Raw genomic sequence first — 72089 nt, forward strand, 5'->3', positions numbered from 1 at the left:
AACAAAGAAAATGGTAGGGTGGCAATAGCCGCACCCTATAAGTACATATGATCTTTGTAGAAACTCAAAATATAAGCGGCTCAAGTTGAGCTTGTATAAATGTATAGTATCCCGAAATGGTATGAGTTTGTACTATAAAGCTTGAGGAGTTAAGGGCTTGTGCACTCTATTACAATCACATGCACTTGCAAATTAAAGCAACTAAGCATGTTTGGTAAAATATGTTGAATCAAAAGTACATTACTCCAATAAAAAAGACAAATAAAAAACCAAAAATAAAAAAACAAATGTTAAAGTTTTAGATAACGTTTAGGGTCCTTGACCCAAAGCATCAAAATGAGTCAAAATTAACTCACTTACCCCAACAACAGATTTTTATTCCCACTAACCCAATTTGAACCGAAATAACTATTTTGCCCTTAATTTAATTACTGAATCACACTTTATGCCAATCATCTCTCTCAGCACGACTCTCTCTCTCTCTCTCTCTCTCTCTCTCTCGGCTGGGCTTGTGGAACTTCGTCCACATCAAGTTCGGCTGGGCTTGTGGAACTTCGTCCACATCAAGTTCGGCCGGAGCATTTAGGGCTGATCTTCTCGCCCAATTGATTGTCAACTTCAACTCCCAGCAGCGGAGTAGCTACGTCAACGAGCTTAGGATTCTGGTCAACCTGTCCGATCGAGGACGCGCCGTGGAAGATGCAGGTGAGGAGCAGACATCGGCGTGAAAGATGCTGGTGATGCTCAAATCTAAGAAGAGCGCCGTGGAAGATGTCGGTGATGCTCAAACCCAAGAAGAGCTTCGTGGAAGATGCCAGCGAGGAGCAGCCGCTGGCGTGGAGGAGTCGAGAGCTTTTCTGGAGGATCTGTCGATTTGGTTTCGATTGGGTGCTTTTGCACTAGGATATGTGGATGATGCCCAGCCAGGTGTTGAGCTCTCCGATCTCCACCTCCGCAGAGAACTGAGAACAAAGAGAGACAGAGTTGGGCAGCATAAGGGAGTAAACATGGGTTTGGTTGGGCAGCAGAAACGCGATGATGGTGGGTTTGCTCCAATTTGGTGCCCAGAGCATTTTCTGGGTGCCCAAATCAATTTTTATTTATTTTTTAAGTAATGGGATAGAAGGAAAGAAAAAAAGTTTTGAATGTCTATTGAAGGGCAATAGATGTTTCTAAATTGGGGGGCAATAGACGTCTATTGGGGGCAATACACGGCTGATAGTCGTCTATTGGGGGGCAATAAACGTCTATTAAAGGGCAATAGATGTTTCTAAATTGGGGGCAATAGACGTCTATTGGGGAGCAATACACGAATGATAGTCGTCTATTGGGGGTAATACACGGCTGATAGTCGTCTATTGGGGTACACACGGCTGATAGTCTTCTATTGAGGGGTAATACACGGCTGATAGTCGTTTATTAGGGGGCAATACACGGCTGATAGTCGTCTATTGGGGTACACATGGCTGATAGTCGTCTATTGAGGAGTAATACACGGCTGATAGTCGTCTATTGGGGGGCAATACACGGCTGATAGTTGTCTATTAGGGGGGGGGGGCAACACATGACTGATATTCGTCTATTGGCAGCAAAAACACCTTTCCGATGGACGGCAGCCGGTGACCGGATTCCGGTGGTCGGTGACAGGACACCGGCGAAGTCTCTGATGGTCTCTCTCTCTCTCTCTCTAAGTAACAAAATGGTGAGCGTAAAATGATATTAAAAAAAAATTAAAAACAAAAAAAAAATCTTAATGAGGTATTAGGGAATACCTCTTTAGAGTGTTTTTGGTAAGACGGAATTAAAAAAATTAATGGGGTAAGTGGGAAAAAAATCTCTAATAATGGGGTAAAGGAACAAAAACCCTTATGTTTAATGTTAAAGTGATGTGACTATGAACATTGACTCAAATGAAGATAACAGCGAAAGTGAGGAAAAACCGCTTGCACATAAATATAATGCATATTCAAGACTTTTATTGTTACTCCAAATTATACTTTAGTTTGGATTATTTCACTGCAAGATGGACTCTCTTACCAATCCAACAATGGGAGAACTCACATACTCTACAGTCTAGAGAATGTACTATGCAATATTTTTAATTACAAAAGCTGCTAACACTATGCCAAAAACCTTATCAGACGACGGGCAAAAACTGTTGTGTGATTTGAAGTGCCATCGTTGTAGAGCGAGCCATTGTCTGTTGAAAATTCAGACAACGGTGGAACATAGTTGTCTGAGAAACACACAGGCAACATGTATGTGTTATAACTATTGTGTGATGGCTCGGTAGATGCCATGCACAGCTGCGGAGCAGTTGAGGCGCTACCTTCAAACAACAGTGCTTGGTTTCAAGCTGTTGTATGCTAAGCTTATCAAACAACATACTTTTATTTTGTGTGTTATCTGATTGATCCTCAAACTTCAATGCTTGGACTATATTTGTTGTATGATTTACATTTGGGACAACAGAGTTCTATTGCAATTGTTGTATGATTTAGTTTTTGGACAACAGAGTTCAATTGCTTCTGTTGTGTGAGTATAAATTAGAAGACACTAATTTGTTAAAAACTGATGTGTAATATGAATGATTGCAGTGTATTTGTCCAAATTTTGGCCATTCAGACAACGGCAGTCGCCATTATATCTATCCTGTTGTCTGATCATTTGAACATCCTATTCTTAAATTAAATTGTGCATTCATTTGGTCATTTACCAAATGAACAGTAGTTCAATAAATGTAAACATTGCAAACCATCAAATGAGTAATCTAACCAATGTTTTGATCTTCAAAAGCAAAATAGGTGCTTTTCCCAATCATCCAAGCCAACATTTAAATTATAAAAGCATTCTAGTACATACCCATCTACTTGGGACATCAAAAGCTGATACATTTATATTGTTCCAAAACATGGCACATATATGGTGCATGAAAATGTATCATCTACTTGGGTCTCTTTGGGTTGTGATTCTTCTTCACAATCTGCAAATGTTGTAGTAAAGAAGTTTGCCTTTTGAAAATGGAGTACTTGAGTTGTTAAAGACTTGAGCTTTGAGGCGGTTTTGCTCATCTAGGGAAGTGTTCCATACCTTGTCACCACATATGAAAAAAGAAGAATAAAAAAAAGGGGGTGAAATTTGTAGACCCCCTTTTACAATCTACACACCCTTTGCATTTTTGTAATATTTCTTATCAATTCACAATATTTTTCTTCCAAAACTACCCTCCTCTCCCCCCCCCCTCTCTCCATCCGCAAAACCCATTCTCTCCTCTCTCTCTCTCTCTCTCTCTCTCTCTCTCTCTCTCTCTCCCCCTCCCTCCATCCATAGAACCCTATTTGTGCAATCAAAGAAGCAAATCATCAAAACTCAATGTAACAAAACCCATAAATTCCATCTTCTAACAATTCAATTCAGCTTCCAACAAACATGAGAGTACAAAAATTCACAAGATTTTCCAAAACCCATTTCAATAATTCAAATGAAAATGAAACATGAGAACCCAAGAAGTTGATTCTCTGACGGAGGAGCATGTTGGTGGTATCGAGCTCTTTGAATCTGGGGACGCATGGAACTGAAGTAGTAGTAGTAGCGGCGAAATGAAAATCCCAATTGCTGGACAAGGTGGATCTTGTAGGCGACGAGGCTCTAACCAGGCCGATGTGCCTTCTCCTTATTGTTGTGCTGCAATCGATGATACTAGGAGCGCTAGTGCTATTAAGACCATTGCTCTTGACAATGGCCGGTTGGGTGTTGAAGCAAAGAGGCCTTGAAGTTGAGGCTCCATATGTCATCATCCTCCCTTTTTTCTTTTATCTGGGTTGGTCTCTCAAATTGGGAAGGAAGGAGAAATAGGGTGGTTGCAGTCATTTGCTTCTTTGATTGCACAAATGGGGTTATGTCGATGGAGAGAGAGAGAGAATGGGTTCTGCGGATGGAGAGTGGGGGGGGGGGAGAGAGAGAGAGAGAGAGAGAGAAGGGTAGTTTTGGAAGAAAAATATTGTGAATTGATAAGAAATATTAAAAAAATGCAAAGACTGTGTAGATTGTAAAAGGGGGTGTGCAAATTTCACCCCCCTAAAAAATTATGTAGATAGAAAAAAAAAAATACAAATGGTAAAGCACCATAGTCTCCAATGTAACAGAAAAGCAAAAACAAAAATTGAAACAAAAAAATATAGACATTTGCTGGAAAAATAGCATACCTTGCCACCATAGTTCCTATTCTGTGAATTATACATTCTTGCAAGTCCAGAAGAGCAACTGATATCAAAGACTTACCAAACTTTTCAATTGCTAGAACATTATATACCAACAATATAACTAGAGGCTACAAAGACTATAAATATTATAGCAACATATTTAATCAAGTTGTTTAAGCACGGAATTAGATGATGTAAAATAAATAAAAAATAATTTAATTGGGTATTATGGCAAAAAATATGTAATTTATTCGGTAAGTAGGTAATCTTATAAGATGTTTAGGTAAATGAGGTTAGTGTAGCTCCAATTTAAGTAAATGAACATTTTCCCTACTAATTAATGGTTATCAGTCAACGTTCAAACAAACATCCTCTAATTATAAATTAGAGTCTATAAATTAATACAAATATGTAAAACAACAACGAACACGCTTAACAGAGGATCAAAACTATTAATCGAGTGTTCCACGTACGCCTACCCAGTAGAGGTGAACATATATGTGTATATGGAAACTCGGTGCAAGTGACGGCATTGAATATACATATATGGAATTAAATTCAAAAATTCAGTGGATATGGGGGTATGTATGAGGAATATCCGGGATGTAGAAAACTTGCCTGCACTTTAGGATATAGGATCAAATGAAGACTCCTGCGTGTGGGTAAGAAATCACTGAAGAGGACGAAGTACCTGGCCCACCCAAACTAACTCTGAAACTAGTGAATCTAGTCGCCTAGAGACCTCAATCGGTGTACAACTAGAGATACTGAGACTTAAGTCGACAAGACCAAGACCCCACACTAAACTAGATAGGAAAAAAATCCACTAGGCTACCCCAGAAAAGCCCTACATAGAAATTAGACAAAAGCTAATAAATATAGGGGTGGGCCAAGGGCCTAAAACCTAGCCCAAAATAGTGGACTAGGTCAGAACCCTTGCCCAACTGCTCGTGGACCAATAGGGCGGTGCACCAAGGAATAGCACTAAGCCCATCAATATGGTAAGGTCCAATCCAACTTCTCCACCAAAGCCCCGTCGTGCATCACCGTCCGGCCAAGGTCAGGCTGACCCACAACACCTGACCGATGTCACCACGAGCCGCCCCACCACGCCATCATCTAGGCGATCGAAGCCGTTCCGTGCCACGCCGCAGTGACATGCATTAGCCTAGAAAACAATTCCTGATCTAGGCCTCGAAACCCCACCACCATCGAACCATGGCACATGCGATCCAAAACACCCAGCAGCAGAGATCATTCACCGAACCATAAAGCACTAACACTGCCGTCGCCGCCCTCCCAGTAGAACCATCTGACGAAGCCCGTGCATATTCCTCCGACCGACTCTTATAGACATGTAGATCTCCCATCCGGCAGCAATCCCATAGAGGCGACGAGGCCAGAGGCCAGCACTGATGCCTTAATAATAATAATAATAATAATAATAATAATAATAATAATAATAATAATAATAATAATAATAATAATAATAATAATAATAATAATAATCCAGCACTGATGCCATAATAATAATAATAATAATAATAATAATAATAATAATAATAATAATAATAATAATAATAATAATAATAATAATATAATAATAATAATAATAATAATAATAATAATAATATAATAATAATAATAATAATAATAATAATAATATAATAATAATAATAATAATAATAATAATAATAATAATAATAATAATAATAATAATAATAATAATAATAATAATAATAATAATATAATAATAATAATAATAATAATAATAATAATAATAATAATAATAATAATAATAATAATAATAATAATAATAAAATAATAATAATAATAATAATAATAATAATAATAAATAATAATAATAATAATAATAATAATAATAATAATAATAATAATAATAATAATATAATAATAATAATAATAATAATAATAATAATAATATAATAATAATAATAATAATAATAATAATAATAAATAATAATAATAATAATAATAATAATATAATAATAATAATAAAAAAACAACAACAACAACAACAACAACAACAACAACAACAACAACAACAACAACAACAACAACAACAACAACAACAACAACAACAACAACAACAACAAGAAGAAGAAGAAGAAGAAGAAGAAGAAGAAGAAAGATTACAACTTATAGATGTAGAGACTACACCAAAATGAAAAATAACAAAAACAAAACTAGATGCAACAAGGCATCGGAAATAAAACCTGACGAGGACAGTAAGAAATGCTAAAATGCATTTGATGAAGCACCGGGCAGACCCTGGGCTATGGAAAACGGTACCAATAGTATGGTCAACCATACTTCCACGCAAAAAAATGTGTCGAATAGAGGGTAGTATGACCGCCTTACCCACTCCACACAAAATAATACGTTGAGTGGAGAGCAATCTTCTACCTAAGTAGCCGAAATTCCAATTCCAAAGTGTAGCAAAAGAAAGAGCCCAGAAAAAATCTTCTGGATCCCAGATGCGAATCCAAACAGAACACAAGACCCAAACAAAGGCCCGTCTTAAGTTGCTATAAAATTGTTAGTTGATTTCGAATCAATCATACTTAAGTGTTGTTGAATTTAAAAAAAAAAAAAAAAAAAACTGAAAAATCAATAAAGAGCTAATTCAAATAGAGTTGTTAAAAGAAAAAAATCAATATGAAAATTTCCATCTACCTTTCCTCGGCGGAGGTAAGGCTCTTCTTATCCTCCATTAGAGGAAATAATCTGCTCAGACTTTAGATCCTTGCTCTCCATCATAAACCTTATGAGGAATTTGGAGAAGGGTTCTTGAAGCTGAAGCTTGGGGTCTTTTCACTGGGTTGCAGTTTGCTCTTACCCTCCCAATTAGGCATATTGTGGTAAAATTAGATTCAGTTGTACTCATTCATCTTATTTGGAGTGTCATTCTGGGTACATGCAGTATTGGCAAATTGTCAAGCTCTTATAAAGACATTTCATTATTCCTTTTATTTAAACACCAGTCTCTCTCCCTTCTCTCTAAAAGCTGGAGAGAGAAAGTAAATCTCGTCCTCTCCTCCCTTTTCTCTTTGGCTTAGATCTGGATCTCTTTGGATCTTGATCGCTGGCTAGAGAGTAGGGGGAGTGCGTTTGCCATTCGGGCAGCTAGTCCTTGTGTTTGATTTTCTTGTTTTGCGGCTTGTTTCCCAACCTAACCACATAGATCCAGTCAGATCCATGAAGATCAATGCCAACGTCATCACCTCAATCCTCCTCCCATCCTTTTTCTTATTTTTCTTCGACCCATCCCACCCAAATCCAGAAACCATTCTTCCCTGGCCAACCACAAGAAGTCTCATACTTTCTATTTCGCTAGAAAAAAGTCCTCGAAACCAGATCTGTATGATGTTATGGACTCTAGAATGACCCAGTCCCTTCGAGGGACAAGTGTGTGGGGGAGATTGGCCGAGATTCCACCACGGGTGCCGAATAAAAGGCTTGCAACTTCATGCTACGTACCGAGCAGGGGAAGGAAGACAGTAGAGGAACCATATCAAGCTCTCCGATGACGGTGCATTCTCTAATGGCGAAGGCATGCTCTTTATGATTTTCGGTAACCACTGACCTGGGCTGGGCCCCTTGTATCTCTTGGTTGTTTACTGGGCCATGTGTGGACCCATTGTTTATGTTGTGTATGTAGTTATGTACCCCTTGTGGGATTGTTTATATCTCTCTAGGCTAGTTGTTTGTTATTAATGGAATCCCCCCCTCCTCTTTTAATAAAAAAAGGAAGAAGAAGCTTTTATAAAGACCTTTAGTCATGTCGTTTTGAAATAAATGTCTCCAAGACTTTTATTAATAAAGGTAAGACCAGAATGACTATTATATATCCTTCCACTATCATCTACAGATAGACAAGAAGTTGTGATGAAGAAACACCATAGTGATACATAGAATAAGACCATTCATTTGACAAGTTATGCTCACTTATTTTATTTAAAGTATGCCTATTTAGCTATGAAGTAACATAGTAATACGCAATGTTCAAACAAACCTGGAAAAAAAATTAATTTTTTCCCTTGCCCTTATAACTAGGACTAGGAGGTTTTCCAGAATAGAGCAAATTCAAGACTTCTTCAGCTGGTATCTTCTTTTACTTGGAGGGATTTTTATTTTTTGATCCCAAAGGTCGACCTCAATTCTTCTTAGTCACCAACTAATCACTATCAGTTCCATTCTTGGATGTCTCTTTTGGCATCATCACCTCGCTTGGGACAAGAATACCTTATTTTCCACAGCCTGACAATGCCCCTACTCATGGTAGATCAGGTTGCACTTTCCACATTTTTCAATTAAGTTTTCGAAAAAGAAGGAAATCTTCGCTACAACTCCAACAACCAATTTTACGATTTTTTTTTCTAGGAAGAAGGGTTTGGAGATTTCATGAGCTACAAAACCCTAAAGCTTCGCTACAACTCCAGCAGCCATTTTTATTTACTTATAATAGCATTCTTATCAAAACCCTAAAGATGCTCTTGCCGCTCTCAAACCCTAAAACTCTAACGGCGCCGGTCAGTCGGCCTCCTGCTCTTCTCCACTGCTCGATGACTTCCATCGAAGATGTCATAGCCACGTAATTCGCTGCATCCCTTGCCCTTGCTAGAGATGATGTCGTTGACATTTCTCATATGACAGGCGGGAGAACCAGACGAGAATACCAAGCCTTCTTGCTAGCTGGCTTGTCCATTAACGACGAAGGCGTTTGGAGGGATGGAACTGCAGCGCCATTTTCGGCGCATTTGGGTACTAGATGGCAGCTTCAAGGTTCAAGATCAGACTCAAAATCGATTTGTGTTCTTCGTCGATCTGCAGAGACAAAAACAAAGTGGTCAAAGGGAATCCTTGGTACTTCAATAAGGCCCCTGTTGTTTTGCAAGCTTACGACGGCTTCGCTGCACCTCAGAGTGTTCTGATGGAGACCCTCTACTTTTGGGTGTTCATTAGTAACATTCTTGTTAGTGCAATGTTTATTTTGATTGGCATTTCCTAAACGCAACAACCAAGAGTCATGTTTGTTGTAATAGCTTTCTACTCTTGGATCCTCGAAAGAATGGAATGCTTTAAGCTTCATGTACCACTCTCATCAATCAGGTATGTCTTGCATACATATGCATGCTTGTAAAGTGGTTAGGACTGAACTTGCCTTTGAATCCTATTATAGGATGCGAAAATCTTTTCAATCCTAATGTACTGATATGAGAATTTTTGGAAGGTTTTATCCAAAGCATTCAAACTTTCTTCATTTGGTTTATGGGCTTTTCCTTTCAAACGTCTGATTTTAATCCATGGATAAAAACCTCTTTTGAAAAGCCTTTCCGTAGTAGAAACCCTAGGAGACCCTAGTTCATTCATATCTTATATATATATGTGTGTGTGTGTTTTTCACGTTGTTAGGGCTCGTGCACCAGAACAGAAAACATATTACTGCTACGTTTATAAAGAGCTTTTTGATCTTTCATCCTCAGAAAGTATTGAGCCAAAATTGTTGTTGAGAATTCTTCCTGAGCTGTTCCTTGTTTAGCTCTTGAAGGATTATCAAATCTCAAACTTTTCTATCAAAAAGTTTTCTGGTTTTATGCTTCATGTGTGTTGGTAGTTCATGCATGATTTGTGCCTTGAGGTGATTGACAACCGAGGTGAGAGTTGTGCCATCTTAAGATTGACAAAGGAGAACAAGGTCGCTGATTTGGAAGTAGCAAAGACGAGGAGACACCGCTGTCCACTAGATTGGTTCTAGTAGATGAGTAGTGTAAGATCTTTATGTACTTTCATATTCATATAGTGGATTGTTCACCGGCATAGTGCCCGCAGTTGTTTACCTCTTTAGAGGGTTTTACTGCGTTAACAGATCTTGTGTTATTTGTGATGATTTTACTTTAGATGGTTTGGCAAATTGAGTAAATCATAACGTCATCAAAGAATCTGTATCTTTGATTAGGACTCAAGTTCTACTTCAATCCTATATTAGGATGCGAACAGGGTTGCACTCCTAAGACTGATTTCTAAAGTTGTTGACATATTGATCAGTTGCTTTGGTTGGAAAATACATATATCCATTCTGTAATTACAATTCCACCGGCCCTTGAGGATAAGCGCATGATCATAAACGTGGCATCCATTGCTGGAACGTATCAAGACATGGATCAGAAGCTTTTTGATGCATCCGGTAAGATTCAAGTTCATGTAGCTTAGTCATGTTTGGTGCATCATATTTACAAGGAAAAGAACTTAATGGTTGATGGCCTTGCAAAAAAAAGTCTTGATCAGGAGTTCGACATTTGCAGACTTCCATCTATACCTCCCGGTTGTTCTTGATGATGCTTATAGGCCTTGTTAGGCTAAGGGCCGTGACTACAACTTATTTCTTAGCTTGTTGTTCCTTTGTTTGGGCCTTGGCCCCCATTGTACCAAAAGAAAAAACAGAAAATTTCCATCCACCTATTTGGCTATTTATGTCTTTTGCTCTTCACACAGACCTTCGGGAGTTGACTCAGGCCAGCCCAATTTTCATTGCTCTTAAGTCTTAACTCTCAATCTGAATCACTGCAAATGGCTTCATCCTCATCGTCCTCCTCAAAACACTGGATCTACGACGTGTTCTTGAGCTTCAGAGGTGAAGACACCCGCCAGGGCTTCACGGCCCACCTCTACAAGGCATTAGCAGATGAGAAAGTCAAAGTTTTTATTGACAAGGAGCTAAGAAGAGGGGGAAATATAACAGAAGAACTGTTGCAGGCAATACAAGGTTCTAGGATCTCTCTCATCGTCTTCTCAAAAAGGTATGCGGATTCAAGTTGGTGTCTTGAGGAGCTGGTGCAGATCATGGAGTGTAGAAGAACTTTGGGCCAAATTGTTTTCCCAATTTTCTACTATGTCGATCCTTCGCATGCCAGGCATCAGACAGGTGGTTTTGCAGATGCATTTCAGAAACATGAAGAGCGTGTCTTAACCGGCCTTGACATGGTAGTGAGGTGGAGATGTGCTCTTACTGAAGCAGCCAATTTGTCTGGCTGGCATCTCTCAAACACTGCCGAGAGGTAAGAACCACTACTCTTGGACACCCCCCCCCCCCCCCCCCCCCCCCAGGTTTATAGCTTCCCCAGCTACCACAGCTATAAACCAAATGGGCCTTCATTCAAATTCTGAGCAATTAATCTTTAGCCAGGATAACCAAGGTCTTTTATTGGGTTAACATCATATATAGTTTGTAGAATAAGTCTTGGTTGTGCTAATTGACAGGAATGAAGCTGAGCTGATCCGAAAGATTGTCGACGAGATCACTAGGCAGCTGGAGAGCACATACTTAGATGTAGCAGTGTACCCAGTTGGAATGGATTCTCGCGTTGAAGAAATCAGTAATTCTTTGTCTGTTGGATCACATGATGTTCGCATGGTTGGAATCTGGGGCATGGGTGGAATTGGGAAAACAGCGGTTGCAAAAGCCATCTATAACAAATTTTATCATAGCTTTGAAGGTAAAAGTTTTCTTGCAAACATTAGAGAAACTGCAAAGGAAAAAAATGGCATAATTACTTTGCAAGAAAAGCTTCTTTCCGATATCTTAAGACCGACCAAGATAGAGGTAGGTGATGCTGATAGAGGGATCAACGTGCTAAAAAAGAGACTTGGCTGCAAAAAGGTACTTGTCATTGTTGACGATGTAGATCATATGGACCAGCTAAATGCATTGGCCGTAAATCGTGATGCATATGGTCCAGGAAGTAGACTTGTTATAACAACAAGAGATAGACATTTACTAGACCGAGTCAAAGTGCACAAAATACATGAGATTCAAAAAATGAGTCGAGAGGAAGCTCTTGAGCTCTTCAGCTGGCATGCCTTTCGAAACTGTCGCCCTAATGGAGTTTATGCTGAACTCTCAAGAAGTGTTCTTGCTTACTGTGGAGGTTTGCCACTAGCTCTTGAAGTTTTGGGTTCTTTTCTGTTCGGAAGAAACCAAACAGAGTGCAAAAGTGCATTGGAAAAATTGGAAAGAATTCCTGATGAACAAATTCAGAAAATACTCAGAATCAGCTTTGATGCAATTGATGAAAACCAGAGGGATATTTTCCTCCATATATCTTGCTTCTTCATTGGAATGGACAAGAACCATGTCATAAAAATATTGGACGGTTGCGGTCTTTATGCAGAAATAGGAATCAGTGTCCTCCTTCAGCGTTGCCTTGTAACTGTTAGTGAAAAAAACAAGCTCATGATGCATGATTTGGTTCGAGACATGGGCAGAGAAATTGTTCGTGCAAAATCCCCCAACTGCCCTGAAAAATGTAGCAGATTGTGGCATCAGGAAGATGTAATAGATGTGTTGAATGAAGAATCTGTAAGTATTTCCCAATCAAGACAAACATATGCATCCCATATCTAAATATGCCAACAGTTACAAGCAATGCTCAATTATCCAAAACCATATTAGTGCTCTATGCTGTTATATTTTACGTAGACCAGTCAGTTTCATCTTGTATATCATTGATGTGGTTGTAAGAAAGTATACTTTCTTGACTCTTTTATATCCGTATAAACAGTTTACAGATGCAATAACGTTTTCTTATATAGTGCCTTTCATTGATAGGGAAATGAAGAAATTGAAGGACTCTCACTAAACTTGAGAAGATCTGATGAAAAGAGCTTCAGTACAAAAGCATTCAAAAATATGAAGAGACTGAAATTGCTCCAACTCAACTATGTACAGCTCACTGGAGACTACAACTATCTTTCTGAAAAATTAAGATGGCTCTGCTGGCGTGGATTACCTCTGAAGTTCATACCAAACGATTTTCTTAATCAAACAAACCTGGTTTCTATTGACCTGCGGTACAGCAATCTAGTTCAAGTTTGGGAGCATTCCAGGGTAAATTATGAACTAAATCAAACTTCTAAAAAGTTTTTGTCTTGTTTTATACATAACATGATCAATCTCTCCTTCTCTTGTTCTAAGGTTTTGAGTTTGTTTTCTTTTCGTGTTTGGCTAACAGTCACTTGAGAAGTTGAAGATTCTCAATCTCAGTCATTCGCATTACCTAAAACAATCACCAGACTTCTCAAGTCTCCTAAATCTTGAGAATTTGATACTCAAAGACTGTAAGAGCTTATCCACGGTTCACCATTCCATTGGAATTCTTGAAAGGCTTTCTTTGGTAAATCTTAAAGACTGCATAATGCTTACACATCTTCCAAGGAGTTTCTATAAGTTGAAATCTGTTGAAACTCTAATTCTTTCTGGCTGTTCAAGATTTGAGAGATTGGATGGTGACATAGGCGAGATGGTATCCTTGACAACTCTTCTTTTGGGTAATACATCCATAAGACCATTTTCAGAGCACAAAGGGGAGATATTATCTGTGGATAATCTTCTTGCAGATGACAGAGCCACAAGACAAATTCCATCCTCTATTGGCGCATTGACGAAGCTGAAATATTTATCTTTCTGCAGCCTGAAAGTTACGCGTATAGATATTCATTCAATGGATTCATGGAGTTTTCACCATTCAATGGATTCATGGAGTTTGCACCATTCTCCATTTCAATGCCTAACCTCTTTATTGCTTCCCGGCTGCAACTTAACTGATGATGCAATTCCTAAGGATCTCGGGAGTCTATCTTGTTTAAAATATTTGAATCTACGAGGAAATAGTTTTTACAGCCTGCCAAGCCTCAGAAGCCTTTCTAATCTTGAGCACTTATCAATAAATGATTGCACATACCTTCACACAATCGGAGATTTACCAACTAGTTTGAAGGAACTAGAAGTGGATCACTGCACTGCATTGACAAGAATGCCAAATTTTTCAGAAATGTTGAATATTAGATTGTTGCATCTAAGTCACTCCCCTGAACTCATCGAGTTTCCAGGCTTGGATAAGTCATTAAAGTCCATAACATTAATTCGGATGGAGAGGTGCACCAATATCGCTACTACTCTTAAGGAGACCATCCTTAAGGTCACTCTCTCTTTCTCTCTCTCTCTCCCCCTCTGTGTATGTGTGTGTGTGTGTGTGAAGCATATATTAATTGCTATTAAACATCTTGCTGAATATGGTTTAGGGGTGGACTGCTAGTGGAGATGGTGGCATTTTTCTACCTGGATGTGATATTCCCAAGTGGTTTGCCTATGTCAATAATGGTGCCCGAGTATGTTTTCAAGTGCCTCAAATAATTGGTAGTAATTTGAAAGCATTGACCGTATGCATTGTTTATTCTTCATGTTTGGACAAGGTCATATCACTAAATCGTATTTCCATTTTGGTTGTAAATCGTACCAAGCTTATCAGTTTTGTTGTTCGGCCAGCTTATCCCTACGCAATAACTTCCCTTGAAGTTATTTGGCTGGGAAATTTATCAAACAATGAGTTTCATTTGGAAGGCAGTGACTTTGTTGAGGTGTATGTTGTAATTGGATCTGGTTTCAGAGTGAAGAAGACAGGGGTCAATATAGTATGGGATTCTACAATATTTATCCATGAAAATATGGTCGAGTGTGAGCCTATACCATATAATTATTTTTGTAATACTAGTAAGAGGCAGATCAAGTAATGACATCTGATGAGGACGATTCTTCGAAATGCTTGAGGTCAGATCCCAGTATTGAAATGAGTACAGAGCAGGAGGTACCGGATCAAGAAGAATCTGAGAAGGAAGTGCAACATAAGAAATGCTTGAATAACTTGAACCGCAGGAAACTGTGCAATCATGGAAGTTTGAAGCACCAATGACGATCCAAAAAAGGGAAAAGGTGTGAGAAACTTAACTTGAGTCATTATTTTTTGTACCAAACAAATAAAAAAGTCTCAATTCATCTCTAAAAGTATACTAGTACTTGTCCCTGGCATAAGAACTGAAAACACACATTTTGTAGGTGATTGCAGTCAATACACATGCTGAAATTGTAAGGTTTTTTCTTTTGGTGTCACTGAATTTGTAAGGTTTGTTAGATAATTTTGTATTAAAAAAACAAACATTCATGCTTGTGTTCTCATGAAACTTGAAAAAGAAGATTATGTTCTTTGTTTCGTTGGTGCTTGAAGATATGCGTCTGTCCATAGGTAAGTAACGAAGACCTTTACTGCACGGAAGTACCTCTCCTTGAGGACGAATGCGGACTCTTAGGCTGGAAATAGGCCTTCAAGTTTATGGTTTGGTTCTTTCAACTTATGGAAACCTGTTGTTTAGATAATGGTTCATCTATTCTTAATTTTCATTATTTAATGGAGTGCCCATTTCGCTTGGTGCTGTTTTTTTGTCCAAGGACCGTGTACCATGTATGTTTTTCTTGATGTCAGATTGATTCTCTCTCTGAGGAGTTAATAGGGGCTGGATCAGAAGCTATTCAGTGTATTCTCATCAATGGTATTGACCCTGTTCTCTAGAGTAGTGGCAAACTTGGACTGGTAAGATTAAACTGAAGGTATAGTCCGATCTCAACTGTGACACCTGAAATGCCAAATGTTCTATCCCTGGTAACTTTTCAAGGATCAATATCTGTCCAAGTGTGGATTTTTCTTCCATGATCATCAATCTTCATTAGGATGAAAGATATGAGAATACAGCTCTGGATTAGACTTGTATTTTACTTGAAGATACAGATTATGAGTTTAGGAATCAGACAGCCTCAGTATAACCGGATGTCCGTGTATTATAAGATTTTAGTTGGGCTATAAATCATTAGATGATTCAATCAAAAAAAAAAAAAAAAAATGAAAATCATTAAATCAGATTAATGTCGATTAACAAATGTGGAGTGAGAGGAGTAGTAAAGTTAATCTTGTGGCAGTTTTAATCTCTCTCTCTGTAGTTATTATAGACTTGGTTTTTAATTGTTCTTCTTGAACCCGCCGAGCCATTCTCATCTCTTAGAGCAACTCCAACAACTTTCTCATATTTTGATTTTTCTTCATTTTAGGGAAAAATAAGCATCTTTTGCTCCAACAGATTCCTTATAACTATCCCTATTTTAGGGATAGTGAGAAAAGAGAAAACATAATTTCCTAAATTTACAGCAATCTCCAAAATTTTAAGGAAGATTATGGAGATTTTAGAGATTGCTGTAAAATAGAGAATCTGTTGGACTTGGGAATAAAAAATTGCTTAAAGGTTTAACTTTTGCTTTCCTATAATACAAAAATTATAGGGAAGTTGTTGTAGTTGCTCTTATACCACATAATTAAGTAGTTAATTGGAATTTCCAACAAGGTATACTGTTTGTATGCCGTCTTCTTCGTCAGATCGACTATTTTTATATGCATGATTCTGCCAATTCTATAACCCTTGGGCCATCTCCAGTTGTGGGGCTAAAATACCCCCCGAGTTAAATTTTAGCCTCCGAAAATCACTATTTATACCAAGGTTCAAAAAATCGCTAAGCGCTAGTCGGGTGGGGTGGGCTAGGGAGGGGCGCCCAGGCGCCTAGGCGGTTTTGTATTTTTTTTAATTTTAATTTTATTTTTATAACTTTTATTTAGACTTAAAGAGTAATAAACTAAATATTTATCTTCCTCCAAAGAAAAATAAACTAAATATTTATTTCATTAACTATTTATTTAATTAAATAGAGGTAAGAAAGAGAGAGAGGTAGAACTGAAGTTGAATTGTCTAACAAAGTTATGCTTCTTGTTGCCCTGCACGTGTCCATCCTATCCTTCTTCTCTCTACCGACTAAAAACAGCCACAATTATATTCTCACTGACACAGTTAACCACCCACTCACTTCACTCCCTTCTCTCTCTCACTTCCACTCCCTTCTCTTTCTCTCTCCTTTGCGAAACCAGTACCCACCATCTCCACCTTCTCTCTTCTTCAATTTTTCAGTAACAGAATGCATTCGTAGTGGCAGAATGCATTAATCATTACCAAGAATAAAGGTGCGGAGAAGGCGTGGAGCTTTGGTGGCTGGGGGGGGGGGGGGGGGAGCTACTGTGGCTCTGGGGAGCTCCGGTGGAGGTATGGAGCAGAGGTGTGGTGGCTTGGTGGGGAGAGCGAATAAAAGCTGCAGTCTATTTTTCCAGTTTTGGGGTCGAATGGGTTTTATGTTTTCTGATGTTGAGTTTAGGTTTTGGGGAAAAAAAAAAAAAGGGAGGAAATCGCCCAGAACGCCCAGGCGGATGCCCAGGCCGCCTAGGCGGCTACTCATATTCTATCCGCCTAAGGCTTTTCAATTTATAGTTACTCGCCTCGGTCTGCTGCCGCCCAGCTCCTAGGCGGCCTGGACGGCCGAGTTTTAGAACACTGATTTATACAAATAGTAAGGGTTATAATTTATATCATCTCTAACTCTTAGGGCTATAAGTTTAAGAGGTAATTACCATTAACTACAATTTGCTACATTTCCTTCCCATGCGCAGGGGCCAGAGACAAGTTGTCCTTGCGGTCATTTACATCTAGCTACAGTAATAGTTTATTTGCATTAAAGACATAAAAGATAGTTAAATTTCTATGGAATTACGAAAATTGCCACTCATTTTTCACGATACATCATCTCTCTCTCTCTCTCTCTCTCTCTCTCTCTCTCTCTCTCTCTCTCTCTCTCTCTCTCTCTCTCTCTCTCTCTCTCTCTCTCTCTCTCTCAAATCCATTTTTCCCTAAAATTAAAACCTCCATTTCAGCGGCGAAGCAACAAAGTGAGGTTCCTGCGATGAAGCAATAAATCAAGACTCTGGCGGCAAAGCAACGAATCGAGGATCCGGCGGTGAAGCAACGAATCGAGGATTCGGCGGTGAAGCAACGAATCGAGGATCCTGCGGCGAAGCAACAGATTAAGGCTCCGGCGGTGAAGCAACAGATCTAGGATCCGGTGATGAAGTAACAGATCGAGGATCCGGCGGCAAAGCAACAAATCGAAGCTACGCCGGCGCTAGGCCTTGAAGGTCAGTAGCCATGGAAATTTCTAGTTATTGAGAGTCAATAGATATAGTTTCTGATTACTAATTGATTATTTGGTTTGGTTTGGTTACTGAGAAATCCAAAGAAAGTGAATAATGAATTTATGTGGCTAGGTTACTAGATTTGAGATCTAATTAACTTTATGATACAATACAGTTAGGGTTAGAATAAGAAGATGCATGAAACTATTTACAAATGGTGAAAAATTTCAATTGCAGTTAAGCACAGTGAAGAAGCTAGTGAGAATTGAGTACCAGTAGCTTGTTTTGAGGGTCAGTAGCATTGAAATTTCAATTAGAGTTAAAGCTAGTGAGGATTGAGTACCAGTAGCTTGTTTGGCTTGATTGAATAGTTTTGAAGGTCAGTAGCCTTAAAATTTCTATTACAGTTAGAGATAGTGAGGATCGAGTACCAGTAGCTTGTTTCGCTTGATTGAATAGTTTTAAAGGTCAGTAGCATTAAAATTTCAATTGTAGTTAGCAAAACTTGAGTTTGGCTCGAGCAAAACCTGAGTAGTGAGGATTGAGTAGCAACAATCTGTTTGGAGTGAGTAAAACTGAGTTTTGAGGGTCAGTAGCATTAAAATGTGCAATGTGTGCAATGTGGTATTGAGGGTCAGTGCCCTTCTTTTTCTTGATAAAATGGAAGAGTTCAAATTTTTACGGTAACATATGTGCACTTAATATCTTGGTTCCTTTGGTCAACATCAGAGTTCATATTTGAGTGGAACTGAGATAGCTTTTGAGGGTCAGTACCCTACTGAGGTGTGTTTCAATAGCTTCAGAATTTTCTTAAAAGTTGTTGGTTTCTAGCATCTATATAATGCATTGCTTTGAAAATGTGGGATGCATCATTTGATTTCCTTACAATCCTATTCTTTATACTGCATGATTGTGTAAACACATAACATATGACTTTCATGTGTAAGCTACTGGTCAGTACTCATAAAGATGTTTTACTGATGGTCAATAGTTTTAGTTTTTAGCAATACTCATATATTCACACATCATATACACAGATTATTGGTAATGGCAAAGAGAAAGGTTGCTACAATAAAAGAAGAGGACGCAATGTTAATTTGCTACTATATGTAATATGCTTGCAGCAATGTATCTGTAAGATTTCTTTTTACATACCTTACTGAATGTCAGTAGCTTTAACTAATTAATGAATACCTTCACTTAGATTTCTCTATCATTTTGTAGTTTGACTGTGGAGCATATATATCTCAAAACTGTATACAACAAGTTGCGAATAACTAAGGAGTCAGGGACAGAAGTGTTTACGCAGATAATGTGCTAGAAAAGAAAATCAAAGAGAGCCTCAAGCACATGAGGAAGTCCTGCTGGAGAAACCTCTTCACCATGAAAAGAGGTAAAATTCAATGCAACTTGCATGTGAAAGCAGCAAAGCCAGAGATAAATGATATAGTGTTCAAGTTTCATATTGTAATATGTATAATAATTTTTGGGATTATTAAATAAATGAGTTGTTTCTAAGAAAAACAAAGATGAAATATAGAAATATTATTTCTTCACAATGCTACTGACCAGCAGTGTTTTCACATTATCCAAATTACAAGGGCAGTTTCGTAATTTACTTGTCAATAGATATAATTCAAAAAACGGAAGGAATCTGACCGCAAGGTATAATACCCTGCGCATGGGAACTAAAAAAAACAGGCCTGCTGATGGTAATTTATAGGCTAAAAGTGTAGGTAGTGGTAATTTGCTACAAGTTTTTAAATGCCATGTTATTTTATTATTTTTAATTATGTTTTTCAAGTGTATAGTATTTTATAATTATGCTACTATTTCTACTCTTATATAATCATTTTTTGATCAAATCTTATTAATTTTTGGGGAAATGCTCATACACCCCAAATCCACCAATATACTTCCCATACACCCCACCAACTTATTTTTATTCCCTTTCACACAAAACTTTTCTCTTTTTCTTCTCACCATCTTACCTACTTTCATACCGTTAGTACCCCCTCTCTCTTCCTTTCTGCGACCATTGCAATTTTACTATGAATAGTTCTTTTTCTTTTTCTTCTCTTTTGATGAAATGTGGTAGGCCAATCTTGAAATTATTTGCTTGGATAATAATTACAGCTAGACTTCATCATCTATTTTCAAATGTAAACAGTTAAATTTTTAATATCCATAATCGCGCATTTAGACCGTATTTTGTCTAGATTGGATTTACTTGCAAACTGTCAAAGATTTAGTAAAGAGTTAACAGAAGAGCAAGAAAAATTGAGAAAAGCAAAAGACTACCGAGCTAGACTCAGTAGAGAAACTCCAGACTACTGGGATAGAATTTTCCTAGTACAAAAACATATTTATAGAATTGAGAAAAATATTGAAGAATTGAAATTCATCCTCAAAGAGGAACAAAAACCTCTTGATTATTTGAGCATCGGTTAGATCCGCACATCACTGGTATCAGAGCTTGCTAAAAAAGCTCAAAAGAGAATCCCCAATGGGGACAATGTCTGAATTGATATTAGAGAAGTTGAATTCTCTACTAAAATCTTCTGATGAGAAACATCAGAATCTGATAGAAGAATTATCTAGATGTCAAGATCATCTAGAAAAATTACCAGATATAATCTACTAATTAGAAAAATTCTTCTGATGAGAAACATCAGAATCTGATAGAAGAATTATCTAGATGTTAAGATCATCTAGAAAAATTACCAGATATAATTGGAAAACAAAATAGATTATATCAAAAAATTCCTAAAAGGGAAGAAGAACAGCTAACAAGTGTTGGCAGAAAACTCAATGAGCAGCAAGAAATGTTGGATTCTATGAAAAATATACTGAAGGATAAGAAAAAGCCTCCAGTAAAAGCAAAGAAAGCTAATGGATTCAAACCATTAGAAAAGCCTAGGAAAAAGAAAGGAGTACAACTCCTAAATGCTGAAGAATTTGAATACAATGAAATAGAACAGGAGGTGAAAAACTCCGCAATCCCAAAATTAGATTTCAAACAAATCTATAAAAGAGGAAAGTTTGAATTGATTGTAATTACAGAATGGGTACTTACACCACTATTTAAAGTGATGACAAATCTGGCCAACAACTTTAACTTATGGTTTAGGATTCTAGAGTGGTTTCAGTCCTAAATTTGGATTGCAGAATAACTTCGATCCTAATTGAAACCACTAATCAAATCGCAACAAGATTATGACTTTCTCAATTTACCAAAACATCAATAGAAGCTAAAAGCATCACACACAAACACCAAATCTGTTGACGCAGTAAAACCCTTATAGAAGGGAAACAACTGAGGGCACTATGCCGGTAACAAATCCACTAAAGAAATTAGTACATAAAGAACTTACAGATGCTCAATCTACCTAGACCCAATCTAGAAGGCAGCTCTGTCTTTGCTTTGCTACTAACTTCACCAGCTGAACTTGTAACTCCTTTGTCAATCTTCAGATGGCACAAACTTCCACAACATCGTCAATCATCTCAAGGCACAAAGACATGTATGCAACACACAAGAAGACATACACAGATGGTGTTTTAAAGGTATGGTTTTCTGGGTTTAATGATCCTTTGGAAGCTAGACATGGAACAACTTACCAAGACACTATCAAAGAAGATTTTGGCTCAGTGCATTTCTAGAGAGATCTGAGGATGAGAGAAACCGATAAGGAACAGTGCTCTCTAGATGCAAGTGTGTGGCTAGCTGATTGTGAGAACTTAATTATATGGAAAGAGTCGTGCTAGGGCTGATTGGATATGTAAAATAAAGATAACTCACTTGATTAAGATCAGACATATTAAATAAAGCCAACTTAAAAACAAGCTGCCAGCTCAGCTTAGACACACAGGATTGAAACGCAAGTCTCATCCTAATCTAAGATAGATAAGCACCTTCAATCCTAAAGACAACAAGCAATATGAATGCAATTTATACTTGATGATGTTGAGGAGGGAAGATCCATAGAACTTGAAGCACAACATTCTTCTGAAGATCAAAGAGACAGAAGCTAAAACTAGATACAGGAGAGTCTTAGATAATGAGCTAGGAAATGCCAATTACAAAATAGTTTTTGCACTAACATTCTCCCCCTTGGCATTTCCTAGGCAAAAACTATGATTAAGAAAACATAACACTATTCTTACTGAAGCAAGAAACAGAATAGGATTGTAATTCCTGTCTTTCCTGCTGAACATTCGTGTTCTTATCTCCCCCTAATGACAGGAAAACTGTCTCATCAAAGTGACAACCCGCAAATCTAGCGGTAATGAGATCGCCTTGCAAGGGCATTAAGTGGAGGACGATTGTTGGAGTTTCAAATCCAACTGAGTTGCCCATTCATCTGTATGGACCTATCATAGTGCGCTGTGGTGGCGTAATTGGCACATAAATGGCTCACTCAAATGTGTGTAAGTACAAAATACTTTTACCCAGTTACTAGCTGTAACACAAAGATACATTGAGTGGCGGTAGATCGTAGACGAATTAGCATAGCTACATGTGATATAACATCACCCCAAGCGGATATAAGGAGATTGGTGCGCATTACCAATGTCTGGACTACCATCGTAATCGTTTTCGCGAGACCAATTGGGTGTGTTCATGAGAATTTGATGTCCAACATCAGTCCCAGTGATATGCAATAACCATCGAAAGTCTTTGTTGTAAACTCTCTAGTATCGTCAAATCCAATTGACTGAATAGCATGATCCGGGGAGTGAGCCCGTTGTTATATGATATGTGCTAGGAGTGTAGCATAAGCAGCATTACAAGTGGACAATGGCATAACACGTGACCAACGTGTTTGCGTGTCAACCAACATCATGAGATATTTAAACGTCCGCAAGTTGGTTGAATCAATCCACATGATCCCCATGGATTCTATGTAAGAACATAATGAGTATTTTCATATCCTTTGCATAGGACGGTCTCAGTCCTAATTTCTCTAAGGAACAGGCTTTGTAAAAGAGTGAGAGGCTCTAGAAGCAACCAATGAGGATTTTGGTTGGGCCTGAGCATCTGAAACGCTATTTGAAGCAAAGCCAATGTTTGCAGCATCACCTAGGGCACCCTCATCATGGTGGACGCCATCCATGGCGTTATGGATAAAGACTGTGCCAGTCCTAGGCTGGTGGTGGACGACGGCGGTGCCAGAGGCAGCAGCGGCGGTCACACTTAGTCCAGGAATCAACTTTTGATTCATGCTTCAATTCGCTCAAGAGAAAGGATGTCCATGTGAAGTCTTTAGTAGATGAATCATCATATCATGACTGGGATGACCTATCATGTCGTGACAAAGCCAATATGTGTCTAAATCTAAGAGATCTTCTCTCATGACTTTATTGGATTTAATAGCTCGAATAGTAAAATAAAGTCCACTAGAGAGACACATAAACTTCTCTCAGATGCGCCTTTGTTCGCAATCGTTAGAGGCATTTTCGCATGGAATCTGTTGGCTATTCATAGGTGCGATTTTCCCCAAGAGCGTAGAGAGTTTCTGTGACAGTGGTCAAGGTGCCATTTGGCAGGGGGAACTTGGGCTATTCCATGTCCTTGAATTAATACTGATGACCCAGCCATTGGAGTCACAAAGTAATATGCTCAGAATCAAAATGGAGTCATAATGAAAATGACTTGAAAATTTTATTCATAAGCCAACAGAGTTACATCATTGTCTCTTTGACCAAAGAAAATCTAATCCAAAATGCTAGCTAATGCAAAACAATGGTATTCGTCTAACTTCTTTCGGTAACTCCAAAATAAATGTGACCAGGTGAGTAGAGTGATGTCGGTGGAGCAAGGCTCGCTTAAGTACCACTAATCTCATAACCTTCCTAAACATCACTTTTACTTTGGGTGAGCCTACTTTGAAGAAAGACTAAACCCTTGGCATCTACTACAAAAATATATGGCAATTGCCTATTACATCTCTTGGAAAATAAAAAGACTTAATCAAAATCGCCAGTCTCTGGATATTGGCCTTTGAAGTCTTCAACCCTTAGAGTGAGATCGTCATCTTAATCTTCTTGCTCCATGTAATTTGCTTCCCTTGCTTCACGATACGTCTTGTACGCATTAGCAACATTATGGGGTGCATTGCATGCTTTAGTCCAATGTCTGGACGCTCCACACCGAAGACAAGCATCATCATGGTCAGGCTCCCTTGATCGAGGCGCACCTAGAGCACGTTGGGGATGGCTATGATCCTTGGTGGCGCCACCACCATAGCCGGAGGCTCTGCCTCTCTTTCTCTTCACACGTTGACCTCTACGGTTCCGTGCAGGCCTATCTTGGAGGTTTCCTTCCTCTTTGGGGCTAGAATATGGACCAGAACGTCCAGACTAATCCCTTTCCTTAGGGTTTCGCTCATGTTGCCCTACCTTAGGGGCGCAACTATAATTAGACTCCGGAATTGGCTTTTCTCCCACAAGTCTAGAGTTATAGTTCTTCACAAGTATGTTGTCGTGCTTTTCAGCTACATTCATGGCTCCATTAAGCTCATGAAATCTTGTGATGCATCCGGCATTGACATCAATCTAATAGTTCTTGTCTATCATCAATGCAGAGACGGGGCAGGTAGAGAGAGTCTTCTCGATCAACATCGTATCAGTGATTTCTGCCTACTGAATTCCATCAAAGATTTGATAGGAAGTGCTTCCGAATTATTGTCAAGTACAGAATTGAAATCACAGAAGCGGAAGCTATGCCAACTCACTTCTAAATTAGGAAGTAGGGAGTCACGAACGTTGCCAAAACGCTACTCGAGTTCTACCCATAGTTTTCTTGGGTCTTCCTCATTGAGATACTCATTCTGGAGCACGTCATTCGATCATGTGCCTTATCATGAGAATTATGGCTTTAGCTTCATTGGCCTCTCTCGTAGCTCTATTCGCTTCAAAAGCGGCAGCTTGTTGAGGAGTAAGCACATTCTGACTTGGCTCTTGGATCGTACTTAGGATCCCATCAGCCTTAAGATGCTAGCGCACATCACGGACCCACTTGTGGTATCTTACGCCTGTTGTCGCTAGTGGAGCGAAGCTCAACTTGTTCAGGTTACTCATCCTGAAAAACAACAAAAGATTAGGGTTAGTTTCGGAGCGAAAAGGCTACCATGAAAACAATAAAAAGAGGGGTTGCTTCCAAGAAATTAGGAATTTCCGAGCGTAGTCGCTTCCAAGAAATTCAATTCCAAGAAGGGTTGGATTAGATATAAACAATGATGTTTGTGGTCGATCGTTTCATCTCAACAAACTCTTTGGAGAACTCTACAAGTTCCAAGCTTAGAGTGTGCACGATCCCCCACAGTTCGGCTTAATTTAGTCTCCCCTATGATGAAGAAAGGGGGGTAGAAGAAGGGAGTTTGCAAGTCCCCGAAAAAAGAAGAGAAATTGAAACAAAAAATAAAAAACAGGAACTTTTAGAAAAAAATACCTTGAAATAGGTAGCCTGAAAATTTGGCCTGAAAAAGTCGCTGGAAAAGTGGTCTGAGGTGACCTGTCGCCGGAGCTACTGACGTGGCACCGGTTGATGATTTGGCATTGGCTGTTGCAGACGTGGCAGGTGCTTCAGTAGGCCTAGGCGAGTCAGTGGGCCTCTGGGCTTCTGTCCCTTTCTTTCTCCTTTTTTCTTCTGGGTCGAAAGCTTCCTTCCTTCTCCTCTGGGCTGGGCTTCGTTCTTTTTTTTTTTTTTTTTTTTTTTTTCTGGGCTTATCTGGAACAGAGAAGGAATAAAACTGGAATAGCAGGTGGCAGTTCAAGATGCAGCAGATTCTGTGGGCGGTTCAAGTGTCTTTTGGCAGGTTCCGGGAAGAATTTTTCCTGTTCCCGGAATATGGAATTAAGGCTTTAGTGGTGACAAAATATGGTGGTCAAAGGTGGACTGGAAGGGTGCGAACCAGATAGGGGATTTTCTGCTTCTTCTAGTGGCCGGTTAGGTGTTTTTCCGGCCGGTTCTTGAGGTGGCGCCGCCGGTTCTGGATTCCTGGAGTTGAGAGCTTCAAGGTGGGCGGTAGAGGTTTCTGGGATTTGAAGGCTACGAATTTAGGGTTTCAGGGTTAGGACTTCGTGCTGATAACGTGTTTAAAGAAAACTAAAATTGGGAGAGAATTGAGTCGTGCTTTCATTGATAATATGAGCCTCTTTATATAGAGGATTACAAGACATAGAATCATAGTTGTACAAGGAAAGATAATCGTACAATTAATCGGATATCTATGAATATCTCCGAGAATATCTCTAATTCTAAACCCTATTACAACTAGGTCAAGTAACCTAGAGTTTGGGCCTGACACATATTCTGGTTTTACTTGAACAGAACTATCTCAATTAAGCTCGATAAATTTTCCGCGGCTCACAAGTACCTTCCAGACAATATTCTGGTCGGCAGTACCCTCCAGAATATATATTCCGATCAGCAGTACCCTTTGATGCTTTATCTGGTACCCTTCAGATGACATGTGATAGTTAGTCGCCAGTACCCTCTGACTATCGCCTCATAGTATTCCGGTCGGTAGTACCTTCGATGAGTCATCTGGTCAGCAGTACCCTCTAGACGACATTAGATAGTTAGATGGAAGTACCCTTTAACTATCACAACTTCTGAAGGGGATATGCAGTTTGAGATATCAGTCTATTTTAAGATTTCTAAAGGGGAGTGAAATTTGCACTCCCCAAATTACAATTTGCACTCCCACTCTTATTTTAAATATTTTTATATGTTCTCCTCATATGTATTTCCATTATTACCCTTACATATCACAACTTCTTTCTTGAACTAACAACGGAAAAAGTTTCTAACTCTTTGCTTTGTCTCTCCTCTCTAGAAAAATTATTTCCCTTCTTTGTTCTGATTTTAGTTTCATCACTCTCATCTATCTCTCATTTATAAATAACAAAGAAAATGAAAGTCCTAAGATGATTAATTCTTCCTCTGAATTTGGAGTTTATGTAGTGTCTTCCCTTTTCTAAGTTGCATCTGGTCTACCATTATAGGCTCTTCTTATTCTGGGAAGTTAAGCTCTTCGGGTTGCTCTCGAAGCCGACCACGTTAAAGGTGCTGGGTCTTGCTCATGAAGGATCCTTGTAGAAATTTTGAGCAAGGACAATGTTCTCCATCTGTCTCTTGGTTTTACAATCCAACAATCTTTGTATATTTTGATCAATTTGCTTCTCTAGTACGATGAATTTCTCTTGTGATTGAAAACTAAGAAGGAAAATAACAAAACCCAGAAAACAAAATCAAATTTAGAAGATTTGTGGTTCAAATAAGTGTATAATTTGGACATCAGATTTGGTATCATGTCCTGCTTCATTTGACAACGAATCTGGGCGTTTTCTTTGTGGAGAGGTTGATGATAAGTTAATATAGTAGATTCATATTTCTAAACCAATGGTCAATATAAAAGACATGTCATTTCGGTTTTGCTTTCCTTGAAACTTTTTTTCATTTCAGCTACCTATTTAGGGACAGAGATGATTTTAGCCAAATATAAATCCACAATGTATTTTCTTTAAAACGACTTCAAATATCAAATATGGATTGCAAGACGAGGTCAATTAATGTTCTTCCATCTTAGCAAGTGCATATCTCTTTTTCTTTTTGCCAGAAGTTTATTCTCCTAGAGAACCAGAGACCACAACTCGCAATGGTTTCCAAATTGGATTCAATTCTTATCATGATAACGACTTCAGAGGATATGAAAATAAAGATTTAGAAAAATTTGCCAAAGAAAATAATTATTATTTTATGGGTAAACACTCTGCTACGGTGCTACCAAGATTCTGCGAACCCAGATTTGAGAGAGAGAGAGAGAGAGAGAGAGAGAGAGAGAGAGAGAGAGAGAGAGAGAGAGAGAGAGAGAGAGAGTGGTTATTGCGAAAGCTGAGAATTTTAAGGGGCAAATGTGGAATATTAGACTGGAAAAATTAAAATGCATATAAAAAATATTAAAGAAATGAAAAGGGAGTGCAGATTATAATTTAGGAAGTGCAAATTTCACTCTCTCCTTTTTGAAATGATTTGGAGATGGTATTTAAAATGAGAAAATTTGCAGTATATTTCTAGATATCTTTATCAGAGGATTTGAAACGGATTTTGAGTTGATTTACGTATTCTTTTGAGATTTCAATACTAGATATTAGTTAAGAGTATTTTCAAGAGACTTTACTGCATGCTTGGTTTTATATGAAACATTATAATTTTATTTTTATTTCCTTGAAATTATTTATTTTTCGTCCACTCACTCTAACGGTTTTTCTAAATGCTTTTCCCTGGACTTTTTTGTTTTTCGTGCCCAGTCTGTGCATAGGTTGATGTCGAGTGTGTGTAAGCGTTGATGTATAGTGCCCACCACCTTCATCTCTAGTGTAGGTTATATGTTTAACCTACTTGTATTTTATTTCAGTTCCTAATCTAAAGTGTTCTGATTGCCAAATTGCTATAGTTTGATAAATTGAGATTCGAATTGTGTTTAAGATTACCTTTATATTACATTGTGGGAGTTGAATGCTGAGGAGAGCATGTTAGTTTTTGGAGTTGGAATTGCGGTTGGAATTCTTGAAAGTGTTTTCCACAGGTTTGGGAAGTCCACTTTTACACCTCGTTTGGTTCGCGGGAAGGAAAATAATTCTTTTGTCTCTCCTATTGGAATGGAAATGAAATTTCCGAAAAACTTTCCATTCAAATGTTTGGTTATATAAGCAAAGTTGTCCAGAAAGTTGTTAAAAAGTTTGTAATTAATGCAATAAAATAATGTGTTGTGAGTAACAATTGCATAGAAAGAAGGAGGAAAAGAGATCATTTGGAGTATGGAATTAACCATCTTCCCCCTATTTTCCTTTGCTTCATGAAAGTATTTCTTTTCTTTTTGCATCTTCAAACATAAGAAATGAACAACTTTCTTTTTCTAATGATTAATTTATGCAAATCAAATGAGGCCTTAAGGTAAATTTTGCCAAATTTTAGATAGACACTACTAGAAATTTGGCTATAGGACACCATCAAGTATTGGTGTGAGTTGACTACAATTGACACCATTCATCACATTAGCCACTATGCAGCCACCCTTCAAATATCAGTCTCCTTTGATCCAGTTTCTAATGAGACAAAGAGCACCAATAGCCTAACGGTGCCTTGACAGCCATCATCACCTAAAAAACTACTGTCAGATGTCAAATCAAATTTGGCACCATTTTTACAGTGTCAAAATGTGATTATTCTAAATTAAAAAAAAAAATTATAAATAATGCCAAATTTGGCACCCTTCTTATCCACCTACATGCCATGCAATGCTTACAATCAATAGAAAGCTAGTGGAACCAATTCTCAAATAACTCGAATAGTATACATTCATTGCAAAACTGGTTTACATCTAGTTTCATTGTTACCGAATAACTGGAAAGACATCAATAAATTCCTATAGGAAAGAAGGAAACAAACAAAAAAAAACTAAACAAATGTGCGTTATCCAGCAACCTTTGCACAATTGCTTGATCACACAACTCTTGCTGTTCTGATTTCCAATATCTGCCAAGAAAACAAAGGGTGCAATTAATACAGAGGTCATCTCCACCATGTGTACTTAACAGTTCTAAATATGAAGTTACTAACAATATGGTCATTAAAATTAACACAATTTGTTAACAAATTAAAAATACAAAATCAATTACTCCATCTAAACCCACAAATCATTCTACATCTAAGAAAAACTATGTCTCCCAAATAGAATGATTGATTATAATAGTTAAGATACCCAAATATTAGATCAATTCCAATCCCTTCTCACTACAAAAATTAGAAATATCACAATCTCTTATGCTTTTCATTTGGCAATGCAATCTGATCTGATTAAATATAGCTAGTATATCATAACATGATACTTTGTTATCTTCGATATTCTTATATATTGCAATTTCCAAAACATATGACGAAGTGAAAAGCGAAGGAAAATATTTTACTTATACAAAATATGAGAATAAAGTTAACTACCTGTATTTAGAGGCATGTTAGCGACAACCCATATATCTATATATACATCAGGATATTACATGCATACCCTTCTGCATGCTTAACATAACAGTGCCTCATACTTGCTGTTATTATTTCTACCTGACAATCAAAAATATATACACAATATAAGCATGATAAAAGCTTGTTGATAAGTTCTCCTAGTTTAGTTATCATTAACCAACCTACAAAATGAGTATGGTCAGTAAAATTACCGCACTTGTTTGCAGGCCTAAAGGTAACTCATGGCACCATCTAAGAATGCAACTCATTCTACATGTAAGCGAACCTACAAAAGCAAAACAGAAAAATATAGTTGAAACTTGTCCAGACGATAGTTCAAAATTAGCACCCTAATACTTTATTTACTAAAACATACAAAAGATTCAAACCCTTTCCTTTAAGCAATAAGTATAAAGTAAGTTAAGAGTAACAATTAGTATATACTTTGTGGCAAATGCTTATCTGATCAACCAAATACATATATAGCAAAACAATTATAACATACGGACTTTTTATCTCCAAAATTATTCATTAGGTAGCCATATATATTAACGTTCTCAATCCATACAATAAATTAAATGAGGAGTTCATACCTTAGTTTGGGAAACCTGAGACATGACACAATATCAGAATATTTGTGATGAAAAATCTTGTACAAACATGATGCCCAAGACCTGTTAAGTCAAAAAAGTAAACTCAAAGTTAAGAGTGGCTTGAACTAATTAAACAAGCTAAACTGCAGAGATGAATTGAGTGGAGCTATATTCTAGTTCAAACTTTGATTGACAGATACACATAGGACCTGAACCTGAACTTGATATAGGTTGGGGAACAAATTAGTCTGATAGCATAGCAGAGGAGTAGAACAATATGATGTGTATATCTCATTAATAATTGCACTAACCCTTAAAGATAGGAACTTTTAGAAAAGAAAGTCACATCTCCTCAGAATGAGAAATAAGTATTTTAATGGATGTGATTGATTCACAGAGCTCGTTCAGAGCGTGTCGCACCTGTAAAGAAATCCATCAGAAGTTGGAGAAAATTCGCAAGGGAAAATTTAAATGTCGAGAAGCACCAAAACCCACTGTGAATCTGTGATATAGCTTTCTGAGATAGAGCAAGCTATTAAATAAGAATGGAGCCACTACAAATTAATTATAGAAATAACAAAAAATTAAATGGGGACAATATTTCAAAAATATATTTTTCTTAAAGAGAGTTCACGAGTGATCTCAAAAATCAAATCTGGCAACAACTACTATATTGAGTAGCAACCGGGGCAGCTTTTACTTCAAGTGCCACTAATTTGAAAATTCAATTCCTTTAACAAACTTCTTTGCAAGGTGCACTGGATTGCCAAAGAAGTTTATGTGACAAAAAAGTACCCAAAAGATGGAATTTCATATCAAACCCATTTTCTTAGCAATAAAAGCATGCTGATTTATTGAAAGTCCACAGAGGAACTAACCCATCTTGAAAGTGAAGTGGCAACCATGATTGAAGTTGCAATAGAAAGGAAACATGAACAACTTTACTCATATAGTCACACATTACAATTCCAGGGCTTGCCCAGAAAAAAGTAAACGAATCTCAACATCGTCAGCTAAAGAATTCTACCATGAATTAAAAATAAAAAAGTTAAAAAATAAAAATTGAAGCTAGTACCTAGAGAAGCAAGCTCGAACGTGCTTCCTTGACCGATCACCAGTGTCAATCAGACTCAGGCCGCACAACCATAGCCTAGTAGCACCTGCCTGCGTGTGAGTTTGTCATTTTTCTAACTTAGAGTTTTAGGGGTATAATAGATCGTAGCCTCCGAAGCTCAATGGGGTTTGTAGGCAGCGAAAGTAAATCATCCTATATATACAGGCTATGTCAGATACAGAGAGAAGAAAAACCAATTAAAGCCACTCAAAAAATTAAAGAAGAAAACTAGCAACAAATCATACTAAGCACATACCTGATTGGAAAAGGGTATGAAGAAAGCAAAGGGGAGATGGATTTAGGGTTTGAACTTGAAATCATGTAGCACAGTGAGTGAAGAAATGGCGGAAGATCCACGAGCACCAAAACTGAAAATGCAACAAAAGTGACAAAATCTACAAGCCAATTAAGCACAGCTCGATGAAAACAACGATAGATCTACAAGCAACTCGTATAAGGCCCGAATTTTTCTTAGAGAGAGAGAGAGAGAGAGAGAGAGGAGAGAGATGAGAGAGACCCATTCCCCTTTGCTTAATATATTAAAAGTCTCCAATCACACCATAAAATGGCGATGGTGGGTTGTGGCCCAATTCTATATTACAATAAAATTATGGAGACTGTTGTTCGGTGACTGGGCCATGAAAACTCACCAATCCAATGCAATGGTGGCATACTGCTGAGAATGGAGACCAAAATTAAATAGTGGCCCAGATCGGTGCTCTATGGCCCATATTGTAGTAGTGAGAGTTTCTCTTAAGCTAGGCCCCGCAAGCCCACTTCGAATTTCAAGGTGAAATCCGAGGCAGGTTCTTTCAATTACCGAGGTAATTTTTTATCACAACTTCTTATATATATCTGTAGATAATAGGAGAATGATATACATCATTATGATCTTACTTTTATTAATAAAAATATCTGCAACGATTATTCAAAAGTAAGTAAATAACAAAAAGACCCGCAGCCTAGTTAATTATGAATATTAGTTTAACATTGGAGTCAACTATGGGCTGTCTATTTTCAGATCCGATCCAGAACCATGAAATACACCCATTTGTTCACACAAATTCCCCGAGCTATTCGTCATTGTTTTAGTTATTGCCTACATCATATGCGTTGACGTCACTCAGAACAGGATCTTTAGTTACTATTTGCTGATTTATTTCATGCATGTGCAAGATCATTACTGACGCGTTTGACATTTTACTTATTAATCTTAAATTGACAGCTAATTAGAATAACAGTTAATTAAGAAATAAAGTTAATTAAAAACGTACTAAGATTAATAAAAGACTGTTCGATCGATGATCAGCGTCATTGTTTTGCTTATTGCTTACATCATACATTCATACGTTTTAAAGCTTAAGATCTAGATCTAACTATCATCTCTTGAGTCTCTGGAAGACTGCAGTCGTTCAGTAATTATTATCGAGTGTTTCTAAATGGATCAGGCAAAAATCTAAATATATTCAGCAACTTATTTAAATTTAAAATATATAATAAACTCAATTAGTTTTTCCATTATTGCCCCATCGCTGAACACCCATTGAGTTTTTCTATTCTATACCCAGCAGTAACGTCACTAAGGATTGATTTATGTGGAGAGAAGTCTTAATAAATTTATTCTTGCCTCAATCAACTAGTGGAATCCATTATGCAATGAATATTTCTTCTTGATCTTGGGGTTAGAGACAACAAATCAATTCCATTGAGATGATTGCCTATTCAGCTGTGAAGATGATTTGTACCTTTCTCAACTCTTGAAAGAATTTCTCCTCTTTAATAATATATTCTTTTATTTTATTTAGATAATTAATTGAAAATTAGTTGAACCACAAACTCATCAAATATGTTTCAAACTGAAGCGTTCCCACTGGAACATGAATCTCGAGCCCTAGAGTGCTGTTCCTAACTTATGAGAAGAGAAAGGGAATAAGAGGTTGCTGGGTTTGTTTGGCGTAGATGAGGGTATTTTGGGAAATTTATTTGCGTTTAATTAGATATTATTGGATAAAGACCCTTTATTATCTGTTCTCTTTGGGTGTACGTAGCTGGCAAATGCATGACAACTACCAGTAAACACAGTTAATTAGGGTTCCAACTTCCAACATTAAATTCACGTGTGTTGTTAACTTGTTATCTGGTTCTCAAAGTTCAATCCAAACCCTTCACGTGGAATAATCTTCAAACGGAGCCAACTCAGGGACTACATACAACCTAAATATGGCTATAAATAGGGCAAGCATGTTGCAAGAGCAGCACCACCAACAGCAGACACAAGCCATTAGCCATAAGTGTAGCATTCTTTGTTCTCTCCATCCCTGCCTTTAAGCCACCATCATCATGCTAGGCCTAGCATTCAATGTGGCTACCAAGGTAGCCGCAGCAGTCCACCCTACTCACAAAACCATTGATGAGGAGTTTAGCCTGTTTGCCATGTCTGACAAGCAGATCTTGCAGGAGATTTACACGACTCATGTCCATGCTGATGAGACCTTGGATGATGATTCTCTCTTCATCATTGTTGAGAATATCCTCAAGCATGCAACCCAAAATGTTGATGAAATAGTGCAGGTATATATTTTGTAATTATAATGTGTGCAAGAATCAATGACCAATGATTTTTTAGTTGATAGAAAATGCTGTTTTTGTTCTTGTTTTGGCTTTTTTTGGTAGTGACTGCTGCATTCTTGTGGTTGTTGCAGGGTATCCAAGTGCATGTGGACAACATAGAGGAGAAAAACCCCAAAGCCAGCTTCAGCGTACCATTGTGCACGCTAAAGGGAATCTCCTGCGAGGTCATTAGTCATTACTTGTGAAAATCCATAATTTTCACCAAAAATATTGTAAATTGTTTTTATAGTTTCACAGTGACAATGTGACATATTTGAATTTTTCAGATGCAATGCAAGCCTCCTGGTGACGAAATCGCCCACAACACAACAGTGGCAATACTCAACAAGCTCTCAAAGTATTCATGGGAAGCAAAGGCATCACTGACCCTAGCTGCTTTTGCTATGGAATATGGTGAATTCTGGCTCCTTGCGCAGCTTCGCAAATCAGACCACCTTGCCAAATCAATTGCAATCCTCAAACGAGTCCCTGTTCTCCTCAAGCCAACGGAGCTGCAAAAGCGCAGGCAATCAATTCTTCAGCTTAACAATCTGATCAAGTCCACACTACAAGTGATCGAATGCATCGGCCAGTTCAATAAGTATTCCCGTTATCTCCCAAAAGAATTCCCCGGTTTGTCGATAGCATCGGAACATATTCCGGTTGATGTCTATTGGGCTATCATCACTGTTGTTGCTTGTGCCAGTAAGATCACTATACTAACTAGTGATGAGTAAGTTCTTCTCCATCGTTTTACACTTTTACTGAATTATTTCACATCCATTTACAACAAATAATATTAAGTTATTAACCGTATGTAAATATGTTGTATTGTGTTGTTGGACATTGAATATTGAATACTATCATGTACCAGTTTATAATATTTACCCCCATTTAATTTATAGCTGGCAATTTAATTTATTATATTTACCAATGTTTTCAGGGACAAGGAAATTGATCTAGCCCCCTATTCTCAAAAAATCCACTATGTCCTTAACAAGCTAACGATTCAGCTGAGAGGTTGCAAAACATATATTGGTGGGTTACTAGTCTAATTGAATTTAATTATATTCAATTGGTTGCCCTTGGAAATGATATGTTGAAGAGTTATTATTGCTGTATAATGCAGAGGAGGAAGAGACTTACATAAGGATCAAGAAATTGTTCCAAACGCCTACTGAAATTATGGAGGTTTTCAAGGGATTAATATTTACAAAGGATAATGTCCAGCCACTCGTCGATGGTTCAACTAAGCAAACGGTTTGCAAATCATCTCTAGTGACATCACTTCTCTACAAATTGTTACTACTATAGTGAAGTTTAATCGTGACTAATTGGTTTAACAGGTTAACATCGACATCCTAAGGAGGAAGAATGTGCTATTGTTCATTTCCAGTCTAGACATTACGGATGACGACATTTCGATTCTAAAACCGATCCACGAGTTCACGAAGAAAGACAATCAGTATAACATTGTCTGGATACCAATTGTGGAGCAATGGACTGATGACCTGAGAAAGAAGTTCGATATCCTGAAGAACAAGATACCGTGGTTTACGGTGCAGTACCCTGGACCTATAGCAGGCATCAAGTACATCAAGAAGGACTGGAACTTCAAGGGTAAGCCTACGATGGTTGTGATGAACCCACATGGAAAGGTCGAACACCCTAACGCTGTCCACATGGTTCGGGTATGGGGAGTAAAGGCCTTCCCTTTCACAGAGACAAGAGAAGCAGAACTGTCACATTCTGATGGAGAACAATGGGTTTCCTCCGTTGTTAACGGAATTCACCCATCTCTGCCCACTTGGGTAATTTTCTTCTACCGATCAAAGTGCATATTTAAACTCACGAGTTACTATTTATTGCCTTTATTACTTTTTACCTCACAGTGCATTACTGCATCAACACATTACATTAATGAATCAACTCCATGAAATGGTAGGACAACTAGTCGTACACTAATTCACATCAGGTCTACCGCACGGAACTAGAAGTCAATCTCCATTATTAATACAGTTTCGCTACATTCACATGTATAACATTATTGAAAGACCATATTTATTGAATAATGAAACAATTACACAATAGTTGAGGAAAAAGTTGTTGTCAATAATGACAATTAAATTTGTTATCCTCAAACAGATCAAAGAAAATAAGTACATCTTCTTCTATGGCGGTAAAGACAACGTATGGATTCAGAATTTTAAAAATAAAGCAACTGCCCTTGCAAAAGATCCAATCTTCAAGGAAGCAAAGATAGAGTTGGTTTGCGTTGGAAAAGACAGCAAAGGAGAAGATGACCGTGGCGTTCTAGGCCGCTTCTGGACCGGTGTAGAAAGCCTGTTCTTAACCACAGGCCAATGGCAGGTCGACTCGGTCAGTGAAGAAATCCAGAAGCTTCTCTCTTACAAAAACGAAAGTGGATGGGCAGTGCTTTGCAAAGGGTCGACTGTGTTGGTCACGGCTCATGGTGTCTCCGTGTTGAAGGTGGTAGAGGACTTTGAGAAATGGAAGGACCCTGTCAAGGAGAACGGGTTTGAGTTTTGTTTCACAACCTACTATGGGACGATTATTCAAGGTAGCCGTCAACCTTGCTGCCGTGTGGACATTCCGGGGTCTAACGGAAAGGTTCCAGATTCGATGAAGTGCCCTGATTGCCACCGTAGTATGGAGACTATTATCAGTTACAAGTGCTGCCACACTGATGGTCCTATTGCACATCATTAAGTGTTGGCTTAATTGGTGTTTTAAGTCCTTCAATACTAGTAATGATGGACTGTTATGTTATCTTTCGCTAGAATAAAGAAAGGGGCATGGCCGATGCACTGTGATGCTTGGGCCTTACCTAGACTTATGATTTGAATTTTCGTACTATAGCTATATGGCTACTATGGTGGATGTTAATGTACGTTTTGAAAGAAATAAAACCAATGTATTGGTGACTTTGTGGATTGCAAAATTATTTAAGGATTGTTCTGCTTGTTTGATTGAAACCAAATTTTTATTGCAAGTTGAGTGTGATAATTCTTTATTAGATCATTTTAATTGTAAGAAGTGTTTGTCATTCAAAATGCGAAAAGCTAGGTGTGGAATGCTAAATTCAGTTTTGAATGGTAGAAACTGATGCATGATTGGTAGTGAATTTATCACGGATTCACGATTACCAAATATGTCGGAGACTAATCTAGAATTTGAAGATGTGAGTATGACTTAAACCAATAAGCAATCAAAGAAATTGTCCTTTCTCCTCAAAAAAAAGAAAAAGAAATTGTCCTTTTTTAATTCATAAATATTTAATTTCAGAGTGACCATTTAGGTATGCCGAACTTTCGTTTTGATAGTTTGTTTTTGTTTTGTATAGGAGATTTTGATTTTTAGAAAATTACACACAAGTGATCTTTTGAAACTTAATTAGTGATGAGGCCACTTAATTTTTCTTGTACACATAAGGCCACATGTTTCCACAAATTAATTCATTCCTGACAATTTTACCCTTACACTTAAGAAACCCAATTAATTCCATCAGCCTTACACAGTTACACCCGTACCTCTCTCTTTCTTAGATCTCCGATCACAGTCTCTCTCCCTCTCCTCGACCACAGGTTTCTCTCTCTCTCTCTCTCTCTCTCTCTCTCTCTCTCTCTCTCTCTCTCTCTCTCTCTCTCTCTCTCTCTCTCTCTCTCTCTCTCTCTCTCTCTCTCTCTCCTCGACCACAAGTTTTTCACGTCTTTGGTCTCAGCCTCCGATTACGGCGACCACCGGCACGACGCTCTCTCTCCCCCATCCGATTACGGCGACCACCGGCACGACGCTCTCTCTCCCCCCATCCGATTCCTGCGACCACCGCCTCTGATCTGGTGAAATTCCAATCAATCCAAGCTTGCAAAACCTCAAAACGGCGCCGCCACTCCTAAAGACGACGACGAAGCTCCTATCAGAGCTACCTCACTGGAGTCCAACTCAGATCTCTCCGATTCTCTACTCGTCTCAGAAACCGAATGCTCGCAGTGAGGCCTCTGGTTTCTCTGTGAACTCGACCTCGTGCTCATACTTCGGTGGCGAGATTTCGTGCGAGTCAGTCAGATTCTCGGTTAGATCAGAGCTACCTCACTGTTGTGTTGTGGTGATGAATGGGAAGCGTGGGTGTAGTGTGTTGGAGAGATGGGGAAATAGAAGTTGGGTCGTTTCCGACTAGCCAGGTTGATCCAACCGGTGCCGGAGATAGTTTTCTCGGTGAGTTTGTAGCTGGGCTTGTAAATGGGTTGGCTGTGCCTGGTGCTGCATTGCTTGGGAACTTGTTTGGGTCATTGATTGTGAGGCAAATTGGACTGCCCAACTTGTTCTGTTCCTAATTGTTTTAGTTTTCGTTTGAGCAGGGATGTTGGTTATAGCTGTAGCTTTGTTTAACAACACAAAAGTGATGAGGGCATGTGAATTAGTACTAATTGCATTTTGACATGTTAGAATTGATTAACCTTTGCACTTAATAGATAGATGTGGTTAATGAAATTGGATCTTAATTTTACACCTCATTGTGCAATTTTGATGTTATGGTATATGTCTATGTTTATGATGGTGTTTTATTCTGGTTTGTGTTTGTTTTTGTTGTTGAATTCTAGCAACATTTGTCTTGCACTTGCATCATTTCAAAAACAGAGCAAGTGAAGCGGTTTTCAATGTTGGTGAGAGTAGCTTTCGAAGTTGGTGAGAGTAGCTATCGGTTTTGGTGAAAGTAGCGTTTTGTTGTTGGTGAGAAGAGTTTTTGATGTTGATGAGGGTATCTTTGGTTTTTGGTTAGAGTAACTTTTGGTGGTGATGATTGTAGCTTTTTGCGGTGGTGAAAATAGTTTTTTGCGATGGTGATAGTAGCTTTTTGCGTTGGTGAAAGTAACTTTTATTGATGGTGAAAGTAGCTTTTGATACTGGAGTAGCTCTCTAGTGTTAGTGTGAGTAGCTCTCTGTTGCTGGTGAGAGCAGCTTTTGGTGTTGGTGAGAGTATCTTTTGGTGTTGGTGACAGTAGCTTTTGTTGGTAGGGATAGTAGCAATTGGTTTTGAAGATCATAGGTTTTTTTGGTTAGGAGTAACTTTTGTTGCTAGTAATAGTAGCTTTTGTCACCTCGCCGGAGGTTTTCGAAATTCTCACCAGAGTAGCTTTTGTTGCTGGTAACAGTAGCTTTTGTGACCTCGCCGGAGATTACAAGAAATCTCATCAGAGTAGCTTTTGTGGTAGTCGGAAGTTGGCCGGAAGTCTACCAGAAGTTGGTCGGAGACCCTACGGAGTTGGCCGGAGGTCGACCGGAGACCCACCGGAGTTGGCCGGAGACCTCACCGGAGAGGAGAGAGGATGATTGTTAACTTTTTACTCTAGTGGCATTTATGTAAATATATTTATTTTTATATCCAAAATTTAACACCTTTTTTATTCTTGTGGCCTTATGAGAGAAAAAAATAGTTGGTGGCCTTATGGCTAAAAGAACATTCAAATATGCACTTATAGTTATATGTAATTAACCCTTTGATTTTCTGGTCCCCCTCCTCTTGTATTTCTTTTTCTTCTTCAATAAATTTCAGAGGTTAAGATGGCATTTTGCCTCTTTTAACCTTTGACTTCAGCCCAAAAGAAAAAAAGATAAGATCATAAAGTATGGAACCACTTTTGTCATCCGCATTCTTCTCTTAATTATTCTTGTAATAAAAACTCAAGGCCAATGATAGGGGGCCTCAATGAAGCCTAAGATTTGTGGCCTTAAATCCTTAATGTCATGCCATATAAGCAAATACAAATTTTATTTTCAATTCCACATAATATATCTTGCCACATCATACTCTTGGAACACTAACTTTATCCTTTTATATTTCTTTTTAGATGTTAGGGTGAATAATCAATAACATTAATGAATTTAATTAGGTGAAAAGAAAAATATCAGCCGTTAATAATTTATTAATTTAAGGGACATGTCTACAGATTCTTTGTCCAACATTTTTCTTCATTTAATTAAATTCTTTCCTATAATTTTTCTTTCCAAATAGCATTAATATATTGAATCAGGTGACATGAAATAGGCATTAAAATTTCTTTCAAAATATTACTTAACTTCATCCAAAAAAATAAAATTAATAAATTGTTCAAGTAAATCCAGAATATGTGTCTGGCCCAAACTCGAGCTTATTTGTTCTAGATGAAATATGGTTTATATTAGAGATTTTCTCGAAGAATATTAGGAGATATCCAATCATTATACGATTATGTTTCCATGTACAACTCTATCTCTATGCTTATAATCCTCTATATAAAGAGGCCCCTATTATCAATGAAAGTCAGATTCAATTCTCTTCCAATTCCGTTTTCCTAAAACACGTTATCAGCACGAAGCCCTAACCCTGAAACCCAAAATTCGTAACCTTCAAACCCTAGCCGCCACCGCCGCATATATTAAAGCCCTCAATCCCAGGATTCCAGAACCGGCGGCGGAACCACCAAAATCGGCCTGAAAACTACCAAACCGGCCACCGGAAGTATCGAATCAGCCTTCCAAGAAGAAAAAAGAGGGATCCCTGCAAGGGTTCACCACCTTCCGGACCTCCGATTGCTACCAAATTTTTCCACCAGTAGCGCCTCAACCCCAGGATTCCGGAACCGGAAGCAAAACCCCAAAAACCGATCTTGAAATAGGTGAACCGGCCTGCCAAAGACCGGCAGAAGAAAGAAAAAAAGAAAAGAAAAAAAGGGAAAGGAAAAGAAGCCTAGAAGCCCAAGACCAAGCCCAAGGCAGAGGCCCACTGCCACGTCATCACAGGGGCCCACTACCACGTCAGCATCAGGGACCCCTTGCCACGTCAGCATCAGGGACCCACTACCACGTAAGCCCTCTGGTCAAAGTCGGTCAACCTCCGGTCAACTACTTTTCCGGCGACCTATTTCGAGGTATTTTTCACTAAACGTTCCCTTTTTTTAGAGTTTTTTAATTCAATTTCTCTTGTTTCTCGGGGACTTGCAACATCCCTTCTTCTACCCCCCTTTCTTCATCATAGGGGAGACCAAATTAAGCCGAACTGTAGGGGTTCGTCCTCACTCCAAGCTTGAAGCTTGTAGAGTCCTCCAAACTTAGAGTTTGTTGAGATAAAACGATCGACCGCAAACATCATTGTTTCGATCTAATCCAACCCCTCTTGGAATCGAATTTCTTGGAAGCGACTACGCTCAGAAATTTTATTTGTTTTCGTGGTATCATTTTTCGCTCCGAAACTAACCCTAATTTCTTGTTCTCTTTCGGGATGAGTAACTTGAACAAATTGGACTTTGCTCCATTGGGAACAACTGGCTTTGAATATCACAGGTGGGTTCGTGATGTCCGCCAGCATCTCAAGGCCAATGTAATCCTGGATACGATTCTCGAGCCTAGCTAGGACGTGCTAACTATTGAGCAAGCTCAAGCTTTGGAAGCAAATAGAGTAGCCTTAGAGGCAAATAAGGCAAAGCTATCATCCTAATAACTCTTCATATGGATGATTCGCTCCAGTACGAGTGTATGAATGAAGAAGACCCCAGAAGGCTGTGGGTCTCACTCGAAGAAAGATTTGGCAACGTCCGTGACTCTCTACTTCCTGACCTAGAAGTGAGATGGCATAGCCTCCGCTTCTGTGATTTCAAGTTAGTTTTTTACTACAACTCGGAAGCACTTCGCATTAAGTCCTTAATGGAATTCTGTGATAAAGAGATCACAAATGCGATGTTGATTGAGAAGACTCTCTCTACCTTCCCCGTCTCTGCATTGATGGTTGCTAAGAACTATCGAATCGATGTTACTATAGGAAGGATCACAAGGTTTCATGAGCTTATTGGAGCTATGAATGTCGCTAAAAAGCATGACAACATCCTTGTGAAGAACTATAATTTGAGATCCGTGGAAACAGAGCATATTCCGGAATCCAATTGTAGTTGCGCCCCAAAGAGAAGGCGCCAAGAGCGAAACCCTAATCTTAGGGATACTTCTGGACGTTCTGGTCCATGTAATCACTCTACTTGGGAAGGTAATCGCCAAAATAGGCGAACACGGAACCGAAGAGGTCAATGTGGAAAGAGAGAGGGAGGCAACGCCTCTGGCCATGTTGGTGGCGCCACCAACACTAAGAGCCATCTAAATGACGCTCTCAAAGTGCCTTAATCAATGGAGTCTGAGAAAAGAGATGTATGTTCTTGATGTGGAGTGTCTGATCATTGGGCACACATTTGTAGAGCTCATGAAAAAATTGTCACCGCCTACAAAGCATATTGTGAAGCATGAGAAGCTCACGATGTGGAACAAGAAGATCAAGAAAATGATCTAGAGTGAAGGCTTAAAGACTACAAATCTGGCTGGGATCAATAGATCGCCAATTCTGTTTAAGTCTTTATTTTTCCAAGAGATGTAATAGGCAATTGCCATATATTTTTGTAGTAGATGCCAATGGTATTAGTCTTTCTTCAAAGTAGGCGTACTCAATGTAAATGTGATGTCTAGGAAAGTTTTGAGATAAGTGGTACTTAAGTGAGCCTTGCTCCACCGACATCTCTCTACTCACCTGGTCATATTTGCATTGGAATTTCCGAAAGAAGTTAGACGACTGCCATTGTTTTGCATTAGCTAGTTTATTGGATTAGATTTTCTTTGGTCAAAGAGACAATGATGTAGCTCCGTTGGCTTATGAATAAAATTTTGAGTTCTTTTCATTATGACTCCATTTTAATTCTGAGCATATGACTTTTGTGACTATGATGGCTGGGCCATCAGTATTAATTCAAGGACATGGAATAGCCCAAGTTCCACTTACCAAATGGCTCCTTAATTACTGTCACAGAAAATCTCTACGCTCTTAGGGCCAATCGCACCTATGAATAGCCAAAGGATTCCATGCGAAAATGCATGTAGAGAACGGAAATGAGTTCCTTTGCAATACCTCTAATGATTGTGAACAAAGGCGCATCTTAGAGAAGTTTATGTGTCTCTCTAGTGGACTTTATGTCACTATTCGAGCTATTAAATCCAATAAAGTTATGAGAGAAGATCTCTTGGATTTAGACACATATTGGCTTTGTCACGACAAGATTGGTCATCCTGGTCATGATATGATGATCTGTCTACTAAAGACTTCACATGGACATCTTTTCTCTGGGGCGAAATGAAGCATGAATCAAAAAGTTGATTCTTGGACTAAGTGTGACCGACGCTGCTGCCTAAGGCACCGCCTCCATCCACCACCAGCCTAGGGCTGGCATAGTCCCTATCCATGACGCCATGGATGTCGTCCATATGGTGATGGCGCCCCAGGTGATGCTGCAATCACCAACTTTGCTTCAAATAGCGTTTCAGACGCTCAGGCCCAACCAAAATCTTCATTGATTACTTTTAAAGCCTCTCGCTCGTTTTACAAAGCCCGTTCCTTAGGGAAACTAGGACTGAGACCGTCCTATGCAAAGGATATGAAAATACTCATTATGTTCTTACATAGAATCCGTAGGGATTCTCTGGACTGATTCAACCAACTTGCGGACGTTTAAATATCTCATGATGTTGGTTGACACGCAAACACGCTGGTCACGTGTTGTGCCATTGTCCACTTGTAATGCTGCTTATGAAACACTCCTAGCACACATCATATGACAACGGGGTCACTCCCCGAATCATCCTATTCAGTCAATTGGATTTGACTATGCTAGTGAGTTTACATCGAAGACTTTCGATGGTTATTGCATTTGGGACTGATGTTGGACATCATATTCCCATGAGCACACCCAAATGGTCTCGCGGAAACGATTACGATGGTAGTCCGGACATTGGTAATGCGCACCAATCTCCTTATATCCGCTTGGGGTGATGCAATATCGCATGCAGCTATGCTAATTCGTCTACGACCCACTGCCACTCAATCTACCTCTGCGTTACAAATAGTGACTGGGTACAAATATCGTACTTACGCATATTTGAGTGTGCCATTTATGTACCAATTGCACCTCCACAACGCTCTATAATGGGTCCTTACAGACGAATGAGCAACTTAGTTAGATTTGAGACTCCAACAATCGTTCGCCACTTAATGCCCTTGCATGGCGATCTCCTTACCGCTAGATTTTCATATGTCACTTTGATGAGACAGTCTTCCCGTCATTAGGGGAGATAAGAACACAGATGTTCAGCAGGAACGACAGGAATTGTCGTGGCCTGTCCCTACTAAGTCTCATCTCGATCCCTATTAAGGTGACGAGGTCACACAATTATGTTGCAAACATGCCTGCAAGGATGGACGTCCCTATGAGAGGACGTAGCGCCACCCTACATAGAGGTAGGCATGGCGCCAACGCCATAGAGAGTGGCACTTTGGCGTTACAGATCATGGCCCCAGCTAGGATGCGTGGGAGGCCCGTGGGTTCCTATGATACTTTAGCACACTCCAATCCTTTGATCATCGACACTCAAAATCCGTCTCATGAGTATCTTCCGGGTTATAGTTATCGTTGGGGGATGCCTCAACATCAGAACCTATTCCTGAGAATATATAGCTCTATGAAACTTACACTAGTGTACATGAGACGTGGGATAGGAACTCCATCTTGATTGATGATGTAGTTGCGCATTTCATTGCGCATGAGTTTGTTGAGTCTGATGACATCGAACCACGCTCCGTTGATGAATGAATGCCAATGTAGAGAAATTTGGCATAAATGGAAAGATGCGATCCAGGTTAAGTTGGATTCTCTAAACGAAGAGAAAGGTTTTTGAGCCAGTAATGCCAACACCTCCTGACATAAAACCTGTTGACTAATGAGTCTTCATTAGAAAGCATAGTGAGAAAAAGAGATGGTAATCTCGCCTTATGGAGCAAGGCTTATCATAAAACGCCCTGGAATCGACTACGATGAGACATATTCTCTCGTAATGGATGTCATTGCACTCCACTACCCTGTCAATTTGGTAGTTTCTGAATAACTGAACATGCAGCTTACAAATGTGGTCACTACGTATCTCTATAGGGATCTAGATACGGAATATACATGAAGGTTCATGGTGAACTTCATTTACCCAAGTCAAGTGACTCTAGACCACGGAGCGCGTTTACAATAAGATTGAAACGCTCACTAAAGGTGACTACTTGATTGGGAAGGGATATGCCCACGCGTTTCCATAACAAGTTTCGGATTCCATCGCGGTTCATGTTGGACATGATCTTCATTAGAAGCCCTTAAAGAGTTAAGGGAAACTGCTGAACACTTGAAATCCAATTTTGAGATGAAGGATTATGGGAGAACATGATTATGTCTCATTTTGGAACTTGAGCATCGTGTCGATAGATGCTTAGGCATTTTGACAAGGTCAAACCTTCAAGCACCCCCATGATCGTTCGTAGTCTTGATCCTGAAAAGGATCCTCTTCGTCTGAAGGATGATGACGAAGATGTGCTAGAGGCAGAAGTGCCTTACTTGAGTACAATAGGCGCATTATTGTACTTAGCTCAATGCACAAGACCGGACATCTCATTTGCAGTGAACTTGTTAGCTAAGGTATAGCTCTGCGCCAGCGTGATGCCATTTGATTGGTGTAAAAGATATCTTTCGATACTTGAGATGTACGATTAATATGGGCTCGTTTTATCCCTATAGAGAGATGATGGATTCGGACCCATCACACACCAGGAACGCCTCCAACACTGGCCTATGTCCTCTATCCCCAACCCAAAACGACATGTATTTTGGAAGGTTTTGCTGATATTGGGTATCTCTCTGACCCACACAAAGGTCATTCCCAGTTCGGTCAAGTGTTCACCATGGGAAAAGACCGTGACATCTTGGAGGTCTACAGAATAGACCCTAGTCACTATATCTTCGAACAATGCAGAGATCATTGCTCTTCACGAAGTGGTTCGTGAATGTATATGGATTGGATCCATAATTACGCATGTTGGGACAATTGTGGTTTGAAGTCTACCACAGATGAGCCTACGAGCATTTAGGATAATACTGCATGTTTTGAACAAATGAGGCAAGGCTACATCAAAAGCGATAACACCAAGCATAATCAGCAACAACAGAAGTTCCTCAAGATCAAAGTGAATTAGGTTCAATCTGAGGAAAATATGGCAGACTTATTTACTAAGTCATTGCTCAAATCCACGTTTGAGAAACATGTGGCAAGAATTGGCTTGAGGAAATTATCTGAACTCCCATGATCATAGTCATCAGGGGGAGGCACAGACATCAGGGGGAGATGTCTACATGTTCGTCTTGAATCGTGAAGGGTGTGTTGTTTTCTTTTTCCCCTTCGACCGAGGTTATTTTTGTCCCACTGGATTTTTGTTACTTGGCAAGGTTTTTAACAAGGCAACGAGAGAAGCACCGCGTTTGGACAACACAAGGGGGAGTGTTTAAGGATATCTCTATTTGTGTTTAATCCAAACTCTAGGTTACTTGACCTAGTGGTAATAGAGTTCAATTAGAAGAATCTAGAGATTCTCTTTCATTGTATGATTCTATCTCTATGCATTGTAAATGAGACTCGTCTGCATATTAGAGGATTTCTATGCATATTAGAACATTCAAATGGCAATGTGGGGCAGTAAACATCATCATTTGGGGAAAAAATCACATTTGACTGCCTTTGAGAAATGCTCTGAGCAAATTGAGACATTGTTTGCTCCATATCTTCTTGTGTATCCACTGATATTCCACACTGTTTAAACATCTATCCCATTTTTTGGACCGCCATGCCTACACACCTTCAAACATTTCTTCCATTTTTTTTGTTTGTTCGGCCATTTTCTTTTGTAATTCATCCATCAGACGTGGTTCCCTCTCTTGTGCCTCTTTGGTTTGTGCTTCTAATTGCTCTCGCAAGAGTTGCACTTCCTTTGAAACACCTCGCTCTTCCACATGAATTTCAGGAACTTCATCCCAAGTGACCCCAGCTCCAAGACCCCTTACTCGGTTTCCCTTCTCCTTACCAAGAACCTCAGCATACATCTCTTCACGGATTTTTGGAGCAGTAATGTCAACATTCATGCTTAGCCTCTTTTGTTCAGCTTCTTCAAAATCTGCCTACAAAATGTAAATATTATATTATAAATTCAAGAATTGCACTAGTCTCGTATTTGGAAAATAAAAATTAATATTTCATATAGCACTTACAATTGCTTTTGCACTTGCTGCATCAATTGGCTCTTGAGTTCTTGCCTTTCGGTGTGTTAATTTGAACAACTCCCATCTATTTGGCTCTTTACCATGCAGAAGTTCCTGTGCAATTCAAAGGTGGAATTTATTATATAAAGATAACACATCAAAATTTATAAAATGGAAAATAAGTAAAAGTATAGGCTAACTTACATATTCATGAGCCACACTAGCATAGGTTCGTGTCCCTGTTGACTGATTCATTATCTTTTGAGACCAGTTCCTCTTGTTGATGGTCACCATCCTCTGTGTGATCCATAAGTGAAAATCATTAAGTAGAAATAAAATAATTAAATAAGGTAATAAGAAAAAGCAATATTTTCATTACCTGATGCTTCTTCTTGTCGTTGTTTGCAACAAACACTTTCTATTGGTCCTCATCAACACGATCACCATCAAGTTTACGAAACCTAAGGGGACTATTCTTGAATGGTTTATACCATTTCTTGCTCAACTCAGACTTCCAATGCTTCCAGCGTTCATTCAACTTGCTCCTGACCTTTTCCCTGATTTTACTTTCCAAACAGGCAACTCATGGGTGTGTCAAGTCAAGAGTTTCCTACAAAAATTGTTAACAATAATTTCTCAAACATCATGACAATATAAGGAGAACTAAAACATAATAATGCACATGCGAGCAATGGAATGAGAAAATTTGAAACATTTTATGTTTATCTTTACGCGATTCCAAGCCCTTTCATAGTTGTCACTTTTGTTGAACTTACGAAAATCAAGTTCACTAATTGGAAATAGTGAACAATCTTTTGCTAAAATGCTCAAATATCTGGAAAACCTTGGTACCTTTTTCCACGGACCCTTAGGAATCCCAAAGCGGTTCCACAACAATTTTTCTAGTCCCTCCAATGCCCAATTTTTTTGGCTTGGGCCTCTTTGTCTCTTTGTTATCGTAGGGGTCTTTGATAAACCATTGTCATTGCTGGGAGACATTGCTTGTTGTTGAAACATGCCGCCGATATCTTGTGTCTCACTGTCGTCATACCCAATATTTCCGTCGTCATACCCAGTGTTTTCTTCATGGTCACCTCCACTATCAATAAAGTAACTCATCCTTTCAATTGGGTACATCCACCAAAATTGTACAGGCCCTGCAATTGCTGCTTCATCTGCCAAGTGTATCAGAAGGTGTACCATGATGTCAAAAAATGATGGTGGCATTACCATCTCCAATTTGCAAAGTGTTTCAGCAATCCGATTGGACAAATCACGAAAATGGTCTACTGTACCAACTTTAGTGCATAATTGCCTGAAAAATGCACTGAGCTCCAATAACACCTTAGCTATGTCTGGTTGTAGAGCATGACAAATAGCCATTGGAAGTAGATATTGCATGATTATGTGACAATCATGACTTTTAAGACCAACTAATTTTCTTTCAGCGATTCTTACACATCTACGAATATTTGATGAAAATCCATCTGAAACCCGAACTGATTCAAATGTTTTGCATATTAATGTCTTCTCATCATTGGATAAGGTGTATTTCGCTGGAGGCAACCATGTTCGGCCACCACGTGGCTGAGGATGGAGTGAATGCTTAATACCTAGTAGTACCATGTCAAGGCGGGCCTTTAAGCTGTCTTTGTTTTTCCCATCAATTCCTAATAAAGTCCCAATGACACTATCTGTAACATTCTTCTCAACATGCATGACATCTAAATTATGACGCAGTAATAAGTTCTTCCAATAAGGCAGCTGAAAGAAAACACTTTGCTTCCTCCACGGCCCTGTGTACTCTGTGTCATCATTATTTTGAACTCATTTTCTTTTACTGGTGGACCCTTTTTCCTTTCCCTTTCCAAGTTGGAACGTCAATGTATTAGTTGTCTCCAAGCAATCTAACCCCGTCATTGGTTTGGGTGATCTACGATATTCAGTTGATCCATTGAGTTACTACACCATGTACGAAAAATATGGTCATTTGGAAGCCTCTTTCGATGCCCCATGTAGATTTCTTTCTTTCCATGATGCAACCTCAAATAATCAGTCTCCTCACCACAAGTCGGGCAAGCTTTTCACCCCTTTGTGCTATATCCAGACAACATGGCATATGTAGGAAAATCATTTATAGTCCATAATAATGCAGCCCTCATTTGAAAAACCTCTTTCTTATATGCATCATATGTAGGAATTCCTTCTGTCCATAACTCTTTCAATTCATCTACCAACGGTTGCAGGTACACATCTATGTCAACTCAAGGACTTTTAGGGCCTGGTATAAGCAGAGACAACATCATGTACGGTCTTTTCATGCATAACCAAGGAGGGAGATTGTAAACAGTAACTATAACAGGCCAGGTACTATGGGACAAGCTCATCATACCAAAAGGGTTAAATCCATCACTGGCTAGACCTAAACGAACATTTCGACCCTTAGAGCCAAAATCATAGTCAATTTTGTCTAATTTTGCCCAAGCAAGAGAATCAGCTGGATGACTGAGAACCCCATCTCATGATATCTTTTTAGAATGCCAAACCATAAATTCTGAGGTGTGGCGAGACATGTACAGCCTTTGAAGTCTTGGCCCTAATGGAAAGTAACGCAGAATCTTAGCAGTTGTCTTCTTACTGGATGTCGCGTCAATAGATGTGTCCTTTTTGTACCGACTAGTTCCACATACATGACAAACTGTGTCTGAAGCATGATCTTTTCGATATAACATACAATCATTAGGACATTCATCGATCTTTTGGTATGTTAGCCCGAGATCTTTAATAAATTTTTTTGTCAAATAAAACATAGCAGGAAGAGTTTCCCCCTGGAGGCAAATAGGCTTTTAACAATTCAAGCAACTTTGTGAACGGCACATCACTCTAACTATGCAATGCTTTCAACTTATACAACTTTATCAAGAAATCAAACATCTTCCTTGCACCCGGGTATAATTCAGTATCAGGATCATCTATAAGCCGGTAGAATCTTTCTACATCTGGGCTAGGGCCATGGGGCATGGATGGACCTTCAGTAGGTCCTGGTGCTTCCCAATTATCTTCTTCTTCATACACGCCAAATATATCATGCAACATATCTTGCACATCAAAATTTGGCTGAGATGATGATGTTCCTGATGGATTGAAATATGGTTGATCGAGGTTCCGAAGATCCTGGCAAATTAGGATCAACAGCAACTGGTAAACGTTCACCATGCTCGGTCCAAGGATTGTTCACATATTTCAGATCCATGCCATCCATAAAGAGATGCTCTTCAATAACTACTGGAGATTTGTAATAGGTATTATGACATTTACTACACGGACACTTGTAGTTAGGCATGATTGATGAATGCATGCAACCCAGTATTGTATTCCTCACTATTTTTATATGAAAATATCCATTCCTTGTCCATACTGTTAAACAAAAAAAAATTAAGTATTAGGGTATATATATATATATATATATATTTATAGAATAGTAAAAACTTGAAGACGATTAGTACTGGAAAAAATACTTGCTGATGGAAGTTCTTCTTTTCAACTCAATTGTATTATGAATAGTGAAAATACTTCTTTTTATTTGCTTAAATACTAGTTTTGCAAATAGAAGAATGATAAAAGAACTCCTCAACACATTGGATATTGAAATCCTTTTCATACGTAAATAGAAATCATATTGGATACTGTTTTATGTGTCTGGCCTTGCCTGGCTTTCGCCGCAATGTCGGTGCAGGTGTCCTGGCGCTAGGATACCACTGCATGAGTGTGTGAGTTACTAACAGCTAACTACCTGATCAAAAAAAAAAAAAAAAACATCAACTATGGTTTCCCGTGATTAATAAGAAAATTAAGCACTTTGTTTTGTTTGTTTTCTATATGGAACATATATAAATGTAAATTTATTGTCTTAAAACAGCACAAAAAGTCAACTAGATTTTTGCTATGCCTTCATACATAAATCCATGGCCAATGAACTATGAATACGGATACTAGTGTGCAAAAAATGGTACTGCATTGAGTACCTATATATAAGCGTAGTTAATTTCCAAGTATGTGTATTAAATTAATAATAGGAAAAGCTCTAATAAAATTTTAAATAGAAAATATTATTGTTGAATTTCCAATACTGCTGCAAACAAGGAAGGGAGTTTCTATTTATACCTCCAATATTAATATTTGGACCTCTTTTTTTTCAAGCTATAGTTGACTTTAGCAACTCATGTCAAATTATCAATAAAGACATAAAAAGGAGAAAAAGAAATAGTTTTTTTTTTAAACCTCACCCCACCCCTTCCATGATGCCAATGAGATTTGAACCTGTGACCACCACGATGTCGATCATTCTCATAGCTAACCGACAAAAAAAAAAAAGGTCTCTTCTTACTTCTACAAATGCGGCAATTCACAAAATTCTAAGTTGTGCATCGCCTATGATGTTGTTCCTTGCACTTTTTTTTCAACTCGAAACAATTAGTAAATATGTGTCTCTCTCCAAGGTAAGGAGCATTGTGTTAGACCAGCTTTGGAACACCATGACCACTTTCAGTATAGGCACTTAATATTTTTTTTTTTGGTTACACACTTAATGTTTCTTTTGCCGGTATGTAAATGATAATTAAGTCATGAAAAGTTTGTATTCAAAAACTTAAATTAATTAAAGATTTTGAGAATTGGAAATAATATCTAAGCATCTCAAATAGGAGTATACCAACTTGCTTATCCAATTGTTTTAATGAAACACTATGATGAGAGAGAGAGGACTACCAACTAGAGTTTTTTTTTTTTTTCCTTTTTCTTCTTCTTCTTCCGTGCAGTTTAATCATATCAAGGGTAAAATAGAATTTTTGAAATCTTCAAAAATTAAAGCAGGTTCGACTACCGATTTTTGAGGTACAAATAGAACGTAACAAAAAAAGAAGAAGCTTTTATTGATTTTATTGACGATGGGCGTTTGTAGGAAAATTCTAAATAGTAAATTGGTTATTTGTAAAAGTAATTTAGAGGTCCATTAAGTTGGGAGGTCCAAATACCAATTTTAGAGGTATGAATAGAAGCTCTCAATAAGGAATGATTGACTTGTAAATTTGGATAAATTAATTATTAATAGGAAAAGCTCTAATAAATAGAAAAAATGTCAAAAAATAATATATTTTGGCGTATTTCCAATACTGTTGCAAACAAGGGATGATTAATTTGTAAAGAGTTTTTATATTGGAACCTCCAAATTTACTCACTTGACCTCTATACTTTTTACACCTCTTATCAAATTTTCAAATACTAAATTTACTCACTAAACCTCACTAAACTTCCTCAAATAACCTCACTCATATAATTTGCAACCAAATTATTATCTTTAAAATAAAAAATTTAGTCATTTCAATGATTTAATCACTCTATAAATCTTAACTAAATATACATTTCTTAATCAAACTTGAGTTTCAAAAATTAATGTCTAATCAATTAGAAAATGCCATGAACTATTATGGGTTTTAAAAAAAAAAAAAAATCTATTTTAGTTGTGCAAAAAAAAAAAAAATCCTTCGTTTTTTAATGTTTATTGTTTTTTTCTGTATTTTTTGTGCCACATGATTATTTATTTATTTATTTTTTGTGCAAATATAATGGATTGACTTAGATTTAGGTCATAAATCATTAGAGGATTTATTTTGTTTTCCCTCACCAATATGCGTTCAACATATATATCATACATTTTTATGTCACATGATCTTAATCATATTTTTAATTCTTATTAAATATATATGAATGCTTTAATGAGTATGTAGTGAAATTGGAAAATGAAAATAGATAAGGAAAATAATAAGGAATACAATCTAATATTATTGAATTGGAAAGTCTACATAAAATAAATATAATATTTTTTTGGTAGAATTATTGTCCTTAATAGTCATTTTATAGTAGGTTATATACGTAATTTAATAATTCATAATAAAGTGAGGTCAACTGAGAAGATTTGGAGGTCCCAGTAGAAACTCTCATTTGTAAATTTGAATAAATTAAATGTAAAAGAGTGGTTTGTTAACATTAATTCACACCCTTAACCGTATGTATATAAGATGAGTTTTTCTATTGGAACCTCCAAATTTGCTCACTTGACCTCTATAGTTTCTACACCTCCTATCAAATTTTCAAATACTAAATTTACTCATTAAACCTCACCAAAGTTCCTCAAATAAGTTCACTCATATAATTAATTTACAAACAAACTAAGATCTTTATAATAAAAAACTTAGTCATTTCAATGATTTAATTACTCTATAAATCTTAATTACATTTCCATTTCTTAATCAGACAACATAAATCTCTTATCCAATAAAAAAAAATAATCAAACACAAGGTATTGAGTTTTAAAAATTAATAAAATAAAATAACATGAACTATTATGTGATTTTTTTTATTTACTTTTTCTTTTTTGGCTGTTCAAAAAAAATAAAGATTAATCATTTTTTTATTAATGTTTCTCTATTTTCTGTACCTCATGATTAATTATTTAATTTTTTTTATTTATTTTTATTTGCTAGCTCTTTTTTTCTTCTTCTTCTTTTTACAAATATAATGGATAGATTTAGATTTAGGGCATAATACAATTTATTTTGTTCTCCCTAACCAATATGCATTCAATATACATATCATACATTTTTATCTTAATCATAGTTTTATTTCTTAATATATATATATATATATATATGAATGCTTTAATGAGTATGTAGAGAAATTGAAAAATGAAAATAAATAGGGAAAATAATAAAGAATGCAATCTAATATAATTGAATTGGAAAGTCTAGAGAAAATAAATATAACCATTTTTTTTTGTATAATTATTGTCCTTAATAGTCATTTTATAGTAGGTTATATATGTCATTTAATAATTCATAATAGAGTGAGGTCAAGTGAGCAGATTTGGAGGCCCCAATAGAAACTCTCATATAAGATGTTTATCTGAATATTAAATAATAATACATTAATTTAGCCCTTTATTTAGCAATGAATACGGATTTTTGTGTTTATCCAAATTTGTAATTTTTGTAAAGCATTTTGTCTATTATGTTTTTTTTATTTTGTCACAGTTATCAGTACTCATAAAACAAATAATACCACAAATACAAAAGGGTGTCATTTGCTATATCAAATGACGCGGCTAACAAAGTGTATACAAAAGGGGGGTGGCTAGTAGCCATATTTCTAGTAGTGAGTTGAGGAGATCTAAGTTAAAAGTAGAAACAGCCGATGATGGGATTTGCTTAATCTAGATATTGGGATTAGGGAGACTATGATTGATAGTAGTTAGAGCATCTGCAAAAAAAGAAGGATATGGCATTAAAGGTGTTTGAAAGATTATTGATATCACAAACCAGAGATTTGAGGCACCAAGGTATGTCACAGTTGTTATTAATGCAATTGATAACTAGAAATCTCTTTCAACAAGCAAACACTTGTAGTTGAAATGCAAGTGAAAACACTAGATGGAACAGAAACTCTATGTATTTGAATAACAAACAAGGCTTTGTTAATTAACAACACAATTAAGAAGACATCAATATTACTGACGCAGTGTAAACCTCTCGATTGAGGAAACTTCACTGCGTGACTTTTAACGTAACCAACACGAGGAACAAATCCACTATTAAATCAAATTGTTATAGTTCACAAGTCGTGGTATTCATCACAACCACGTTACTAGCAACACAGCTAACTTGTATACAATTTGAAAAGCCTATACTACAAACTCAAATCTCTCAAAGTCTGGTAAGCTTCAATGAATCAATCTTTCCCTTTGTCCTTGTATCAAGGACTCACTGATCTCAAGTATGATATGTGAGAAAGAATGCAGTAAATAAGAAAAGTAAATATGAAGGAGAGTTTTTCTAGAAATCAGTTTGTGAAGACTATGCAACACATCAAATAAATAGAAATACCTAATACCCAAAAACTCTCATTTTACAATGCAGTTCAAAGGACCTTTTATAGAGGGGAAAAATTCCCCCTTAATCAAATCTCTTCTTGTTATCAAAACAGGATAAACATGGAAAGGTTTTAAAACTATTTTGAATATGCAATCGAATCTTTTCTAACCAAATCAGTCAATATCTCAAATTGATATGCATGTTGAAAAACCTTTTAATGCGGATGAGAATATCAAATTAGTCTAACCGATATGCATATCAATTTAGAATCATGCAAAATGATATGAAATGAATACCATATTTAACTCAAGATCAGTGAGGCGATTCTCCTTGATCTTCTCTCCATGATCCGATTCTGCAATCTTCATCTTTGTTTCCTTGAAGCACCGAGAAGGCAGGATAATTACTCTCCCAATCCACTGCACCTTCTGTTCTCCTTGTACCATGGGAAAGCATGTGTTGAATGGTAATAGCCCAATATACTTACAATCTCCCCCTTTGGGCATTCCCATTCAACACATGATTTTTTTCATCTTTTTACCATGCATGTTAGTTTTCACAGAAGGACACTAAGTACTAATCAAAGGGTGTTACTTGGATTTAGTAATCAGTTTCCATCCTTTTCCAGATCCAAGTTGCCAAAACAAAAATCACATAATAACAATAATAAGTATCCGAAAAACAAAATATCCGTGCATATGTACTTACAACCCCAAAATAAAATAACTTTTGTCCAACAAGAATTAAGATGTAGAAACAGAAATAAAATAAAATAAAGATGAAAATTCTTTTACTTCTCCTCCTTTGAATGGGAAGGCACATCAAACTCCTCTATCAGCTTGGTGACGGTGTCCTGGAACTCCTCGGTATCCATAGAAGCAGAGCTCTCCTCTTAGGCATCTTCCTCCTGGACGATGGTGGACGGACCAGGAGAGCCAAACGCTGGAGGGTGGCGCTGCAAGTTCCGGACCTCCTTGAGGAGGTTAGTCAGAGTGTGGTTGGTGCAAACTAGGAGGGAGTGCATATTATCCAGATCATTAGTGAGGCAAGCGATTCGCTAGTCATGCAAATAACGTCTCCCCCTCAACTTAGGCTTAACCAGTAAGGAAATTAAGTGCAACCAGATGGCAGTCAATAAGAGATTCCCATAATCTGCAATTATATCACACAATCTATTGCCCTGCTAAGTATCAAGGCAATGAATGCAGGTGGCATATCGAAAAGAGAAAATATAGCATAGTTGCAGCACAGAGAGCATAAATCACTTAGTGAAGGACACATATGTCATAGCTTCAATCATGATGCATTCTATCAACAAATTGAATTGGTACTCAAAATCATCGCTTAATGTGTAAACCTGTGACAGAGTGAGTAGTCAGTACATGGGGCTGGGAATCAGGTTTAGAGACAGAGAGGAAAAGTGAAGTAGAAAAATGTAACATATGAACTAAGCTCAGGAGATCTCTTAGGAGAATTAGGAAACATTGTTCCCAGGTACGTATTTGAGTTGAGTCATCGACTTCTTTAAATTTTAACAACAAAAACCCATGTAACAAGACTCGTCTCAGCAACTCCCAGATTAGACGATCTTAGGGTACTAAGCATAGCAAGGATGCTCCATGGAGAGAGTCTCGATTTGTTTTCTGTATTGTCATATTTTGCGTATATAAATTACTCACCAACTCGTTTCTTGCAAACCTTGGAAAGTTCACCACAACCAAAGCCTGATTACTTGGAGTGATGGGACACAATAATCCATTCTCGTTTCTTACAAACCCTAGAAAGTTCACCACAACTAGGACCTGATTACTTTGAGAAGAGGGAATGAGACATCTAAGCATGTTAGGTAGTTCTCCTACTTCACCGATTCTCTCTTGACAATAAACACGAAACATGCCACCACATAGAGCTATAAGGGAAGTGCATAACATGAGTGCCTAATCATTTGTCCAGAATAAGGCATGACCACAAGGGACACTGAATTGATGAAATGTGCAGTTCACTAAGGACAATGGTCAAAGTACACTAAGATCACAATATTCTCATTCAACAATGACCAAATAGAAGAATGCCTCAACACTTAGCACAAATCCCAAGGGCATTTCTCAACATCTCAAACCTAGCAGTGTCAAGAGGTTTTGTGAATAGATCAGCAAGTTGACTATCAGTGGGCACAAAGCTTAACTCAAGTATATGCTGCTCAACCAGCTCCCTAATAAAGTGATATCGAAGATCAATGTGCTTTGTTCTAGAGTGTTGAACAGGATTTTTTGTGATAATAGCATTTGTGTTGTCATAGAAAATAGACAACTTACCTTGAGCTATGCCATAGTCATGAAGCATTTGCTTCATCCAAAGCATTTGTGTGCAGCAACTCCCAGCTACAACATACTCAGCCTCTGCAGTAGATAGAGAAATGCAGTTTTGTTTCTTGCTATGCCAGGCAACCAGATTGTTGCCAATGAAGAAGCATCCCCCAGAGGTGCTTTTTCTGTCCTTCAAGTTCCCTCCCCAGTCAGCATCAGAGTATCCTGCAATTTCCACATTAGTGTCAAAGGTATAGTAAATGCCACAGTTAACAGTACCAGCAACAGATCACATGATTCTCTTGACAGCTTCTAAGTGAGACTCTTTAGGATTAGCTTGAAATCGAGCACACACTCCCACACTGTAGGAGATATCGGGTCTACTGACAGTGAGATACAGCAGGCTGCCAATCATGCTTCTATAGAGTGTGGAATCAATTGATTTCCCATCCTGATCTTCGCTTAGCTTTGTAGTGGTGCCCATTGGATTGTTGATCACCTTCTTGGATTGAAGTCCAAATTTCTTAATCAGATTCTCAGCATATTTGGTTTGGAAAAATAATAATCCTGTGGTAAGCTGTTTTACTTGCAACCCAAGAAAAAATGTTAGTTCACCACACATACTCATTTCAAATTCACTTTCCATGATTCACTGAAATTCCTGAACTAGATGCTTAGATGTAGATCCAAAGACAATGTCATCAACATATACTTGAGCAATAATAACATCAGAGTTTTCATGTTTCACAAATAAGGTCTTATCTATGGAGCCCCGAGTGTACCCTTTTTCCACAAGATAAGTGGAAAGCTTTTCATACCAGGCTCGTGGAGCCTGCTTTAGTCCATACAAGGCTTTCTTGAGTCTGTAGACATGGTCCAGGTTATGTGGATCTTTGAACCCTTGAGTTTGTTCCACATAAACTTCTTCTTGTAATATACCATTGAGAAAAGCAGTTTTGACATCCATTTGGAACAGTTTGAACCTAAGATGACAAGCCACAGACAAGAGTAATCTCACAGACTCTAATCGAGCAACAAGAGCAAAAGTTTCATCAAAATCAAGACCCTCGACCTGTGAATATCCTTGTGCAACTAGCCTAGCTTTGTTTCTAATGACATTCCCTTGTTCATCACTTTTATTTCTGGAGATCCATTTAGTCCCTATGACACTGCAATTACTAGGTCTTGGTACTAAGTACCACACATCATTCCTAGCAAACTGACTCAATTCTTCCTGCATAGCACTAATCCATTGATCATCCAACAAGGCTTCCCTAGCATTTTTTGGTTCAACCAATGACACAAAACCAAACTGGGATATTACATTTATGTTCATCGGATTTTCAGAGATAAAACAAAGCAATACACTGTCATGGCTTACCTGATCTTAACTTACCTGTGCTATTGATTGACTTCTAGTCCTTAGGCCATCTGAAACTCTCCCAATGATGTCTTGACTATAATGATCCTTTCGGACTTGTTTGAAGCCTTGTCTCACTGTCGGAGCAGGTTGAAAAATGCTGTCAGTTATTTCCTCTTCCTCATCATTGTTTGATTTGGATTCTGCCAGTGTGTTTGAGGTTGAAGAAGTATATGCATATGACTCTTCCTGCTTGACAATCTGATCATCAATAGAGACATTGATGGATTCCATCACCACACAAGTTCTTTTGTTGTAAACTCGATAAGCCCTACTATTTAGAGAGTAACCTAAGAACACACCTTCATCACTCCTTGCATCAAATTTCCCAAGATGTTCTTGATCCCATAAAATGTAGCAGATACTTCCAAAAACATGAAAGTGTCCTACATTTGGTTTTTTACCTTTCCAAAGTTCATATGCTGTTTTGTCAGTGCCCAGTCTGACAAAGACTCGATTTATGGTGTAGCAAGCGGTGCTTATAGTTGGGCTAAAGCTTGCATCATGTAGCATGACCCTAGCCATATCCAACAGGACTTTGTTTTTCCTCTCAACAATTCCATTTTGCTGAGGAGTGATTGGGGCTGAAAACTCATAAGAAACACCAAGCTCATTGAAATAGTTAGTAAAAGCAGCATTTTTAAACTCAGTTCCATTATTAGATGATTGCTTCTCTATCAACATTTTCTGACTCAGGATTTTAAAAGATTCAAATGTTTCAGCCTTATCTTTCAGAAAATTTACCCAAGTAAATCTTGAGAAATCATCTACCGCTACCAACATATAGATTTTACCTCCAATACTTTTGGTTTGAGCTGGTCCCATGAGATCCATATGGAGCAGTTCCATAACTTTTGTTGTTGTAGCTGAGTTCACCACTTTGTGGGGAGCCTTGATCTGCTTCCTAATTCTGCAGCCTCCACACATCTTATCTGTCTTGCCTTTTAGAGATGGCAAGCCTCTGACACATTTCTTGGAAGATAATTTTAACAGATCTTGATAGTTCACATGTCCAAGTCTTCTGTGCCATAATTCAAATGTCTCATCTGTGGATCGTACTGAAAGACAAGACTGCATAGAAGAGGATTCATTAGCTTTAATATGGTAACAGTTATCAAAGGATCTCTTACCTCCCATGATGCCTTCCCCTCTGTGATTTAACACTAGACATCGTTGTTTATTGAACCACACATCTTCATAGTCATCTGCCAAGTGACTGACACTGATCAAATTTGTTGTCAACCCTTCAACATAGAGTACATTCTTGAGATTTGGAATGCCAGGAGTATTGACAATGCCTCGTGCTAGTATGATTGCTTTTCTCCCATCACCAAAGGTGACAGATCCTGTTGTGCATTCATCCTCAAAGGAGGAGAACCATGCTTTGTCTCCAGTCATATGGCGAGAACAGCCACTATCAACATACCAGAAATCGTTGCGTTTGTCCTTTAAGGCAGTTAGAGCAACTTGACAGGTTGCCTCAATATGTGTCACTTTTTCACCTGGTTTCACACATGTAATAAGACAAGTAGCATCAGTGTGAGTAAGAGAACTGCTTTTCCTAGTCCAGACATGTTTATTTTTGGCTCTTCTTAAGTTGCTTTTTGAAAATAAATCAGTCAGCTTATTAATAAGCTCCTTTTGCTCTCTAAGTTCAATTTGTAGTGATTCTACACTACACCTTTCTTGAATAGGCTGTGCTTTAACAATTTTCTCGGTACATCTAGGTCTAATGTGTCCTATCTTACCACAGTGATGACAGGTAGGAATAAAGTTCTTAGAGTTGAGATACCTGTTTTGACCAGTAGCAGTTCCTTGGTCAACTTTTACCTGTTGAGCATATTTATGCTCCTTGAGCCTTTTGACAGGTTTGGTACTGGATTTGTCATTCTCAACAATTTGTCGAGATTCTTTTACAAACTTTGTACCTTTTGAGCTTTCACCAGTGTAACCAAGTCCAGAAGTGTCATGTGGAGCTTTACCCGATCCGAGTAGTTTGGACATAGCTCCTGAACTGATGTCGAACTTGGTAAACTTTTCTTGTGTGATTTTTAGTTCATCCTGCAAGGAATCAATTTCTATTAGCAAATTCAAGTTCAAAGCATGTTGTCCTTTTACCTCAAGTTCCAGCACTTTGATTTTTTTTATTGAGTTCCAGACGCTCATTCTTCCATGCTGACGCATCTTCGTCATTTGACACTTTTGCTAATTCTTCAGCAAACCTGTTCCGCTCTTGATCCAACAAGGTCTGAGATTCCTTTAATAGGTGTTGCATCTCTCCTTTTTCAGCCTTTAACATCTCAACTTCTCTTTCCAATTCCATGTTCTTGATTAATGTGGCTTTTGATGCCTTATAGAGTTGCTTGCAGCGAATAGTAGTTTCATCATCTGAGAATATCTCATTACTTTCAGAGTCAGCTAATAGGGATGATACAAATGCCACATTTTCAACTTCCTGAGTTTCATCATCACTCCATGTTGAGAGCAGCGACTTATTTTGACTGTTCCCATGTTTTCTATTTCCACAGTCAGTGGAAATATGACCGTAACCGCCACATTCATAACACTTGGTTTTTCCTGAATGAGTTCCTTTGAAGCTACTTTTCCCATTCTTCATGATGTAATCACTACTTCCATTACTACTACTGTGAAAGTTTTTTTGGGGAGCACTAGGATTCCTCACAGAGTTTTTGCTTTTGAGGAACTTCTTGAATTCTTTTGTTAAGAAAGCAAGGTCAAGTGTTTCTTCTTCTTCTTCTACCTCTTTCACTGCCTTGAAAGCTACACCCTTGGATTTCTTCTCAGGCTTTAACCTCATCTCATAGGTTTTTGAGATTTCCAAGGAACTCATCGAGTGGATACTCATCAATATCAAATGAGTCCTCTATACTAGTGACTTTTGAATGAAACTTTTCCAGCAAGGCCCTAAGTATCTTTTTGACTATCTTATCTTCCTCAAAGGGTGCCCCCAGACTATGACATTGACCAGAAATTTTAAGAATTCTACCATGAAAATCATCCACGGTTTCATCATCTCCCATAGTCATAGTTTCGAACTCAAAGATCAATGCTTGTAATTTCTGTGCTCATACCTTTTTATTTTCTTCGTATGTAGTCTGTGGAAGATCCCATGCCTGCTTGGCAGTGTCATAATGACTGATCCCCAGTTTCTCCCGTTCAGAGAGGGCTGTGAAAATGCTATTCTTAGCTTTGAAATCTGCTTGTAGATCACAAACTTCTTCCTCAGTCCAATCCTTCCTTGGTTTGGGAGTGGCAGTGGAGGAGCTTTCTCCTTTTTCTTTGACTACAGGTACCTTCCAGCCATTTTCTACAATATTCCACACATGTTCATCTTGAGCATAGAGACAAGATTTCATGTATATCTTCCACTGAGTATATTTTTCACATCCGCCATCGAATCATGGAGGACTATTTACAGATCCACCAGCAGCCCTATCAGTGAATGTTCCATCATTTCCGGGATCACTAGAAAGTTCTATAACCCGCTCTGATGCCAATTGAAAACACTAGATGGAACAAAAACTCTATTTATTTGAATAACAAACAAGGCTTTGTTAATTAACAACACAATTAAGAAGACATCAATATTGCTGACGCAGTGTAAACCTCTTCACTGAGGAAACTTCACTGCGTGGCTTTTAATGTAGCCAACACAAGGAACAAAACTACTATTAAATCAAATTGTTACAGATCACAAGTCGTGGTATTCATCACAACCACGTTACTAGCAACACAGCTAACTTGTATACAATTTGAAAAGCCTATACTACAAACTCAAATCTCTCAAAGCAGTCTGGTAAGCTTCAATGAATCAATCTTTCCCTTTGTCCTTGTATCAAGGACTCACTGGTCTCAAGTATGATATGTCGGAAAGAATGCAGTAAATAAGAAAAGTAAATATGAAGGAGAGTTTTTCCAGAAATCAGTTTGTGAAGACTATGCAACACATGAAACAAATAGAAATACCTAATACCCAAAAACTCTCATTTTACAATGCAGTTCAAAGGACCTTTTATAGAGGGGCAAAACTCCCCCTCAATCAAATCTCTTCTTGTTATCAAAACAGGATAAACATGGAAATGTTTTAAAACTGTTTTGAATATGCAATCGAATCTTTTCTAACCAAATCAGTCAATATCTTAAATTGATATGCATGTTGAAAAACCTTTTCATGCGGATGAGAATATCAAATCAGTCTAACCGATATGCATAGCAATTTAGAATTATGCAAAATGATATGAAATGAATACATATTTAACTCAAGATCAATGAGGCGATTCTCCTTGATCTTCTCTCCATGATCCGATTCTGCAATCTTCATCTTTGTTTCCTTGAAGCACCAGGAAGGCAGGAGAATTACTCTCCCAATCCACTACACCTTCTGTTCTCCTTGTGACCATGGGAAAACATGTGTTGAATGGTAATAGCCCAATATACTTACAACAAGGCAGCTTGAAGACCATTTTTAAAGGCAGAGCATGCACTCCGCAATAGGAACACTTGCAGAACCTAGACTTTGAGAACCCGTAATGAGAAGGAAGCCATTATGATCTCCGATAACAAAACTAGAGGGAACTTTACCATTAGAAGGGACAAAACTATATCAAAGTTAAGCTTGACAAAGTCAGGAGGAAGAGAGTGCCATTTTATAACTGTGCCTGGTTCCAAGGGGTTTTAGAAGAGGAGGCATTAATTGAGCATACACAAAGAAGCAGAAGCATGCACTAATTGAGCATACACAAAGATAAGGTTGTTTCTAGCTTTCCAGATTTGCATGCACTAATAGAAGCAGAAGCAGAAGCATGCACTAATTGAGCATACACAAAGATAAGGTCGTTTCTAGCTTTCCAGATTTGCCAACAAGTGAGGATGCAGTCTTCTATGATGGAATGATCTTCATTTTGAAAGATAGAATTAATCTACTCCCCCAAGTTAGGGAAGAAGGATAAGGAAGGAAGAGCACCTGAGATATTCTAAACGTTAGCAATCATAGGACAAGAGTGGAAAATATGATTAGAATCTTCCACTCCTGAACCACATAAAGCACAAATATTATCCAGGTTATTAATATAATGAGCTAATCGAGCTCTGGTTTTCAATCTATCCCTAACAAAAAAAGAGGCAAATATTTTGACCTTTGGAAGGATATTTAGTCGCCAAATTTTGTGAAGGATCTTAGTATGAGGGTGCTAAGTAGAATTGCATTAAATTTAGATAGCCGACTTAATGGAAAACTTTCCATTGGGAGCAAGCCTCCAGATAAAGTCATCATCAATATCATAACAAGGAATGTTAATACTAGTAATGGTTCTAACCATGAGAATGAAGCATAATCGAAAGCTTTGGAATATTTCAATTTCTATCTTCAATATATATAGTTAGTCAGAGGCGGCTCATTCAAATTAATGATATTTCTTCAATTTTGATCTACAAGATTTAGAAGGGGGAAATCAAACACCCAGTTAAAGGTCCAAGACTTAATATCTTTGGCATTACCAATAATCCATCACATACCTTTATGTAATTACATCTCTTGCATCCAAGATACATTTCCAAGCTAACGAGTGATTAGACTTGTTTGAGCCCAAAAGCATTTTTGGCAAGATCCCTTGAGGGGGTTTAACGTGGCGGGCCGATACCTGCTGCCCAAAATTAAGTCTACTTGGGTTTGGGTTATAACTTCGCCCATTCCGAGATCCATGAGGAAAACGAGCCCTTATTGGAATCAAGTAGCGGAGATTGAATATGAAACTTCAATCAATAATTCTTCTATGTCAAGGAACAGTCAAAACCCTAAGGTATAAATACCAGGTTTCAAGGACAAAACAAGGACAACAGCTCTTCAATCAATCAATCGCACAGATTATCAAAGTCTCTCCGGAGCAAACTACTTTCAACCTAGTTGAAAACCAGCGAAGCAAGGGTAACACCCTCGTAGCCCAGCGAAGCTAAAGTCATGCTTTAGTAAAACCCATGCTTTTCTCTACTTCCCGGTGATTGCTCTGCTCAACCTACAACATTGATATCGACTCGGTGACACAAGAGATCACAACACAAGCCCTTATCCGTAAGGCAAGAAGTCATTTTCCGAAAGGAAGAGAAAAGAACCTTGTGACAGGGTTGGTGCTCTCCTTGTCCACAGGGCTTGAGAAGAAGTCAGGTCAAGGGACTCCCCCACGACTACACCCCAAGGTGCGGGAACGCCTGCGCACTCAAAAAGAGACTGTTTGCTACCCGAACTGGTTTTGGAGCCAAACAAGACTATTTTTTATTACATATAAAAAAAGGATGCTTTCGTAATTATTTTCATCTAACAATCTCAACCCACCAGTTATCATTATTGATAAGGATCTTCTAACCAAACTTGGGAAGAGCAGCATTATTTGAAGAAGAGGTTGGTCTAAGTCCTAGACCCTCAATAGCCTTAGGAAGGCAATCCTGATCCCAAGCAATAGGGGGAGACTTAGAACTCTTTCCCCAAAAGAAGCTCCTCATATCATTTTTAATGGTTTGAGAAACTCTAGGAAGGCACTTAATACAAGATAAGATATGATTTGGAATAACATATGCATTCGATTTTAGAAGAGTAAGTTTACCAGCTCTAGAAAGAGTAAAATTTTTCCAGCCACTCAATTTATTTGAAACCTAAGAAGTTCCTTTGCATTTAAAGGATCATTCCAAAACACAATGTTATGAATACCTAAGTACCATCCAATAGTCGATTTATGTTGAATTCCTAAAAATGGAACAGATATTTAATTTAACAGAGGCAGAAATTAGAAGAGTTATCTAGATTTGTTTATTAACTAGAAGTAGAAGAAAACTTGTATAAAATCTTAGATATATTCCTAGCTGCAGTGGGGGAAGCCCAAAAATAAGACAATCATCAGCAAATAATAAATTAGAAACCCTAATCCCTTTAGGAGAAGTGAGCATGCCTATATGAATTTTCGAATTAAAGGTAGCTTTGTTCAGATTTCTTACCAATGGTTACATATAGAGCATGAAAATATATGGAGATATGGGGTCTCCCTGATGAAGACCTCTTGATGGTCGAAAATTTCCCTCTGGTTTGCTATCAGCTAAAATGGAAAAAGAAACATATGTGATACACCATAACTAAAGAAATTTATTTGGGATGAAAACCAAATCTAGTTAAAATTATTCGGATGAAGTCCCAATTTAAGTAGTCATAAGCCTTTTCTATATCCAACTTGGCTATTATTGTTGGCTTTCATATTATATACAAAGTTCTAAACATTACTAGACGCTAGACAGGCAGTGGCTAGAGGACTAGCGCCCAGACGGTTTTATATTTTTTTAGTTTTATTTAATTTTTATAACATTAATTATAGGGAAAAATTCACCAACAGTGTCTGGACACTTAGGGGACTTTCAGAATGATACCTGAACTTTCAAAGTTATCAATGTGATACCTGGACTCATTTTTTCGTATCAACGTCGTACCTACGGTCAATTTCCGTCACGGAATAGTTAACCAGAGGCACGTGTCCGGCTCGTGAGGCATAAAATAAGAGTAAAAGACTAATTTACCCTCAAAATTATTTTATTATTATTTTTTTATTCTTTATTTTTTTGCTTTCTTCCTTTCTTTTTTTCTTTCTTGTTTTTCTTTTTCAGCTTCTTCTTCCCTCTGCTTTCTTTCAGCTTCTTCGTCCGCAATCTGAAGGTCCGCCAAGTCGGGTTCTTCGCCGCCCCGGAGCCCATCACCTCCTCCCCTCCTGTCTCCGACATTTCCCCCTCCAGCAACTCTCTCTCTCCGGTCATGATCATCCCGCCACCTCACTCCTTCGACGTCGAGTTCGCTTTCTCCCCCGGCCGCCCGCTCCAGTCCAACTCGGTTCGCCCCGCTGTGGCCGTGACGACGACGTTGATGGGGATTGGGGAGGAAGAAAAAAGAACAAAAGATGAAGCAGAGTTGCAGAAACTGCAGAAAGAAGAAGAAAGGTCGAAGACCAGGAGAGAGAGAGAAGATTCTTTTTGGTGTTTAATCTATCACCTAAGAACAACATAAATATAAAGATCGTAGGGGTTATAACATTGGCAACTTGTGCCCAAGAGGTGGGGAGTTGAGCTGTTTTGCAAGAGGTTGGCGGTTCGAATCTCAAATGTTCCAAGGTTTATTTATTTTGTTTAATTATTTGGTATCGCCTAAAAAGAGTATAAATACAAAGTTTGAAGATAATATGTCCGCAACAGTTCGTGCTCCAGTGGTGGGGAGTTGTTTTGTTGTGAGAGAGGTTGGGGGTTCGAACCTCATCTCTTCCACGGTTTGTAAATTTTGTATATTATTCGGTATCTCTTAAAACGTGTATAAATATAAAGTTTGGAGGTATTACATCGATGATAGCTTGTGCTCCAGTGGTGGGGAGTTAAGTTGTTGTGAGAGAGGTTGGGGGTTCGAATCTCATATCTTCCAAGGTTTGTATGTTTTTATAATTATTCGGTATCCCCTAAAAAGAGTATAAATATAAAGTTTGGAGCTATCGTGTTGAGGTCAGTTCGTGCTCCAGTGGTGGGGCGTTGTGTTGTTGTGAGGGAGGTTGGGGGTTCGAACCTCATGGCCTCCATAATTTGGAAGTAATTGAATTTTTGATCGATTTTAGGGGAAATTGAGAGAAAAAGTCTGTTTTGCCCTCACTTTTTTTATCACGTGCCGGACACATGCCTCTGGTTAACTGTTCCGTGACGGAAATTGACCGTAGGTACGACATTGATACGAAAAAATGAGTTCAGGTATCACATTGATAACTTTGAAAGTTCAGGTATCATTCTGAAAGTCCCTAAGTGTCCAGACACCGTTGGTGAATTTTTCCCTTAATTATATAATCTACACTATTATTAAGAGAAGAGATTTTGTCAGCCAAAATCTAAAATTTTGGCAGAATTGACCTTAGAAGATTAATAAACTTTTAGAATTAATTAAATCACAAGGATGATTAAGACATTTACAAAATATATTTTTATTAAAAAAAATTAAAAGAAAGTACCCACAACCCACTTTTCTCTCTCCCATTTTCTTTTCTCTGCAATAACCAACTCCTTTCTTTTTTACTTTCTGAAAAAAGAAAATTAATAATAACTTGCACATGCAGAGCATGTGTGGAGAAATGCTAGTTAAGGATAAATAAAGCATATTGAAGCATATTGCATTTTTGTTTTATCTGATTACTCAACCTATCCAACTCTAGCTTAAGCTAACTTTATTATATAAAATGGTTGATTATATATTCATGGCCGATCCGGCTCCTCTAAAGTGAGGAGCCTATGAATTTACTTTAATTTCATAAAATCTGGACTCTTTGTCTAATGTAAGGGTTTTAAAATTGACACATCAATCTTCCACCAATTTTTTATTGTTCATCTAAACAAGGTTAACTCTATCGTTAACTGTCGTTAACTCAAGCAAACCCCCTTCACGTACTGTCTCTCTCCTATGCATAGTCTCAACCCTAAATCCACTTGCTGCGCTGCTCTTTCTCTGTCCTTCCATGGAAACTAGCCGATGGTTAAGAAGGCACAAATACAATCAGGTTCTCTCTTCTTTAAACCGACATCTTGATATTTTATTCGATATATGAGTTTAGTTGTTCTCTTTGTTGATTTATCAAATCCATAGTTTATTGATTTTCTGAAAGTTAGATAGTTCTACTCATATAGGAATTAGGTTAAACTCTCATGTTCGCCAATTAATATACTTTTACTCATGTAGGAATTAGGTTAAACCTCGTTAATATTGAAAATTTCATATAAGATTAATGATGAATAGTAAGGAGATTCTGTTTTAAACTTTTAATGAGCAGAACATCTGTTTTACCTTATCAATATAAAACGAACATAGCTATCCATTGTTGTCAAAAATAGAGCAATTAAAAGTTTATTACGATGATTAATAGTATGAAGATTATGTTTCAATAATGCAAGTTACCTTGAAAGTCTATCGAAACCTTGCCTTGCTTCTGCAATGCCTGCCACTTTAAAACAATCTTATATTAGATGAGAGAAATTGGAATAGATTTGCTAGTTATGATCATATCCTTCACATTCCCAGGGCTTTCTGCTTTACCATACAAAGTAATTGTCATTGTATAGTTCATGTCTATATTTGTGAATTGTTGTATTTGATAGTTAAATGATTAAATTCCCAGGGCTTTATGCTTTAATTATCATACAAAGATAGCAGCCTATGACTCTGGACTTAATTAGCATACAAAGATAGTAGCCTATGCTTTAATACAAAGATGCTTTTATTAGTTAAATGATTAATATTTGTCTTCTTTTATTATATATGAAATGGGACAGATGATAGTACTACAAGTATTTTTGGGTGAGGGCATCAATAAGTCTCTTGATCGGAATATTCCTCGAATAGGTATGCAGTTAATTTGATATAGTAGATGCCTTGAGTGGGGTTTTGCCCGTTTGTCTAAAATCACTATGTATTTTGCCCAATCAATCCAACAAGTTGGTATTTTGCCCATTTACACAAATCTTAGGGGAAAATACTCATAAGGGTAGTCATTTTTAGGGCAGTGCATAATGTATCCTATACTGACTTTTGGGTTGAAATTCATTTTTTTCTTAGAAAAACCTCTTCAAACTTCTGAGAAAAACAAAACTAGCCTTCAACATGTCTAAATTTTTCACCTAATGGCTCCCTACCTAATGGTTACTTTAACAGGCGAAATTATTGTTGCTTGTTTCTATCCTAATAGAGAAAAATCTTACTAAGAAACAGAAAATCTAGACTTGAAGATAGTACATGATTAAGGCTGAACACAGATATAAAACAACAACATAAAACTGAAATATTGAAATATTGACGAAGTGGATGAGCAATCTGAAATTATTTATTTAAATATAATTACAAGATAAGAACTCAAAGCCTCATTCTCAAGTAAACAGCTAAAAGCTGTTTAGTTATATATCCATGAGAACGATTACAAATATTTACTTGAAATGAAAGCACACTACTCCACACTAGACAGGAAGGAAAGAGCGTACTGCTACTATGGTTTTCTTACTTCTTGAGAGAAAACTCTTCTGCTCAATTTTCTCATACCTTACAAACTAAACCTAAGACTCCTTATATAGGGAGAGGAACTTAAACTAGAATTCAAAATACAAAAATGTACAGCACAACTCCAGTATTTTATGCTCTCGTGAGTGCTCCGGATGATTGAGGTCGATTGGCGAAAAGCAAATTCCTTTAGGTGAGATGTTTTTCACCTTCTTCTTTTTTGAAAAGAAAAAAGCATCTTTTAGGAAAAGCCAAAGTTGCTTTCGGTGCTTTCTACACCTAATGCTTCACATGTTTTCATTTGTTTCAGAATTGTGGCCTAGGACAAAAGAGTTTTTTTCCATCCTAGTTTTGGTTCTATTTTCCTCTACATCTATATCTTCATATATTTTGTAGTGGTTGTCATTTTCAGTTTTTTCGATCCACTGAAAACAGGCTAGAGTTGAGTCGATTTTGTTTCTTTTGAGAGATAGAAAAAGGTCACTGCTAATAACCTCAACATGGTCATATGCAATTATTATGATTTTCTCTGCTGCTGCCAGGAATGTATTTTCAGTATCTTCTTCGATGATCTTTTTGATGTATTCTAGAGACATAGCCTTCATCCAAGGAAAGCTAGAATTTGGTTGGCCATTATATCCCACACATGCAGGCTGAAGATATCTTCCTTAAATAATTCTCACATAATGGTATGGAGAGATATAATCCGCTTTACCATTCTTCTCTTGAATCCATTCTGGTGGAGTAGATATGAAGTTCAACCTAAGAATGCAGTCATTTTTTCTCATATTTTTGACAGTGTTAACTATGATGGGAGGCAATCCCTTGAGATCATCATTTGTTGTTGTCCAAAGATTATGAACAAAACCATTTTCAACAAGCCAAACCTTGTGTTCTTGAGGATGTTCACTTTGAACGTTAACCACATATCTCCCAATATTAGGTCTAGGGACAATGAAGAGAGTTGGAGGAAGACATGAGTCAGTATTATGACTTCCGATAAGATTATGAAAGTCAAACCAATCCGATTCTTTTAGTGCTAAAACAGGAACTCAGGCACTTTCAGGATCTTAAAGATATTAAATTTTTTCATTCTGGACAGCACTCTGCTGCATATTTTCATAGAATTCTTCAACTGGTGGTCTAGTACTTTCATGAAGTTCTTCAGCTAGGACAAACAAAGCTGGGAACATGAGTCCACTGTTTCTTTCCTGAAAAGCATATAAAAGGTTATCTAAAATAGCTTTTTGGTGATATGCTAGTCTTCTGCCAGTTCTGAATACAGGATCATTAAAAGTTTTTAATTCATAATTTAAAACATTTATAACTCTAGATGGAATTATTTTGCTTTTTGGCAAAGCAACAGCCTTAAACAGTCTTGATGAGCCTTTACTGTATGCGGTTTAAGATGGGCTAACCAATCATTTACCCTGGGATTGACTAGTTGTGGCTAAACCTTTTGAGGATTTTTTTTCTTTGGGTTCTTCGATTTTTTCAGATTCTTTTCCTGTTCTCCGGTTTCTAGAGTTGCGACCTTCATCCCTTCTCTTTGGCTGAACATTGCCATTTCTCTTGTCAGGGCATCTAGAAGATATTTCTTATTTCTTACAATTAATTCAACATTATAATCATATTGGTTAAGAAATAATTGCCAATTTGCTAATCTTCCTTTATCAGTAGCTTTGTCAAGTTTAAAAATTTTAAATTTCTTTACTCTAGCACAATCGGTGCATACAGTAAAAGGTTTTTCTAGAAAAGTTGGAGA

General features: G+C 37.8%; 2 protein-coding genes and 1 long non-coding RNA gene across 3 annotated transcripts; 2 read left to right on the plus strand and 1 right to left on the minus strand.

Moving 5' to 3' along the window:
* The first annotated feature begins 10739 nt into the window (after positions 1 to 10739).
* Positions 10740 to 15157, plus strand: LOC112196269 (disease resistance protein RPV1). Its single transcript, XM_024336582.2, has 5 exons — positions 10740 to 11281; positions 11484 to 12582; positions 12832 to 13110; positions 13235 to 14200; positions 14304 to 15157. The coding sequence occupies exons 1-5, from the start codon at positions 10794 to 10796 to the stop codon at positions 14790 to 14792; spliced, it is 3321 nt and encodes a 1106-aa protein (XP_024192350.1). The 5' UTR covers positions 10740 to 10793; the 3' UTR covers positions 14793 to 15157.
* A 14962-nt stretch (positions 15158 to 30119) lies between these two features.
* On the minus strand, positions 30120 to 31862 carry LOC112197064. The gene is made up of 5 exons (XR_005809763.1): positions 31812 to 31862; positions 31048 to 31156; positions 30737 to 30817; positions 30356 to 30429; positions 30120 to 30242 (listed from the first exon to the last, which is right to left on the minus strand). It is a non-coding gene; the product is annotated as an uncharacterized LOC112197064 (long non-coding RNA).
* Positions 31863 to 34123: 2261 nt separating this feature from the next.
* Positions 34124 to 37386, plus strand: LOC112200644 (protein SIEVE ELEMENT OCCLUSION B). The gene is made up of 7 exons (XM_024341665.2): positions 34124 to 34421; positions 34553 to 34645; positions 34748 to 35193; positions 35404 to 35498; positions 35590 to 35720; positions 35807 to 36271; positions 36606 to 37386. The coding sequence occupies exons 1-7, from the start codon at positions 34191 to 34193 to the stop codon at positions 37188 to 37190; spliced, it is 2046 nt and encodes a 681-aa protein (XP_024197433.1). The 5' UTR covers positions 34124 to 34190; the 3' UTR covers positions 37191 to 37386.
* Positions 37387 to 72089: the final 34703 nt, after the last annotated feature.

Source organism: Rosa chinensis, chromosome 4 (assembly GCF_002994745.2).
Source record: "Rosa chinensis cultivar Old Blush chromosome 4, RchiOBHm-V2, whole genome shotgun sequence".
Classification (NCBI taxonomy): Eukaryota; Viridiplantae; Streptophyta; class Magnoliopsida; order Rosales; family Rosaceae; genus Rosa; species Rosa chinensis.

Bases quoted from the DNA above. Each gene is read 5' to 3' on its own strand.
- LOC112200644 (XM_024341665.2), top strand. From the start codon at position 34,191: ATGCTAGGCCTAGCATTCAATGTGGCTACCAAGGTAGCCGCAGCAGTC. The intron at 34,422-34,552 runs GTATATATTTTG...TGGTTGTTGCAG, and splicing joins ATGTTGATGAAATAGTGCAG to GGTATCCAAGTGCATGTGGA. The intron at 35,499-35,589 runs GTGGGTTACTAG...TGTATAATGCAG, and splicing joins AGGTTGCAAAACATATATTG to AGGAGGAAGAGACTTACATA.
- LOC112196269 (XM_024336582.2), top strand. From the start codon at position 10,794: ATGGCTTCATCCTCATCGTCCTCCTCAAAACACTGGATCTACGACGTG. The intron at 11,282-11,483 runs GTAAGAACCACT...GCTAATTGACAG, and splicing joins CTCTCAAACACTGCCGAGAG to GAATGAAGCTGAGCTGATCC. The intron at 12,583-12,831 runs GTAAGTATTTCC...TTTCATTGATAG, and splicing joins ATGTGTTGAATGAAGAATCT to GGAAATGAAGAAATTGAAGG.